We start from the raw sequence: 72,089 nt of genomic DNA on the forward strand, positions 1-72,089 counted from the left end.
GAAAGCATCCTATCGGGCTGCATCACAGCCTGGTATGGCAACTGCTTCTCGGCCAAGGACCGCAGGAAACTCCAGAGAGTCGTGAACACAAGCCCAGTCCATCACACGAACCTGCCTCCCATCCATTGACTCATTGCCTGGGGAAAGCGGGCAGCATAATCAAAGACCCCTCCCACTCGGCTTACTCACTCTTCCAACTTCTTCCATCGAGCAGGAGATACAAAAGTCTGAGAACATGCACGAACAGACCTCAAAAGCAGCATCTTCCCCGCTGTTACCAGACTCATACATGACCCTCTTATGGACTGACCTCATGAAAAATACACCCTGTATGTTTCATCCGATGCCGGTGCTTATGTAGTTACATTGTATACCTTGTGTTGCCCTATTATATATTTTCTTTTATCTCTTTTTCTTCCCATGTACTTAATGATCTGTTGAGCTGCTCGCAAAAAAATACTTTTCACTGTACCTCGGTACACGTGACAATAAACAAATCCAATCCAATCCAATGTGACCATTATGTCATGGGGTAAGCATTCCACCAGTGCTCAGTATGAAGCAACTACACATTGTGCCGTCCTTTCAACCATGCAGCCAATATTTCCCTGGCCTTTGAGAGGCAAAAACACTACTGTAAGAATCGAATGCACTATTGGTGGTAAAACAGGCACTTAGCAAGGTAGTACAAGGAAGAAAATCATCAGTCTGCTTATCACTTGACCGTTTGAAGATGGATCTAAATCCAGAAAGCAGCGTCTCTCCAAATTTCATCTCTCATGCATGATTAATGATGAAGCCGCAGTTTGACACTGAGGCCCTGGATGTGATCAATCCTCAGGCAGCTGACATCTGACATTCTACAATACGGACGTGAACCTGCAATTTAAGTTCCCTTTGTAAGCACAGAGAGTGTTTCACAGAGCCTACCTTTGATTGTTTTCAAGTATTTACTGGAAGCCTCCCCAGTTAACGTCCAGCATTGTCTTGGCATCTTGGAGAGACATGGCCCAGTCAGTATTGACACAGTATTTAATGATAACTTAGTAGCCTCAGAAGGGCACTCAGAAGATGTGCAGGGGCATCACACTCATCCCATTACAGTCCTCCACATTTTAAATCTACTCAGAACAATATTTACGAGGAACCCGAAGATACTGATTGCACAGTCAGAAATAAAATCCAATCGATTGTCTTTTTGTGACCTAATAAAGGGATTCTGGCAAGCCACACTAGCAAGTCCTTCAGGTGAAAACTAACATCCTCAACGTGTAATAGGCTAGCCTTATCAGGTGGGCATACACTGCTGACAGCACAGACTCATTGTTGTCCAGCAGACATTTCAAATGTCACCAAGTGAAACAAACTTCCATTACTCTGCATCATGCACATAAAGAGTGGGAACTAAGAAAAGAGTAATAGTCAACCATAAACACGGTAACAAGGTAACAACTACAGGTAGGCATAAAAGCCTTTGGTCCTCACAATGAATTATACTGTAAACAAAACTTAAGAGTCACTAAATGTATGCCATTGCAAAGTGCACTTGGTAGAATGACTCCAACGTGGGTCACAATAAATACCTACAGCATACACCAAGAACAGACCACTGCTGCTGCATCAGGATAATCAATCACCTCCAGAACAATACTCATGAGGCCATGCTATATGATACTCTGACACAAGGGGCGCAATCCTCCGGCCATGCTGCACCGCAAAAGCAGCTAACCGCGTCACAGTGTGGCCGGTGTAAACCGGGAGATCCCGCTCGCAACACCTCGCGAGATTCAACGCGATCTCGCGAGACATTGCAAGGAGAATCCCACCCACAAATGTGGAGGATTACGTTTTGCAAATCTGCATATTAGAGAGAGGCAGCGAGCCTTCTCCAATATGCAGATTCCTGAGTACCTGAGGCTTTGGAATTCAATCCCTTCGTGTTGGGGAGTTTGGGTGAGCGCCGTTCAGCACTGGTCCCCACAAATGAAGACCACTTAGAAGTGCCATCTGGGTGCCAGCATGGCACTGCCAAGGTGTCCAGGTGGCACTGCCAGCTGCAGGGTCTTTGCCAATGCGCTAGGTTGGCACTGCCAGAGTGCCTTGTGTGGGGGGTGCGGGGGTCGTGGACCCTCCCATGTTGCGTTCGGGCGGGGGGGGGGGGGGGGGGGGGAGGTTGGGGATTCTTTTGGGGGCCTCAGAGATTGGGACGCCATTTAAAGATGCATCCTGATCTCATGCTACAACAGGGAGTTCCAGCCAGCAAGCTCTCCATTGCAGAAAACAGGACTATGTGCAGATTTGGCTGCACGTTGCCCGTTCAGGTCCCTTATTCAAAGCGTGTGCCAGGAAACAAGTGTCTAAACACGCTCGCTCGCAGACTTTGTTCTTTTATCGGAAAATCGCGCCCGAAGTTTATACATTCATTATCCAACCATTACAGAACTACCTTTGTTCATGTCAATAATTTGGAGCTAAACGTGACTGACTGAGCTGAGATTGAGTGAGACAACATGAGACTGAGGAATATGATGGAAGGTACAGTCATGGAGGGCAGTCATATATTACCCTTGAATGAACATCCTGAGAAGCAAAGTACATTTACAAAGACATAAATACTAATGGTGATTGAACACCTGTGTCACCATTGTGAATTGAGAACTTCTTCATTTGTTTGCTCCACCACTTATCTGGATCTGCCCAGACATCCGCAGCCTGCGGGCTGCTTTGCCCTGTTATCCGAAATAGCTTTGATGGTCACCTTCTGAGGGCCTGAAGAGGGCTCCGACCTGCTTAGGGTCTCCTGGTCTGGGACAGGAACCCCTTCTATGGCCTAACCAGCTGGAGTGGAGGCGGTCACAGGCAGAGGGGATTTGTTATCGCGTGGGGTGGCCTGGATGGATGCCTCGGGAGTATTCTGCTGACACTCCTCCTCCCTGTGGGTGCCTGAGGGCTCTATCAATCATAGAATCACTACAGTGCAGAAGGAAGCTATTCAGCCCATCGTGTCTGCTGAGAGCACCCTCTGTGCTGTATTTCTCTATCTCTATCTATCTACCTCGTCCCAAGCCCCCACCCTATCCCCAGTAACCCAACCTAACCTTTTGGTCACTAAGGGTAATTTAGCATGGCCAGTTCACCTATCCTGCACATCTTTGTACTGTGGGAGAGAATGGGAGAACCCAGAGGAAACCCACGCAGACACGGGGAGAACGTGCAAACTCCACACAGTCAGTTACTCAAGGTCTAAATCGAACCCGGGACCCTGGTGCTGTGAGACAGCAGTGCTGACCACTGTGCCATCAGGGATCTTCCCTGACTCCTTTTTGAGAAGGGAAATGTAGAGGGAGGGCAAGGTTCCCTGTTGCTCTCTCACCTTGTCACTATTGGAACACACACATGGCTAGAACGGGAGTGTGTAGGTATGAGCGCAAATCCGGCAGAAACTGTGTTCAGCTTGATCCGGGTCTCCAAGGCAGCTGCCGCTCTTCCAATGAACACTTTGATGCACTCACATTGTAGAGATACAACATCAACAGAATGTGAACTAACTCCTCCATCCTTCGTTCCCATTGGTTGACAGCATCCGACACCCCCTGCCTGATGTTCCCCTACCTGTCTCTGCATTTCCAAACTTTTTCCTGGGGCAATTCCAGGGGCTCATCATCAGACTCAAACTCAGCAGAGGCCTGGTCCCCAGCAGTCCGACAAGTTCTATGAAACTCAACTGTCACTGCCTCTGCCTGATGTGGACCTGTGCTTGTGAGATGGTCACCGGGTTATGAACCCCAACATACCCTCAAACGTGGGACCACCGAGGATTCCTCAGAATCCTCATTTAAGGTATTCTGGTGACTGCAATTGACTAATTACTGATTAACGAGACAGCACCAACATTGTCCCCGTGTCACTGATGTACTGGATGGACCTCCACTGGCCTGTTGGGGTAGGCCACTCTCACCTTCCGTGTAGGAACGATCTCAGTCCTCACCATCCAGCACTGCAGCCTGTGCCTGACATGGGGAGTGTGCCCTCAAAACCGACACTCCCCTTCAGTCATCGATCTCTCCACTTTGTTGTGCCCTACATAAAGACAGATGGATTGACTGTGAGTACCAAGACTGAAAGGGAAGTTTGGAAGCATGCATGCTTGTTGCATGTGCAGAGTCTTCTTCATGAAGGGATAAAGACGCCATTTGTGCAGGATCTCACGTGAAATGGTGAAGCTAAAGTGGGTGGCAGATAATCAATGCTGGTATCCCATCTGCTGTTTGTGTCGTGGCACCCCTATGGACTGTAACCCTTAGACGGCCTGATGAGAGTGCGAGTTCGGAGTGTGGAGAAGGTTCAGAGGCAGTACAGAAGAGATTATTCATTGACTTCTTGCACTGCAGGGTGCTCCCCTTTTGTGGGTCATGGGCATTGATCACCCTGGCGATCTCCTCCCAGGCCGCAAGATCAAGTGGGTAGCCCTCTGATGCTCGATGAATAACTCCAGAAGAGAGATTGGAGACAATTGAAGGCTTTATTGTACCAGATGTTTCCCCCAGCAGCGCAGGTACAGAATGCGGCTGCTGGGGAGACCACAGGCTCTTATACTCCGCCTTACTGGGCGGAACCAGCAGGCAGGCTTCACCAATGATATAGCAGTCTCAGGTACCTCCCATACCAATGGTCTTAAAGCATTATCCAGGGTACCGTAATACCCCTAATACCGACTACCACACCTTCCTGTGCCTGTCTCTTGAACAGAGGACCTTGCCCCTTTCCTGGGTGAGCTGGAGTAAAATCTATAAAGCACAATAGACCCCAGACCTTCATTATCAGCTACATTTTAAAATGGACATTCTGGCCGAGAAAACCTTTAAGCTAACCAACAGTTTGAAAAAATCTGACATTGCCTGATAAAAGCTAACACGGATCATTTTATTTATATAGGACCATTGACGTGGTAAAACATCTCAATGTGCTTCACAGTTGTAGATATGTTTTTTGATATGTGAAAGCAAGGAGTTAGACAGAGAGTGCAATGAGACATGGCTGAAAGGCTTTCCAGAACCCAAGCTGCTGATATGCAGAAAATCTATTACCTTACTTGCATTTCACAAAAGTACAGTTAGCAACAGTGGTGATTTAGAAGTCACTGAAACATGGCGATAGTACTTAAGTCTTGAGATTTATTTCTACGAGGTATTCCAGAACATTTTATTTATTGGCACTTCCCTTTACTATCCTGACATTTTTCAACCGACTATGATTCTGTGTGTGCATTTCGCTCGTTGTTAATTAGATGAAACACATTCACTCCAATCTATTTTACTATCAATTTCTTTCGCAGTTCCACAAGTACCGTGCCAGACATTGTCATATAAAGCCAGTTAATGCATTCACAGCGGAAATTTAAATTTTACTTCAAAAAATAGCAGCATCCAGTATTTTGACAAAAACCTTCACAAGAAACAAGATCCAGACATGTCCGAGATGTTTCTTTTGTTAAAGAGAGTAAGCTTTAAGAAACTGCAGTTTCATTGCTCACATGTTGTAACCCCAAGGCCCAGTTCTTCCAATCTCCAGAGGGTCGTACCTGGGGAGACCCCTTGGAAACCACCACAAAGACCGCACGGGAATTGCCTGGGAAGATGCAACTTCCTTGTGCAATTACCGTGCGCCTGGAATCCTCTGAAACTCCGATTTAAAGTCAAAGACTTTGGCTGGTTCGGACTTATTCGGCAGAATAGTTACGGAGGAAAGGTTAGACAGATTAAAACTAGGACCAACTTTTGGGTAACTAGACAACTGACCTCACCTCGACTACACCCCACCCCCATCTGCACCTCTCTCCAACTATATATCCCCTCCCAACCATCTTACTCCGCCCCTGGCACATCCAACTCTTCCTTCCACACTTCCTTACATTTTTAAATATTGTAATAAATCTTGTGTTCCCACAAGAGGTGGGAAGGTGCTGGTGAAAGTCATCTCTGCATATCCCAAGGTACAAAACATGGCACATAGCTTCCTGGTTCCTCAGCAGCACATTTAGGAGAAGTCCCAGTAATGGAGAATCCCTCCAGGACATTCCCACGTCAGGATTTATCTGGCAATTTCCCCAAAAGTGCAAACTTCCCCTGAACAATTGTACTGGTCAGGCAACCATCTGACAGAGGTGATTTAAATCGCTACCTTCAGATGCTTCTGTCAGTTCTACCCTGATAGTTACTCTGAAAGAGTTAGAAAGAAAAAAATTGGGGCGGGATTCTCTGTTCCTGAGATTAAGGGCGGGATTCACCGCTTGGCGACGGCAAAATCGTATTTGGTGATCGGGCGGCGGATCCCTTTTGGCGCCGAAATTGGGAGCACCGTTGTTTTCAGATGTTCTGCCCCCTCCAAAACGGAATCATTGGTGAGTACGCCGCGCCCCGTTGAGACGGGCTCAGGATGTCACCTGAAGGCTCTCCCCCGATGCTGCATCCCCAATGGGCTGACTTCGCGACGGCGTGGGACACGTGTGCTCTCCGTTTTCCTCAACCTCGCGTGGCGGCTGCGGACTATATCCAGCGCCATCTCAGTCGGGGGGAGGGGGAGCCATTCTCCCGTTCGGAGGGGGGGGCTTTGATGGGGGTCAGGGGGACTGGTCAGTGGTGCGTCAGGGGTGGTGAGGGAAGTTACAGAGGGGCAGTATCTGGCAGGTCGGGATGGCCGTCGTATGGTGCGACCGCTGCAGATCGTTGCTGTGCACCTGCGCGGCCAGGGACAGGCAATTCTGCGGCCATTTCTGACGGGAACACCGGGGATATTACGTGATGCGGCTGCAAGCTGACTTTTTCATTGTAAAACTAGAACACTTCCTCCGGACATAGCTGATGCACTATCAATTACGAGAAGACGCGAGTAGAATGTAATCGAGGCTTTATTACACTGAAATGTGTGGCCTCCTACAGCAGCTGATGAAATGGCTGCTGTACGGGGAGCACACATACTTATACTCCGCCTGCTGGGCGGAGCCAGCAGGCAGGGATCTACCCCCGTACATGTAGTACAGGGGCCTTACCGTAAAACACATATATGTATACATCAGTGGTGACTACCACAATGGCCTCAAAATCAGAGAATCCAGCCCTAACTGTTGACGCTGGCTTAGGATTTGTGGACTTTCACGAAAAACTGGCCCCGAACCTGGACTAATTCAATGACTGTGGAGGTGCTAACACTGGAGTGACGTGGAATAAAATCGATTCCAATGAAAAACGGTGCGAGATTTGCCAGATCCGTGATTGACACTTGGGGGGCTGACAAGCTGCAGCCGCATTATAATCCCCACACACATTCATCCCAGCCAACAAGGTGGCACTGGTTGTACAGGAGCACACCTATACAGCTGATAGGTCGGCTGGGGCTAGAGGGCACCTAGGGGGTGTTCTGGGGTGACACCAATATCGCTCATGGCCCTAAATTCACAGTGGGCTGTCAGCAGCGTGCGCAGCTGCTTCCTTTCCGGCTGTGGCAATGGTGCTCCGTGACCTTCAACCCCGATCCCACAGCCCACCTCCTAGCCAACTCCCGCTACCCCCTCTGGCCCTGGCAGACCCCCCAGCCAGCGGCGCAATTGCCAGCAAACTATGGCCATGTTGGACACTTTCTGTACCCTCTCTCTTCCTCAGCAGCCACGATATCGGTTTTACGATTTTTAAAAGCACAAGCGAGCCTCACTGTCTGTAATCCAGCCTATCCAAGGCAGAGAATCGCGGAGGCCCTGGAGAATACTAGGTCAGGGTCACTGACAACATGCAAGCAGTGTTTAATGCACGTGTATTTTGAACCCCAGTGTCACCGCTTTAGAGGTGATCGAACCTATTCTCTGCCCAATCGTGTTTCGCGATTTCTGCGTCAGCCAACGGATAAACCTGCCCTTGGTTCCCAGCCTTGCAAGGGACATCCCCACACACGAGTCCCCCACAGATTCCCCCACACCATCCCCCCGACCTCGCCCGACCCACCCAAAACCCACCCGCAACCCACATGTGGTTCGGCACCTCCCCCCCCCCTCCTCCCCTCTTCCTGGCCCGATCTCCTCTGCCCCAGTTTGACCCATTCACCCCACCCGACATTTCCCTCAGCCCCCACCTCTCCTTCCCAGTACCTACCCCCTTGCCTGGTCTCTCTCCCCTCATTTCCGGCCTTCCCCAACTAAAGAGCTGGCCATTGACTTCAGGAAGCAAAGTACTGTACACAACCCTGTCAGCGTCAATGGGGCCGAGGTGGAGATGGTTAGAAGTTTCAAATTCCTAGGGGTACACATCTCCAAAAATCTGTCCTGGTCCACCCACGTCGACGCTACCACCAAGAAAGCACAACAGCGCCTATACTTCTTCAGGAAACTAAGGAAATTCGGCATGTCCACATTAACCCTTATCAGCTTTTACAGATGCATCTATCAGGCTGTATCATAGCCTGGTAAAGCAACTGTTCGGCCCAGGATCGCAAGAAACTTCAGAGAGTCGTGAATAACACCCAGTCCATCACACGAACCTGCCTCCCATCCATTGACTCCATCTACACCTCCCGCTGCCTGGGGAAAGTGGGCAGCATAATCAAAGATCCCTCCCACCCGGCTTACTCACTCTTCGAACTTCTTCCATCGGGCAGGAGAGACAGAAGTCTGAGAACACGTACGAAGAGACTCAAAAACTGCTTCTTCCCCACTGTCACCAGACTCCTAAATGACCCTCTTATGGACTGACCTCATTAACACTACACCCCTGTACAGCGCCGGCCCTAGGGTTGCTGGCGCCCCGGGCAAGCTGAACTTCGGCGCCCTTGGGGAGGGGGGTGGGGGGGGGGGGGGGGCGAGGGGGGACGGACCGAGCGGGGGGGGGGGGCGGACGGGGGGGGGGGCGCCCTGGGGGAGGGGGGTCACCGCGCATGCGCTGGTTGGCACCGGCCCAACTGCGCATGCGCGGGACCCGAGTCTCTGGCGCCCCCTAGCACATGGCGCCCCGGGCAACTGCCCGAGTTGCCGGTGCCTTGAGCCGGCTCTGCCCCTGTATGCGTCATCCGATGCCAGTGCATGTAGTTACATTGTACATCTTGTGTTGCCCTATTATGTATTTTCTTTTCTTCCCTTTTCTTCCCATGTACTTAATGATCTGTTGAGCTGCTTGCAGAAAAATATTTTTCACTTTTCATTCTGAGGAAGTTACAGGCCAATATCTGGTGATGAAGATGGAGAAAGTTTAAATGTACTGGGCCCAGCATCTTTCCTTCCCTTGCTGGAGAAGTTCAAGCAGACCCTTGGAATCAAGGTTTTTGCTTGTTGTTCGTGATCTACACAGCAAAGGGCTGGACAAAACAGCAACTTCAGTCATTGATATTTGAGACAAATTGATAACAAAATGGAGTTTGTTGGAGGCTGTCACTGCAGACAATGGGCTACAACCTGTTTCCAGTCAGTTCATGGAGTTCTGAGCAAGTTACAGAACTCACCACCAACTGACATCATGAAAGAATCTACAATTGAATGGTGGTATTGAATGATGCAACAAGGTGACCAAGGACAGAGAGAAAAACGTTTTAACAATCCATTCACATCCCACTTCACACTTATACACATACCTTATCAGACAAGGGCTGGATTTTCGTATGCCGCTGACCATTCTTAAGCTGTCACTGCTATTCAACAAGAAGTTCAAAGCGAAAGTACGAGAAATCACAAAGCAATGAGGTGAAGCAAAAGTGGACTTCAAACAGGTGAAAATGCGCAAGGAAACCGCCCCAATTTAAAGTTGGAGATTGGGATGGTGTCAAATGGTCAAATTGTCATGCACACATGCCACTTCTATCAGCTCCAAAGCAGTTCGGAACCAATTCTTATCTATTAGCTGGAAACAGAAAGTGGAATGTGAAATGCTTGACTAAATATTATGTGGAAAATTGCCTTTTCCCGTGAGCAACTGTGATGTTGATCATCCACCTCATTGAGGCGATCACGCGGAACCACAACCTCAGGTTCATAGATCTCAGCACAGTCATCGGTGACTAATAATCCACAGGAGGCAGGAGTCTCGTCACCACACCAATATTTATTGCCAATAACTAGATACAAGAGCAGCTCCAAACAGTGCTGCTAGCATTCCAGTCAACTTAAGACTGCCTCACAAAGCCTACACAGGTGCTTATATGGGCCCCCCAAAAATGAGCTATCATTGAGGGAGCTCATACTCCAATTGGCCAACCAATAATGCTAATTGGAGGTCATTACAGTGACCTTCATATCTCAAAGACTATTTCTGGATTTGTTGGAGAAAAGGGACGCGTTGAACTCTAAGAAATGACTCGATTTATTTGTGCTTGTTGTTTATGATGGTTAAATTTAAAGTAAGGTCCTTTAGTTTTCCCAAGAGGAAAATGATGTAGTATTAGAATTTACAGTGCAGAAGGAGGCCATTCGGCCCATTGCATCTGCACCGACCTACTTAAGCCCTCACTTCCACCCTATCCCCCTAACCCAATAATTCCTCCTAACGTTTTTGGACATTAAGGGCAATTTAGCATGGCTAATCCACCTAACCTGCACATCTTCGGACTGTGGGAGGAAACCAGAGAACCCAGAGGAAACCCACGCAGACATGGAGAGAACGTGCAGACTCCGCACACAGTGACCCAGCGGGGAATCGCACCTGGGACCTTGGTACTGTGAAGACATAGTGCGAACCAATGTGCTGCCTCACAAAATGTTTGATTGTGTGTCCATTGACTGCTCGGGTGTGGTTACTTGGGGGAAAAAAACAGGTAAGCGTGAGGCAGCAGACATTTGAAAAGCAGCGCAAAGCATCACAGTAGCACAGTGGTTAGCACAGTTGCTTCACAGCTCCAAGGTCCCAGGTTCGATTCCCAGCTTGGGTCACTGCCTGCGCGGAGTTGCACGTTCTCCCCCTGTCTGCGTGAATATTCATTGGAAAATGAACATATCTAAGACTGTTTCCAATCAGTTTCTCAAACGAAGATGGATACAGTTCCTGATCTGATTCTGGATAACAAACAGAGGGGTCAGTAACCTAAAATCAGGAGAACCAAAGGCAATATTGAACATGACCAATGCCTTGACTGATGTTAAATGATAAGTCCACATTAATTAGTCAGACAACAGGTCAAATAATGAATCATAATACATAAGGAGGCCATTCTTTCACTATTGCTCTAAAAGGGGGGAAAAGATAGAAACCAGTAAAATATAGGGCTACCAGTTTTAGCTAGGGTTTGAGCAAACTCCTTGGTAATACCGATGAAGTTTGAGAAGGCTTAGAAAGACAGGGGTAAGCATGGATAGGCAGCGTGGATTTGTAAAAGGCAGGTGATGTTTGACTAATTTAATTGAATGTTTTGTCAAAATCACAGATTATCCAAATAAAGGATTTGAAGTGGATATTGTACATATCGATTCTCAAAAGGCATTTGAGACGTGCTATTTAGTAATGAGTTACAAAAATGCAGGTACATGAGTCGAGAGATGGCTCGGGGACTAAAATCAGAGTCTAGGTAAATGGATGTTGTACAAACTGGTGGCTGGTTGGTGCAACCCAGGGAGCTGTGCTGGGACCACTTTTGTTTTCCATTCAAAAAAATGATTTGGATTGAGATTCCAAAGAGGATAGATTTTAAAAGATTGAAAGGGAACAGCATAAAAATGGGGGGGGGGGGGGGGGGGGGGCGTGATGTTTGTCAGGGCAGCTAACTGACTGGATTTCTCCAAAGAATAGTTGACACTGGCATAGGCATTATGGTCTTTTCTGTGCTGTAATTTCAATGATTCTTTGGCTCTATTGTACACTGCAGTGCAATATATCTGAAATAAACACGTTTTATCACCTGTGTGGCAGTAATATCAAAACAAGCTCACTGGGATTTAAGTCTTTTGTGTACCATTTGTTACTATTTCTAATGCGCTGGTTAATTCATGTTAACTTCCTGATCCAGTTATTGTGCTGTGTTCCTGAGAGATTGTAGAGATGGTGCTCAATAGGTTCTGTGTGTGAACAAGAATCATAGAATCATAGAATTTACAGTGCAGAAGGAGGCTATTCAGCCCATGGAGTCTGCACTGACCCTTGGAAAGAGCACCCTACTTAAGCCCACACCGCCACCCCATCCCCGTAACCCAGTAACCCCACCTAATCTTTTGGAAACTAAGGAGCAATTTAGCATTGCCAATTCACCTAACCTGCATATCTTTCGACTGTGGTAGGAAACCGGAGCACCTGGAGGAAATCCACGAAGACACGGGGAGAAAATGCAAACACCACACAGACAGTCACCTGAGGCCGGAATTGAACTCAGGTCCCTGGAGCTGTGAGGCAGCAGTGCTAACCAGTGTGCCACCGTGCCGCCCAATTATTATTGGCTGGCAGCTTTCAGGGACGGATCTTCAGCCCTATTGCGGGCTTAATTCGACGGGAGACTTGGCCCTGCCCAGGTAAATGTCCAATTGGTTCGGAATAACACACGCCTCCTGGAACAAAGCATCACAGGGCTCCCACTAGTTGGAGAACCGGTGAGTGATACCTCTATTGCCCACATTAAATCCTGGCTGATGTCACAAAAATTAGGCATGTTGATAAGAAATAGTGGGAGGCCAAGGATAAAACCTTGTGAGGCACCAGAGGTAACACTGCAGGAGTGGGAAGAGAAGCCATTGCAGGTGATTCTCTCACTATGATGAGGTACAAATGGAGCCAGCTGAATGCAGTCGCATACTTCTGGACAATGTTGGAGAGGCCTTGGAGGAGGATGCTGTGACCAACCATGTCTAAGGCTACAGACAGGTCAGGAAGGGTAAGAGGGAAAGTTTACCTTCATGTTCAGATATGATGATGTGTGTTTTGAGACAGGAGATGTTGGGCGCGATTCTCTGCTCCCCACGCCGGGTGGGAGAATCGTGGGAGGGCCCCCCGACAAATTTCATGCCCCCCTGGCGCCCCCCTCCCCTCCAACCCCCCCCCCCCCCCCCCCCGCTTGGAAGAATCGGCGCTCGCCGTTTTTCACGGCAAACAGCGATTCTGCGACTCGGATGGGCTGAGCGGCCTGCCGTTCGCGGCCGTTTCACAACGGCAGCAGACACACTGGCTGCCGTTGTGAAATGGGAGTGAGTAGCCCGTTTGGGGCTTGTAGGTGGCCTAGCAAGGAAAGAGCACCACGACTGTGCTCGGGAGGGGACTGGCCCCCGATCGGTGCCCACCGATCGTCGGGCCGGCGTCCAAATCGGACGCACTACTTCTCCTCCCCCGCCCCGCAAGATCAAGCCGCCACGTCTTGCGGGGCGGCTGAGGGGAAAGACGGCCACCGCGCATGCGCGGGTTCGTGCCGTCAGCATCATGACATCAGCCGCGCATGCGCGGGTTGGAGCCGGCCAACCTGCGCATGCACGGCTGATGTCATTAGGCACGCCGGCTGCGTTATTCTTGGCGCGATGCCCCCGCGGCCGAGAGTTATGGAGCGCCGCTCCTAGCCCCGGCGGGAGGGGAGAATAGGGGCGAGCAGCGGCCTCCAAGGCCGTTGTGAAACTCGGCCGAGTTCACGATGGCCCTCCTGATTTTTCCCGGGAGCGGAGAATTCCGCCCGTTGTTACTGTGGCAGAGGTGGAGATCTGGGGCGGGATTCTCCGTAGCCCTTCGTAACGCGGGTTGCCTGCGAAAAAAATCGGTGTTAATCACTCCGGCGCCGGGGCCTTCTTTAAGGCCGCTATTCTCCGTTCCCGGAGGGGCTAGCAGCTGACTGACGCGATACGCGTCAGTTTCACCAGCTGCGGAAGTGGTGAGACCCGGCGTTTTTTGGAGGATAAGGAGGAGAGAGACGGGGGGGGGTGTGTTTTCCAGCATTTGGGGGGGGGGGGGGTGTGTTCCGGCATTTGGGGGGGGGGTGTGTTCCGGCATTTGGGGGGGGGGGGTGTGTGTTCCGGCATTGGGGGGGGTGGGGGTGTGTGTTCCGGCATTGGGGGGGGTGGGGGTGTGTGTTCCGGCATTTGGGGGGGGGGGTGTGTTCCGGCATTGGGGGGGGTGGGGGTGTGTGTTCCGGCATTTGGGGGGGGGGTGTGTTCCGGCATTTGGGGGGGGGGGGGGGTGTGTTCCGGCATTGGGGGGGGTGGGGGTGTGTGTTCCGGCATTTGGGGGGGGGGGTGTGTGTTCCGGCATTTGGGGGGGGGGGGGTTTGGGGGCAGCGGCGGGCAGAGAGGGGGGGCGACGGATGCCCGGGGCCAACGCACCGTCGCCCCCCCCTCTGTCCGCCGCTGCCCCCTACCCCAACCCCCCCCTCACCACGCCTACCTCAACCCCCCCTCACCACCCCTACCTCAACCCCCCCTCACCACCCCTACCTCCCTCCCTCCCCACCACCCCTACCTCCCTCCCCACCACACCTACCCCCCTCCCCACCACACCTACCCCACTCCAACGTCGGGTCCCCCCCCCTCAACGCCGGGTCTCCCCCCCTCAACGCCGGGTCCCCCCCCCCCCCTCAATGCCGGTACCCACACCCCGTCCCCCTCCCTCTGAAGGCCGTTACCCACACCCCCCCTCTCTCCTCCTCCCCCCCTTCCTTCCTCCTCCCCCCCTTCCTTCCTGCTCCCCCCTTCCTTCCTCCGTTAGTGGGGGGGGGGGGTGCGGCGTTAGTGGGGGTGTGGGGGTGCGGCGTTGGAGGGGGGTAGGGGTGGTGAAGGGGGTAGGGGTGGTGAAGGGAGGGGGTTGGGGTAGGGGCAGCTGCGTGCAGAGGGGGGGCGACGATGCGTTGGCCCCGGGCATCCGTCGCCCCCCCCCTCTGCACGCCGCTGCCCCTACCCCAACCCCCTCCCCTCACCACCCCTACCCCCTTCACCACCCCTACCCCACTCCAACGCCGCACCCACCCCCCCACTAACGCCGCACCCCCCCCCCCCCACTAACGGAGGAAGGAAGGGGGGGAGGAGGAAGGAAGGGGGGGAGGAGGAAGGAAGGGGGGGAGGAGGAGAGAGGGGGGGGGGTGTGGGTACCGGCCTTCAGAGGGAGGGGGACGGGGTGTGGGTTGCGGCGTTGAGGGTGGGGGGTGCCGGCGTTGAGGGGGGGGGACCCGGCGTTGAGGGGGGGGGGACCCGGCGTTGAGGGGGGGGGGGTTGCGGCGTTGCGAGAGATGGGGGGCGGCATTGGAGGGGGGTAGGGGTGGTGGGGAGGGGGGTAGGGGCGTTGGAGGGAGGTAGGGGTGGTGAGGGGGGGGGGTGGTTAGGGTAGGGGGCAGCGGCGTACAGAGGGGGGGGGGCGACGGTGCGTTGGCCCCGGGCATCCGTCGACCCCCCCCCTCTCTGCCCGCCGCTGCCCCCAAACCCCCCCGATGGCCGCAACTCCCCCGATGGCCGCAACCCACTCCCCCGATGGCCGCAACCCCCCGATGCCGCAACCCACCCCCCCCGATGGCCGCAACCCACTCCCCCGATGGCCGCTACCCACTCCCCCGATGGCCGCAACCCACTCCCCCGATGGCCGCAACCCACTCCCCCGATGGCCGCAACCCACTCCCCCGATGGCCGCTACCCACTCCCCCGATGGCCGCTACCCACTCCCCCGATGGCCGCTACCCACTCCCCCGATGGCCGCTACCCACTCCCCCGATGGCCGCAACCCACTCCCCCGATGGCCGCTACCCACTCCCCCGATGGCCGCAACCCACTCCCCCGATGGCCGCAACCCACTCCCCCGATGGCCGCAACCCACTCCCCCGATGGCCGCTACCCACTCCCCCGATGGCTGCTACCCACTCCCCCGATGGCCGCTACCCACTCCCCCGATGGCCGCAACCCCCTCCCCCGATGGCCGCAACCCACTCCCCCGATGGCCGCTACCCCGCTCCCCCGATGGCCGCAACCCCCTCCCCCGATGGCCGCTACCCACTCCCCCGATGGCCGCAACCCACTCCCCCGATGCCGCAACCCCCCCCCGATGGCCGCAACCCACTCCCCCGATGGCCGCAACCCACTCCCCCGATGGCCGCAACCCCCCGATGGCCGCAACCCATCCCCCCCCCCCCAATGCCTCAACCCACCCCCGACACTGAACGGCGTCAACCATCATCAATGGTTGACGCCGTTTTAAATCAACTGTGATTTTCGCCGACGTGACCCGTGGCCACGTCGGAGGGACTTCGGCCCATCCGTGCCGGAGATTTCAGGTCAGTGCAAATAAAATGAAATCCCGCCGGCGCCAGCTGTTTTCACAGGCTGCCGACGGGATTTGCACAACGCCGGTTTTTTACCGGCGGGAGAATTCGAAAACCTGCGGGAGCGGAAATAACGCCGCTTCCCGCCAATTCTCGGACCCTCCGTGGGGTCGGAGAATCCCGCCCCTGATTAGAGTTATTCAAGCATTGAGTTCTAGAGAAGATCGACATTGATTTGAGAGGGAGCAACATGCTCAATGATTTTGGAGTGGAATATATTATATCCTTAGTACTCTACATTCTAATTACTGCATCTCATTTTCAGACTTTTTGTCTAACCTTTTGTACATCTACATAGAAACGCCATGGTCTTAGTCCACGCATATTCTTTAGTAAAGTTTTTCTTGCTCGTTTTCAAAATTAATTACTTCACTTTCAAATTCTCATTGCTACCTCCTAATTAACCTCAGTATTTGAAGTTGCTTTGCCTCTTTCCTGTGCTAATTTTAATCATTTTCTCCATGCTTATAGATAAGTTTGCCCATCCCACCCTTTGAGCTTAGTTGAATAAACTAACACACTCTATCTATTTTAGGTGCCTAAATCTTATTACTCATTTTGTTCATCCTCCATGTGCAGCTGTCTCCTGTTGTAAAGCCAGTTCCACTGCCTGACAAACTTGAATTGTTCTCTCTTACATCAGTCTTCCAACTGTGCATGAGCTCATTTTCCGCTCCTGGAGTAACTTAATGCAAGGCCTAATACATATAAAGAGAACCTACCGCTTGAAAATCATGTGAAAAGAAAGAGTATTATAGCCTTTAACACAATCCCAAATATTTTTATTTATGTATTGATTTTCATTTTCTCCCATTTTACTGCTTTTCTGTTTGAATTTAGTTACTCATCTTTCAACCTATTTTCTAACATTATACATGAAAGACGAGTCTTATAGCAATAGATGCAATATGCAGAAAGAAAACATTCTACCTTAAAAATGCTAACATAGCTTTTGTTCCAGACAGAGGAGGAGAGATAAACGGAAATACCTATTACCCTTCCTTTAGTATCCACAATCGGTGGGGGTTTGGTTTTGGAAAGCTAAATGCCCTTTGGTGTGTTGTCAATTTAAAGAACCAGCGGCAGACTTTAGATAAGGAGTATTATTTCTTCGCGCGTTCACCCTGAAAATCTAAACGACTTGTTTTTCATACATCAGTGTTGCGATTCTCCGATATGGAGCCCAAGTGTTTGCGCCGTCGTGAACGGCATCGCGTTTCATGACGGTGCAAACAGGGCCCTGGTACGACTGATTCTGGCCCCGTCCCAACATAGGGTCGGTGTTCAAGGTCCGGCCGCGCCAGGAAGTAGGCCTGGGGGAGGGGGGGAGTGGGAGACCCGCTGATCGTAGGGCCCCGATCGCTGGCCAGACCCCATTGGATGCCCCCCCCCCGATCAAGAAGCCCCCCTCTCCCCCCCTCCCCACAGGCTGCCCCCCCCCCCCCCGACCGTTCCTGCAGAGTTACCGCCGGCAGCGACCATGGGTGAAAGGCGCCGGCGAGACTCTGTCCTATTGGCGTGGCCGCTCGGCCCATCCAGGCTGGAGAATCGGTGGCCCCGCCGACTCCAGTAGCCCGCGGCCGGCACTGCGCCAAACGCGTCGGCGCAAATGGCGCCGATTCTCCGCACCTCGGAGAATCGCACGCCGGTGTCGGGACTCGTGACGCGGTTGTGCCGATTCTCCGGCCCAGCGGGGGGGGGCTCAGAGAATTGCCCCCCTAATGCTTAAGGCAGGTCCAATTAAAGAATACAGTGCCCTTCTGCAAGTGTTTAACCAAAAGAAGAGTTTGCACTTCGAGTGTTTGGGTTGTTGTCGGAGACTGGGTAAAGAAAGGAGTCTTTTTTCTATCCTTGTAGTTGGGTTCATATAGCTGAGGTTGGATTGTTGCAGGATTCCTTCCAAGAGATAAATGCTCGGCAGGTTGTGAAGCTCGGCACTTGTAGTTTTTGTATCAGGGGTCAAATTTCTTTATAGATGGAGTTGAAATTCTGGAATCAAGCTGGGAGATTCTTTTAAGATGTATAGCCTCGGGTTCATAAAGGCAAAAATGACACAGCCCTTTTCTGCAGCTACTGTCTCTTTCGGTGTACCTCTATAGACTGTCAGTTTGAATGAACGGGAACGGCCTAAAAGGGATTACCATCTGACAGCCTACAGCTCCTTTTCAAATATGACATTGGCCTTACTTTTACTAACCGCACCCTGGGCTACAGTTTACAGCCACTGCGCCTCGCCACCCCCTGCCCACTTCCCCCCCTGCCAGTTTGCCCCCCATCCCCAGGCCCACTTCTCCGCCACCCCCTCCGCTTCCACTCGCCCCTGCCCCCCCCTCTTTTTCAGAAGCTTGAAGAAGCTTGATCCTTGGCAGCCATCTTAGCACTGAATGACTGACCATTTTAAATAAAATACAGTTCAAGAAACTGGTATCTGAACATAGAGTCCATCTTTAAAGCTAAAAATATGACATATTATAAGGATGCACTTTCATTGACTTCATTAGTGAACACAATAGGTATTTATTAATGAGAATTGTACAGCAGCCTCATGGCTGTAGCTCACTCCCAAAATGTCTCTGCCAAGGAGCCTCACTCACCATCGGGTGATTCCACACCCTGAGTCCTGATTAGTCACCAAGACCACGTGACCCTTACTCTGCTGTGTTGCCCTGAAAGGGAAAACTACCACACATGCCTTTACCTGACATAATTTTTTAAGAAAGAAGAACATGTTGCTCGGAGTAATGTTTTTCTGCTGGTACACGAGAAATTATTTATTAGAGAATTAAATTCATGACTCCAAAGCCTAAGGGCAAATGACCCGAACTAGTTCAAAGTAACTTGAAATGACGCAGTGTCCAGACTGACTTCTGAATGCTTCACTGATCCAAATGCAAAATCTTTATCTTCTATTTTAATTTACTTCCAGACCCCAATTCTGGCATAGGCTAGGGGTGGGCTGGGGTGGGTTGGGGGCAAGGGGAGGGAGGAAGCAGTCACAAGACCCAGTTTTTTGAGGCCTGTTAATTAGTTGAAGGCTGGGTCGCATCCAATTTAAAGAGACGACAGCAGCAAGTATTGTGGCTGTCAGTTTCCTCATTAAAGACTTGGAACAGGAACGCAGATGGCTGGAACTTCAATCAGACCTGCCCCGAATTTCAAAGATGCAGACCTGGAGATACTCTCTGAGGCAGCGAGGGAGAAAGGATAATCTTCTTTCTGAGAAGAGAAGACAATAATCCTGAACTAACCAGGCTTGAATCGAGATTGCGAAGAATGTAACTCAAAGTGTGGTTCGGAGGAACTGGGTAGGATTCCTCCATTCCCCCCACTCCAGGCATGTTTTGCAGCAGCGGAGATAAGACCATAAGACAGAGGAAGAGAATTAGGCCATTCGGTCCATCGAGTCGGCTTCACCATTCAATCATGGCCGATAGGACACTCAGTCCCATTCACCTGACTTCCATTACCCCTGATCCTCTTATTAACCAAGAACTTATCTAACTCTATCTTTTAAAAAAATAAATTTAGAGTACCCAATTATTTATTTTTTTCCAATTAAGGGGCAATTTAGTGTGGCCAAACCACCTAACCTCCACATCTTTGGGTTGTGGGGGTGAAACCCACGCAGACATGGGGAGAATGTGCGAAGTTCACACGGACAGTGACCCAGGGATGGAATTTGAACCTGGGTCCTCAGCACAGCAGTCCCAGTGCTAACCACTAGGCCACATGCCGCCCTCTAACTCTGTCTTAAAGACACTCAGACTCCACAGCCTTGTGTGGCAAAGAGTTCCACAGATTCACAACCCACTGGCTGAAGAAAATCCTCCTCATCTCAGTTTTGAAAGATTATCTCTTCAGTCTGCGGCTGTGCCCTCGAGTTCTAGTTTTTCCTACAAGTTGAAACATCCTCTCCACGTTCACTCTATCTAGGCCTCGCAGTATCCTGTAAGTTTCAACAAGATCCCCGCTCACCCTTCTAAACACTAATGAGTACGGGCCCAGCGTCCTCAACCACTCTTCATATGGCAAGCTCGTAATTCCAGGGGCCATTCTAGTGAACCTCTTCTGAACCCTCGCCAAGACCGGCACATCCTTCCTTAGATAGAGGGTCCAAAACTGCTCATAATAATTACATAGACTCAAAAATATATTCTGCTCTTGCATCCTAACCCTCTTGACATGAACGCTAACATTACATTTGCCTTCCTAACGGTAGATTGAACTTACATGTTAACCTTAAGAGAACCTAGAACTCAGACTCCTAAGTCCCTCTGATTTCCTAAGCCTCTTCCCATTTAGAAAATAGATTCTGCCTCCATTCTCCGTACCAAGGTGCACAACCTCTTATTAGCTGGTTCTGGGATATTCTGGCCGCTCCATTGTCAGTGGGTTTTCCCGTTGCACGCACCCTCCACTGCCGGGAAAACCATGGCTAGGGGTTGCCGTCAGTGGAATGGAAGATACCGCCAAGGGGAATGAGACCAGTACCAGATAAGATGAATGACTTTATTCGTCCTGGCAAGGTGAGTGCAAACCATACACTCCTCATGGGTACTCAACCTGGTACAGAAGCTCCAGTGGAAGATCTTGAAGGCATATGCTGCTTCTGAACATGAAACGAATGTGTGCCCAGGAAACTTATTTACTCCTCAGCAAAGCTGTTGAGGACAGGCCAGCACAGATCCGCACAGCTCTCTATCTCAATGAGCTGATGGCACTGGACCTTGAGTTCTGCAATTCTCTTTTGTCCTTTTAGGGGCTCAGAATGTCCAGTGAAGGGCTGTGATGGAAGAAAGAGTGCTGAAATTTCACACTGACTGTAATGGAGAGGGAACTATAGAGATTTCCACGACGCAATTCATACCCTCTTCATGGCCTTATTATTAAGGGCCTTGGCATTAACCCAGCAGGGCATTGGGAGGGAGTGGGGGCGTGCCTCGCCATGTGGGGAGCATAACAAGCAAGCCCATGTGGGGTTGCTTGTGGGCTCCCAGTGTCACATGAAGGGACCTAGCAGAAGGAAGGTGGGGGGTGTGAAGCGACATGGTGGTTGTGCTGGGAGCCCCCTCACTGCTGACCCTTCGCCTCTCCATCCCCGACTTCCACACCCACCATAACTCACCTGTGACCTGGAATACAGTAATGATCCTTGGCCTCAGGTGGGTAGCAGCAGCGTCTACCATCTCCCTGGTGGTGCTGCCATTTAATGGACCAAGTGCTAGTAAATAGGATCAGTAGAAATTGTTATCTAATGGTCAGCATATATATGGTGGGCCGAAGAGCCTGTTTCCGTGCTGTATGGCTCTGTGACCTATGAGCTGCCAACCTGGGGCAGCTTTCTACAGGCAGGACTCTCCGTGCTTGGGTTCCTTGATCCTGAGGTAGGCCCACCAATGCCCAGTTAAGTGCCACTTAATTCAGCGGACCTTCCAAAAGAGGCGATTTGGGGCTTCTGCTGGCATTCGTGCCAATGGGCAAGACTCCATTAAAATCACCCATCATTCCTTATATTACAACAATAATTCCACTTCAAAGTACTTCACCAGCTAGAAAGCACATTAGAGAATACTAAGGATAAAAAGGCGCTATACAATTGCAATATTTTCTCTCTGAATGATCGCAATTTGTTTTTATTTGGGATAAAATCTGTAACCTACAAAGAACAGATCAATATAATCGGTTTTGGACAATATGGGTTTGGAATCGAAGGCCACTTCACAGATTCTTCATTGCCTCTACTTTTCCTCTGTCCTTAGTCTATTCCTCTCTGTTTAGGAGACAGAAGAAATTATATTATCAGTTTGTTTATATGTGTCACAAGAGACTGCTTGAAAGATAAACCTAATGCATGATTGAGATTCAATTTAAGATTAAAGGGCGAATATCTCTTTCTGGCCTATATATACTGGATTAAAGTCGAAATTCAAACTATCATATTACTTTCTTGTACATCGCAGCTGTCACCATGTTTAAAAGATTTTATACAAATATAAGATGACTATTATTTTAGAAGCCACAAACAATTTTGGTTGAAATGCATATTTTTTTCTCCCATGCACATTCATTTCATTTTCTGTTACTTCTGGAGCATGACCATTCCCCAACTGAGAACCAAGGTCACAGACCTCAGAATTCACTGGTGCTGTTCTATAACTGAACGCTGATGTGACCCAAGTGCAGTCGACCCCTGTTGTTCTTGGGGGGGTTCCGTTCCCGCAAAGTGCGAAACCGCGAATAGCGACCAGGTTCACGCAGACTATGTGGGAACGACATGGAAAAGGTGAGAGTTTAACATTCTAAACCATGGATGAGTGAAGCTTTGGGGGGTGGCTGGCCGTGATTTGTGCACGACTACGTTCGTGTGGGTAAACGAAAATGCAATAGAGGGGGTCGCGAATGATGGGACTTGTCTGTACTTTGATTCGTTCTCCGGTTGCCAACTCCTTCAGTGAAATACTACTTCTTCTGCTGTGCCAAGTTCCCCGAGGGTTGGAGACCACGACAAGATTAGAGGGCATGGGAGGTCATGGCAGGATTTGAACAATTCCTTGTTCAAAGGATAATAATTTTAAAATCACTGTGCATATATGTAAGTTAACAAACATGAGGGATGATGTTTTGCAAGCAGCATTTGGTGCAGGTTAGATGATGGGTAGCAGGGTTTTAGATGAGCTGTATCTTACAGAGGGTGAAAGATAAGAGGCTAGCCAGAAAGACATCCGTAACTTCCTCAGAGTGGCAATCTCTAGCAGATTTACTTTCGCTGGGATTCTGAAGCCCATGCCTCGCCCAATCTTCCTGACTCAGGCTGGGTGAGAAAGCAGCAGCGAAGCGCGCCTCAGGCTGGCTTAATTGGGACAAAGAAAGTTGAGGGATGGGTGGGTGCTAGGTCAGACTGGAGAGAGTGGGGGAGGGTGGTTGGGACAGACCAAGGTGGGTGGGGGGTCTTAGGACTGGTGAGGGGGTGTGGGCGATCAGGTCAGACCAGAGAGAGGGGGAGTTGTTGGGTTACACCAAAGGGAGATGTCAGATCAGACTGTAATGGGGGGGGGGAAATGTGTTTAGTTGGAAGGAGAGAGAGGGCTCAGGTCAGTCAGGAGAGAAGGAAGGGGGTGGTTGGGTCAGACCAGAGGGGGTTGGGGGGTCGGTACAGAGAGGGGAGGGGGTCAGATTGGGTCAGATGGGAGCAAGTGATTGGACCAGAGGGGAAATGAGGATCAGTCCAAGGAAAGAGGGGGGTCAGGACCAGAAGGGGTGTCAGTCTGGGATAGGGGGCCCAGTCCGGGAGGGGAGGGCCTGTGTCCGAAAGAGGGGGGGTCCAGTCCAGGAGGTTGGGTTGGGTGGGGGGGAAGGTTAGTGGCCAGTGTGAGGGTGGGTGGGGGAACCACATGGAATGTCAGTCTGGGGGTCGGGATAATGGGGGTTGGCCGGGGTGTGTGCGGGGGGGAGGGTCGGTCTGGGAAGTGGGGAGGAACCACGAAGGGCGGGTCGTACCTGGGGATAGGGCGGGGGAGCCGGACCGGGTCACCCTGGGGCAGGTGGTTGGTTTAGGATCAGGTTTGGAGGGGGCAGAGTCAGGCTGGGAACGGGGAGTAGTTGGGTCAGGTGCTGGGAGTTGAGTCGGGGTCGGTGGGGTGTCGGTCAGGGGTTGATGTGATAGTTCCCCTGGGGCTGAGAGGTGGTGCGTGTGTTGGCGGTGTCCTGTGCGAGGCTGGGTCTGTGTTTCTTAAATACCTATTCTTGAGTTGGAAATATTTTTTTTTCAGAGTAAGTATCAGGGTAAAACAAGGAAAATCGATTTAAATCACTTCTGATGAATGGTTCCCAGCCCAGTGCAATTGTCCACAGGAAGTTAGCGCTTCTGGACAATTGACGGGTAAACCCTTACGTGACAACTTCTTAGAGGGGTTCCGAGGTACCGGCCTCCCCGAACAGACGCCAGAATGTGGCGACTAGGGCCTTTTCACAGTAACTTCATTGAAGCCTCCATGTGACAATAAGTGATTATTATTATTATTAGGTGCATCATTGGGCTACCTCCCAAATGCGACACTGGGGAACCAGGAAGCTATGTACCATTGTAACAGTCACGTCTGGGGGTGACAAGTGCATTGCAGGGGCTTTCGGTAGCAAATAAGCTGAGGCATAGACACACAATGTCATGGAGGTTGAAATGGGTGATCATTGAAATTGAATTGAGATTAATTTTTACTTGAACATATCCTACAGCATAAAATTTTAATGTGTTTGTCCAAAATTAGTTAACAAAGAATCCTTAGAGCCAGTACATGAAGAGATTTTTGCTGTATCAGTACACACCAGATTGAAGTCCAGTACAAGCCTAATGTCTAAACTACTGCAGCAACCAACTTTCAAACTATGCCATCTCTGAGGACTTTTAATTGGAATGCTAAACTTTGCAAAAGTTACAAAGTCAGCGCTGGAGCATGAGGTTAATATTGTGGGCAGGGCACCTATTATAGAAACTACTCGGTTTTCATTGCGAACTTAGATTTTGGCAGTTTCTATGCTTCATGCTCACCAGGGAATGTCAGATTTATACCCATTCCCCCAATAATTTTAATAAACGGTAGAATGGAGTCATTTGAAACCATTCTTTTGAAGGTTAGGCAATAGAAAAGTGTTCTATCGAGTCATTTCACATAAGGGAAATTATTATTTTCAATTCCTTGTGTTTTAATTTTGGCTGAATGGCAAACACAGCATTCCAAAAATAATGAAGAATAATTAAGGCACTTTCGAGACATTTCAGCGTGATAAAATACAATAATATTCATTTTCTACCTTTCAATAGTGGAATTAACAAAACAGTATTTAATTATCAATAAAATACTTTGGGATATCCTGACGCCATGAAAGACACTAGATAAAAGCAAGCACATTTTTTATTCTGTTACGACCCCCTCAGGGACCAAAACCCATGTAATGTACGGTTCCCCTCCTACACTTTGAAGTATAAACTCCCACAGTAATTGGGGGCAGAGCCTCCCCCCTAAATAGGAGGAACTTAGAGGATATAAACCCCGACCTGGGAGCAGGTCGGGTAGGGTGACTCTGCGGAGTGAGGAGTAGTGTAATTGTAACATTGCGAGCAGAGTAAATAAACCTAGTTGTTATCCTGCCTACCTGGTGTTGCACAAAGTCCTTACCTTCGACTATCACATATTAATTAATGGACATTGGCATTGCTGGCAAGTCCAACATCTATTGCCCATCCCTAATCATCCTCGAGTACATATGTGTAACATAAATGTCAGTGTTATTTGTTTCTTTTATTTTATTTTCGCATTAACTTTCCTGCAAATAATATTTCCATATTGATCATTAACCTGATCAACATTTGGTAATTTGTAGTTGAAGTTCTTCACTGATAATACTGAGAATCACATCGAATTTACAAGACAGAAAAAGACCATTTGCTCCAACAGCTCAAAGTCGGTACTTGTGCTCCACGTGAGCTGACTCACATCTATTTCATCTAACCCGATTAGCATATCTTTCTATTCCTTTCTCCATCATGTACCTATCTAGCTCCCCCTTGAACACACACCTGATTAATCAATTGGAGAATATTGTTCTGAAAACCTACATCAATAAATGTCAGAGAGAAATTCAATTCCTTCCTGAATGTCACACACTGCACTGCTCTTAGCTGTCAACCACAAGGCTCCTCCAGGGGTGAAAAATGCAAACCCTTAAACATTGGTGTCAACAACATGAACTTGGCTTCCATCAAGCTTCATTTTTATCCCTGCTCCCACTAAGTAAAGAGCATTTCTGTTGAGCAGCATAAAATGGAAGCAACCTTGTTGTAAAAATAAATAGCTAGTGCCGAACAACGTGAAATATAGAACATAGAACATAGAACAGTACAGCACAGAACAGGCCCTTCGGCCCTCAATGTTGTGCCGAGCCATGATCACCCCACTCAAACCCACGTATCCACCCTATACCCGTAACCCAACAACCCCCCCCCCTTAACCTTACTTTTATTAGGACACTACGGGCAATTTAGCATGGCCAATCCACCTAACCCGCACATCTTTGGACTGTGGGAGGAAACCGGAGCACCCGGAGGAAACCCACGCACACAGGGGGAGGACGTGCAGACTCCACACAGACAGTGACCCAGCCGGGAATCGAATCTGGGACCCTGGAGCTGTGAAGCATTTATGCTAACCACCATGCTACCCTGCTGCCCCTACTACCCTGCTGCCCCGGGGTATGCCCACAAATATGCCCACATATTCTGTCCATCACCCAGTTGCAAGATATGGAATTACAAAATATTTGATGATACGAGGGAAGATAATGATTTTGACGAGCCTCTCCAATCTTACAGTTTCTGACATAGTTGCAATCCAACCTTTTTCAAATACCACTATTCAAATGAACTAATGAGTGTGTGTAAATTACAATTTGGAATCTATAACTTTCACTTACTGCCCTGGCTGAGATAATCTTCTCAAAACATGTTTTTCTAATTAAGGGGCAATTTAGCCTGCACATCTTTGGGTTGTGGGCGTGCGACCCACATAGACACGGGGAGAATGTGCAAACTCCACACAGACAGTGTTCCAGGGCCGGGATCGAACCTGGGCCTTCTCTACCGTGCTAACCAGTGCTCCAGTGTGCCGCCAGTGTGCCGCCCTGATCGCTGAGAGAACGAAGCTCAAGTCCAACAGTTGATTCTGATCACGAGAAATTGTGTATTGAAATTTACATTACATTTCTGGGACGTTAGCAAGTAGTGTAAGTTTATTAATTTCCCCATCTCATGGTCATAATTTCTGTGTGATGAATTTCAAGCAGGTCCAGCTGTCTTGAAAACTTTATTTTTTAGTATAAGTCAGACAATTGACAGCATAATATTACAATACAGTTCCCTTAAGTTTAAGAACATAAAAATATCGTAGGACGGGCAAGCCATATGGTCCTTTGAGGTTGATGTGCCATATATTAAGATTATGGATGATCCCCAATATCAACTCTATTTTCCTGTTGATCCTCATATCCCTTGATTTCCTTAGAGCCCAGAAATCTATAAATCTCAGCCTTGAATATACTCAGTGATTGAGCATCACGGCCCTTTGAGATATGAATTCCAAAGATTACCAACCTCTAACTTTTTTGTCATCTTAGTCCAAAATGCCCACCCCCTCATCCTGAGACTATGCTCCCATTGTTCCAGATTCTGCAGCTAAGGGGAAACAGCCTCTCAGCATCTTCCCTGCCAATCCATCTCGGAATCTTTAAGATCCTGATGGGTCTTGACAGGGTGAAAGTGGAAAGAATGTTTCCTCTTGTGGAAGAATCTAAAATTGGGGTCACCAAAATAAGGGACCGTCCATTTAAAAACCGATGAGGAGATTTATTTTTCTCTCAGAGGGGCGTGCGTCTTTGGAACTCTCTTCTTCAAAAGGAAGCAGAAGCAGAACCTTTGAATATTTTTAAGTCAGAGCGAGAGAGATTCTGATAAGCGAGATGTTGAAAGGGTATTCAGCGAGGATGTGAACTTCAGGTTATAATCAGATCAACCCACGATCTTATTGAATGGCTGAGTAGACTTGTGGGACCAAGTAGCCTACTCCTGCTCTTAGAATGCATGTCTGTATATGTTTCAGTGAAATGTGGCCTATGTAGGGGCTTCTGGTGACGGTGATGTGCTGAGCAGGTGGCTCTCCTCCAGAACATAGCCAAATAGGCACTTTGAGGCCCAAAATCCTCTGGCAGGCCCACAATCTGAATGTTCTGGCGTCTGAACTGAGTCACCTGGTCCTTAACATTCCCCTTCAAGCTCCCCTGTGTCACCACCAGCTTTTTGAATTCAGCCTCCAGGGTGGAAATCCTGTCACTATGATCCATCAACGCCCGAATTAGCCCGAAAATTCGGTAGCATCTCACAATTAAGAAAGGGAAGGAACAGAGCCAGCAAGCCAGAAAATGGGTGCTCAAGAAGATGAAGAGACGGAAGGAGTGGAGGAAAAGGATATGAACAACAGGCAGGTGAACCGGTGGACCCACGAGGCGAGGGTACCCCACCCACCACAGAGAGAGGGAGACTGATGCTCCGAGTATCAGCCTCCCCCACCTCCCTGCCTGGAGATGGATGGAAGGCATTTCTTACAAAGGAACTGGACGCAATCAGAGAGGTGTTAAACATATCAATCGTGAAGGATGACCGACAAGGGGAGCTGGAAGCACCAATAGGACTGGCCGAGATCATGGAGAGCATCAAATCCATGCAGGTGGTGAAGGCACTGGGGCACGATGGGCTCCCGGTGGACTTCTATAAAAAATTTGCACCAACCCTGGCCCTGCGCCTATGGGAAATATTCACAGATTTGCTAGCGTGGGGCACCCTGCCTCCAACGCAAACACAGGCCACGATACCGCTGATACCCAAGAAAGACAAAGACCCGGCAGAATGTAAATCATATAGACCCATTTTTAAGCTCAATGTGGATGCGAAAATACTCACGAAAGTCCTGGCTAAGAGACTGGAAAACTGCATACCAGAGGTGGTCGCAGAGGACATAACGGGCTTTGTCAAAGGTAGACAGCGAACTGCGAACACCAGAAGGCTGTTGAATGTAATAGTGTCCACATCATTGGAGAGAACCCGAGAGGTGATTGTCTCCTTGGACACAGAAAAGACCTTCAACAGGGTCGAATACAAGTACCCCATAGAGTTACTGGAGTGGTTTGGGCTAGGAACAGGGTTCACCCCGTGGGACAAACTCCTGTACAACGACCCCAAGGTGAGTATTCCGAACAACACCACCAGCTCTGAATATTTCCAGCTGAACAGAGGCATGAGGCAGGGATGCCCACTGTTCCCGCTCTTATTCGCCCTTGCACTCGAACCCCTGCTGACGTGAAAGGATGGATGGGTATCCGAAGAGGATGGAGAGCACAGTGTCGCTCCATGTGGATGACCTGCTCCTCTACATCTCAGACCCACAGAACGGCCTGAAAGCAATCATGCAGCTCTTGGAAGAGTTCGGGGACTTCCCGGCTACAAACTCAACCTGGGCAAGAGCTAGGCATTCCTGTGAACCACGAATGGGGGAGGAACAGAGGTGGAGGGACTACCATTCAAACTAGCCCAAAGCAAATTCCACTACCTGGGGAACCAGATAGCCCATGACTGGACTCAGATCAACAAATGGAACCTGACTAGTCTGGCGGAGGAAGTTAAAAAGGACCTACAGAGATAGGTCCCGCTTTCCCTGGTGGGGAGAGTGCAGATGATCAAGATGAACGTGCTGCCAATGTTCCTCTTCCTGTTCAGATCCATCCATGTTTGTGTGATGGAGGAAAATGCCCAAGGATCTCCAAGACTACACTGCAAAGGAGAAGAAACATGGGCGGCCTGGCCTTTCTGAACCTGCAATGCTACCACTGGACAGCCACAGCCGAGAGGGAGAAGGGATGGATACTAGAGCCCAATATTGAATGGGTGAGGCTGGAGGGGTCCTCCTGAAAGGGAATGACCCTCGGAGCCCTCGCCACAGCACCGCTCCCATCCCCCATGGCAAAATACAGATCCTGCCCAGTGGTGGTAGCCACATTGACAACATGGAATCAAATGAGACAACATCTCGGTTTAACTGAGATGTCCTCCATGGCCCCCATCTGCGGTAACCACAAGTTCCTGCCAGCCACCTTCACAAAATGGAGGCAGGATGGGGGATGCTCGAGCTCAGGGACTTTTACATGGGGGATAGACACGCGACTCTAGACGAACTAACGGAAGAACTGGAGCTACCGGAAGGACAGGAGCTCCGGCCCCTACAAATCAAAAACTTTCTCCACAAGGAGGCGACGAGGTACCCAAGAAACACTTTACTGGAGGAACTATTAAGGCGGACAGTAGGGAAAAGGGGAACCATGTGGACATTTACGGTTGACTTCTGGAAAGGACAAGAACACCATTAAACGGGGCAAGACAGAAATGGTAAGATAAACTCGGGGAGGAAGCAGAATGGGGATTCTGGAGTGAAGCACTTAGTAGGGCCAACTCCACCTCCTCCTGTGTAAGGCTAAGCCTCATGCTTAAAGTGGTGCACAGGGCGCACCTAACCCGAACCCGGATGAACAGGTTCTTCCCGGAGGTGGAAGACAAGTGTGAACGGCTCATGGGAGGCCCGGCCAATCACGGTCACATGCTCTGGGTCTGGCCCAGACTTGTCGGGTTCTGGACAGCCTTCTTCGAGGTGATGTTCAAGGTTGTGGGGTTGAGGGTGGAGCCGTGCCCAAGAGTGGCAGTGTTTAGGGTTTCGGACCAGCCAGGATTACATATGGGGAAGAGGGCTGAGGCCCTGGCATTTGCTTCCTTAATTACACGCGGGAGAATCCTGCTCAGCTGGCAATCAGCAGCGCCACCCACAGCTACAGACTGGTTGTCAGGCCTGTCGGAATTTCTCCACCTGGAGAAGGTCAAGTACACCATCTGAGGGCAGGATGAGGGCTTCCACAAAGCATGGGGGCTATTCGTCAGCCTGGTCCAAGGGGTCTCTTTCCAAGGGTCGGTGCAGACCCGATGGGCTGAATGGCCTCCTTCTGCGCTGTAAATTCTATGATTCTTTGTATGGCTGACTAACTTACATGCAATACTTCATTTAAATCATTCTTATAGATGTAAATATCTGAGTAAATATCTGAGTCTCCAGCAATGATCCTTGTGGCACCCCATTAATAACAACCTGCCAATTTTATGTAACCCATTCATTCCTACTCTGTTTTCTGTCTTTCAACCAATCCTCTATCCATGTTAATATATTACCTCCAAACCCATGAGCCCTTAATTTGTGCAACAACTTTTCATGGGGTCCAATGCATTTTGAAACTAGAAATATACAACATCTACCGCACCGGATTATCTTGATCTACCCTGATGCAGCATCCTCAGAAAACTCAGATTGGTCAAACAAGATTTCCTGACATATTTTGATTTTCGAAGTGCACTGCTACCAATTCCGCAATAATGGATTCCAGCATTTTCCCAACGATGGATGTAATGGATTAATTGTAGACAATTCTTGAAAGGGCTGCGCAGCACTCAGAGTGCTGAGGTGGATGATCAATCTCTCTTGTTCACAATGTTTCTTCCCACTATCAATCTTCATTGAGGTTCCCGCACCATCAGCTTGCCTTGAAGTGGCACATTCTGTCTTCTTGTATTCTTCCTTCTTGGAACGGGCCTCATGTGTGGATGATCGCCCTCGACAACCACTAGTGGTTTGTCTTTTGATTGATCACCTCTTCTTGTAGCTTACCTGCACTTGCGCAGGAAGCTTTTTTTTTGCAATAATTACCCATCCAATTATGAACATGAAACTGCTAATCGTATCACAGCGCACCTTTCCACACTCAAGATGTCAACAGTTTGAAAAGTCTTGCTTGACCACAATTCATGAACATGTCAGCAGTGCATCACCATGTTTCACTGGCTCACATCACCTGTTCCAAGTTAAATCTGCTGGCCCACGAAAGCCTTTTGGAGATATGTCAAAAAACCAGGGACGGGATATTCCATTGGCTGTCGCTGGAATCGTGATTGGGCAGAGAATCGATTCATGGTGGGCGCCGGTTTCATGCCAAATCACAATTATATGGTGCCCTGACAATGGTGTCAATGTGTTCCATTCCACACATATCATTTGCATATCATTAGTAGGCCCGTCCATGTATTCTCCAGGGCCTCCGCTATTCTCCGCCTCCACTGGGGGGAATTTCCGACGGCGAGTTTCACTTATGCTTTTAAAACTCGGGAAGCAGGCGCAGTGGCTGATGAGGGAGAGCGAGGAGATAGGACGTGAAGAGGCGCGACCGTGAGCTGCCGGTCCTGACACTGGTAAGGCCAACTGGGGGTGGGGTTGCCCTGCCAGTGCCGGGGGTGGGGGCAGGGAAGAAACTTGGGGCAGGCCGTGGAGTCGGGGTCGGCGTAACCTCCCATTGGACTGGGCCGGTGTCCAGGCATGGACCGCCATTGTCACAGCCTACAAGGCAGCCATCTTGATGCGTACCCCATTGACCACCCACCTTGACCCAGAGAAACAGGAGTCAGCCTCTAAGGATGGAGAGCCGGCCACCCAACAGGCCGAGGAGGAGAAGGTGCAAAGGAGGTGCCACATGAGGCCTCGTGTGTACCGGCAGTGCCTGTCATTCGACAGCCTGCCGGACCGGGCATGTCGTCGAAGACTCTGGCTCAGCAGGGGACAGAACAGGACTGGAAAATCCCAGCCATGGGCAGGACTGGAAAATCTTGGCCACAGACAGGACTGGAAAAACCTGACCATGAACAGGACCGGAAAATCCCACCCTAAGAGACAGTCCAACCGCCTACATTATAAAGCTCCTAAAAAGTATGCAAACGATTGAGAATTTAATTAATTCAACCTGACAACATATGAACTGTGGACTTTAATGCAAATACAGAGTGTAGTAGGCATTTCATTGTTATCCTGAATTAAGGAGTCCTACATTTTGCAATGTATGCAATGACTGTAATATTTGTACATTGAACAGTTCTTAATTGTGCAATCCTTTTATTATTTTATACTTTATTTGAATGATTGTCTGCAACTATATTATGAAGTATGATTACTTGTTTTATTTATATCGTCATCTCAATTTGGCACCTGCCACCACGATGACTTGTCAATAAATTATCGATCCACATCATATTGCGCTATAACATTATTTACTTAAAGTTCGATATTGCAGGTACTGCAGGTTTCCACTACATCTTTGTGTCCAATATTCCCTCCTGGATTTGTATGTGTGCGAATGAGTACAGCAACCCAGAAGATAGCACACAGCACACTCAAAGGTTGCCCCATTTAAGATGTCTCGCCGTGTAAAAAAAATGAAAGGTCCAACACAGCTAAATGCACAGACCAAACACACAAAAAGAATTAGGGGGACATAAATGGTTACTAGGCAGTTGAATTAAATTAAGTAGTCCTTAAGTTAGCACTCCATTTAACACTTTAAAATGATCTAGCTGATTTTACAGAGGGAACCCTGTTGAGTCTCCTTCTTTGATGGATGGAAAGGACAATGGCCTTTTTAAGCCACCTTTGGAAAATAAATATATTAAATAAAACAGAACAAATTCCAGAACATCATTATCTAGAAGTTCAGTTAGAACTGAAATCAGTCAAAAACTGAGGCCGGATTCCCCAATCCCGTGGCCAAGTTCTGACGGCGGCGTGAAAAGTGGCGTGAACCACTCCGGCGTCAACGGTCCTCAATTGTCCGATATGCTCCCCTTCCTGAGTGGTCCCCGCAGCTCGAGCCAGCATGGCATGGCCGGCGCGAGTTTGAGCATGCGTGCTACTGCCCGCATGATTCCGCACGTGCGTGCTACGGCCGGCGTGATTCCGCGCATGCGCGTGGGTTCCTGTCTCCGCACTGGCCCCCGGGCAATATGGCGGAGCCCTACAGGCGCCCGGTGCAGAGGAACATAGGCCCCCACGGAACCCGCCCGCCCGCTTGATCGGTAGGCCCCAAGCGTGGGCCAGGCCACAGTGGAGGTCCCCCCAGGGTCGGATCCCCCCGCCCCCGCACCAAGACGATCTCCACAGACACAAATTCCAGGTCCCCGCCGTGTGGAACCATACGTGATCCACACCGACGGGACTCTGCCAAAATCGGTTGGGCACTCGGCCCGTCGAGGCTCGGAGAATCGCCCGGGGCCAAACGGCCCCCGACTGGTGCGGCGGCAATCGCACGGACACCCAAGAATCGGCGCCGGAGAATCAGCGAGCCGCTGTCGGGGCGGCGTGGCATGATTCTTGTGACACCCCCCCCCCCCCCCCCGAGGATTCTCCGGCCTAGCGGTGGTCGGAGAATCCCAGCCTGAGAAACTAAAAGACAATGTATGCAGGATTGCACCGCCTCATTCTAAAACTGAAAGCTAAGACACAAGGAAGAGGGGGCGAAAGCAGTGGGGCACAGGAACAGGGGATAAAGAGGAAGAGAGCAAAGGGAAAACACAGACTGACCCTGGGAGGGGGCCACAACACTAACAGGAAAGTTAGCGGCTAGAAGTACGTGAGAGAAGGAGGGCCGTGTGTGAGAGAGTTGCTGGTGAGGGAGGGGGGTAAACATCACAAGAAGGGAGACAAGTGGGGGAAGGTAGAAGGAGGGTAAGAGAGAGAGGGGCATCACGGTAGCACACCGGGCAGCACAGTGATTCGCACTGTTGCTTCACAGGTTCGATTCCTGACTTGGGTCACTGTCTGTGAGGAATCTGCACTTTTTCCCCGTGTCTGCGTGGGTTTCCTCCGGGTGCTCCGGTTTCCTCGCACAGTCCAAAGACTAAAAACCTCAATCAGGATAGTCACCTGGAACGTCAGGGGACTTAACAGCCCAGTGAAAAGATGCAGAATGAAAGTTGACATTGTCTTCCTACAAGAGACGCACCTGAGGGAAAAGGACTAACAGTGGATAAGGAAGGGCTGTGTGGATCAGACCTACCATTCGTGTTTTTTTTTAGAATCATAGAATTTACAGTGCAGAAAGAGGCCATTCGGCAAATCGAGTCTGCACCGGCTCTTAGAAAGACCACCCTACCGAGCCACCACACCACCCTATCCCCATAACCCAGTTACCCCATTCAACAAACCCTAAATGCAATTTTTGGACACTAAGGGCAATTTCTGCATGACCAATCCACCTAACCTGCACGTCGTTGGACTGTGGGAGGAAACCGGAGCACCCGAAGGAAACCCACGCACACACGAGGAGAACGTGTAGACTCCGCACAGACAGTGACCCAAGCCGGGAATCGAACCTGGGACCCTGGCGCTGTGAAGCAATTATGCCAACCACTATGCTACCATGCTGCCCACTGTTATGGGACGAGTCCCATGTTAAGGGACGAGACCTAGGAGGGTAGCCATACTAATAAATAAGAGGATGGTGTTTCTGCGATGAAGTTGGTTACGGATCCAGGGGGTAGGTAAGTCATGGTCAGTAGCATCCTGGATGGGGCACCAGGGGTCCTGGTCAAAATGAACGACATGGAGTTTATAAAGAAGACGAAGACAGAAATCCCTGACCCAGGCATGACTTAACATGGGTGGGGGGAGCACTTTAACTGTGTACAGGACCCATGGACATACAGGTCGAACCCCAAAACAGGGAAGACCTAATATGGCAAAAAGAATTCGGCACATTCATGGAGCAGATGGAGGCAGTGGACTCATGGCGGTTCACCCACCCAGGGGAGAAGGGGTTCTCCTCGTCTCCCAGGTACATAAAGTATATACCCAGACTGACTTCTTTGTAGTGGGGAAATCGGTCTCCTGGGGATAGTAAAAGCAGAATCCTCCGCATCGTAATCGCCGACCAGGTTCCACACTACATGAAAATGAAAATCGCTTATTGTCACAAGGATGCTTCAATGAAGTCACTGTGAAAAGCCGCTAGTCGCCACATTCCGGCACCTGTTTGGGGAGGCTTTTACAGAAATTTAACCCACGCTGCTGGCCTTGTTCTGCTTTACAAGCCAGCTGTTTAGCCCACTGTGCTAAACCAGCCTCTTGGACATGAGATTGAAGACAGGCCGTGTCCAACATGCCCCATGGAGATTGGACATGGCCCTCCTCACCGACAAAGCATTCTGCGAGAAAATATCACAAACATAGACAGGTATATTACTGTACCAACAACCAGAATGGAGAGGTCTCACCTTCCACTCTCTGGGAGGTGCTGAAAGCTTTGATTGGAGTGAGGTTATTGCTATAAAGCGCACAGAGACGAGGAAGAGAAGATGGCTAGATAACAGCTAGTCGATTCCATACAGGAGGTAGACCGGCGATACTCCATCGTCGAACATCAGGTGCCTGCCAAACATGATAATGACCCCATCCAGGGAGAGAACATCAGAGGTGATCATCTTTCTGGATGCAGAAAAAGTTTTTGAGTCAAATGGAAGTACCTGATAGAGGTACTGGAGCGGGTCGGGCTTGGAGCAGGGTTCACCACCTGGGTGAAACTCCTGTACTGTACTCGCATGTGGACAAAAACCATCAGCTCTAAGTACTTCCAGCTGCACAGAGGCGCAAGTCAGGAATGCCCGCTGTCCATGCTACTGTTCGCCCTGGCGATCGAGCCATGAGCGATCACATTCAGAACAGCGAACAACTGGAAGGGGATCAGGAGGCGAGACTCGATCTATGCAGACGACCTGCTCCTCTCCGTCGCAAACCCACAAAGCAGTATGGAGAGATTCATGGCATGCGTGAAATAGTTTGGAGCCTTCTCAGTTACAAACCCAACCTGAGAAAAAGTGAAATCTTCCCTGTGAATCCGCAAAGGAGGGGCAGAGCTGGAGGGACTACCATTTAAACAAGCCTGACACAAATATCACTACCTGGGGATCCAAATCGCCCACGGGACCCGTATCCACAAATTGAATCTAGCCAGCCTGTTGGAGGAAGTTAAAAAGGACTTGCAGAGGTGAGACACACTCCCATTCTTCCTCACAGGAAGGTTACAGACGATCAAGATGAACATACTGTTCAGGATTCCTCTTCTTTTTCAGAGCCACACCAATCTACACCCCCAATACCTTGTTCAATACAGTAGAAAAAATGATCATGGTGTCTGCGTGTGTGAATGTGTGTGGGGGGAGGGGGGAGCGGAATGGGGGGGGGGGGGGGGGGGGGGGGGAGAGGGAGAATGGATGGTGGCGAACACATGGATCCCAAAAAAAGTCCTGCAGAGAATGAAAATAATAGGGGCCTGGCCCAAGCCTACAATGTTACCACTGGGCAGCAACAGCGGAAAGCGTAAAGGAATGGATAAAGGAACCACACACCGAATGGGTAAAAATAGAAGAGGGGAGTTCCTGCACAGGGACGTCCCTCCGGGCCCTGGCCACAGCAGCGCCCCCATCTACTCCGGCCAAGCATTCTACAAGTCCAGTGGTAATAGCCACGCTCCGGTCATGAAACCAGCTAAGGCAACACTTCGGTCTGACCAAAATGCCCATCATGGCCCCCATTTGCAAAAACCATAGGTTCGCGCCAGCCAAAATCCACGCCACCTTGAAAAGGACAGGGCGGGGGACACTGACAGGTAGGGACTTCTACACGGAGAGCAGACTGAGAACACTAAAGGAACTAACAGAGAAGCTCCAACTGACCAGAAGAATGAGCTACAATACATGCAAATCAAAAGCTTCCGATGTAGGGAAGTGAAGCCATAAACACAGGCGATGAGACAATCACTATTAGAAGGACTGGTGGATGCGGCCAACTTGGTGGGGAGGAAATTGCGGGGACTAGTATGGGTGACTGCTGGGGAAGACACCCACCCCACTAGATGAAACAAGAGAAAAATGGGAGGAAGAGCTATGGTTTCTAATAGGGTGGGGACTCTGGATTGAAGCTCTAAACAGGATCAACTCCATGTCCACATGTGCAAGGATAAGCCTAATGCAGCTGAAGGTGGCAAATGGAGCATACCTACCCAGAACCCAACGAGCAGGCTCTTCCGGGAGGCGGAGAATAAATGTGAATGGTGCCAAGAAAGTCCAGCCAACCACACCCACATGTTCTGGGCATGTCCCAAGCCTTCTTTGAGGTAATGTCCAAGGTTGTGAGGATGAGGGTGGAGCCATGCCCTTAAGGTGGCAGTCTTCGGGGTAGCAGACCAGCCAGAACTCTTTATGGGGAAGAGGGCCGATGCCCTAACCTTTGCCTCCCTTTTCACCCGCTGAAGAATCCTGCTCGACTGGCGATCAGCAGCAACACCTAAAGCTGCAGACGGACTGGCCGACCAGTCCAAATGGAGAAAATGAAATTCACCATCTGGGGATCGGGAGAGGGCTTCCACATGATGTGGAGCCCATTCGCCCACCTGTTCCAGGACCTGTTTGTAGCTGACAGCCAGTGGACTAAGGTGAGGGGGCCCACATAAGGACCACGGGCACTTTTGAAAGGGAGAGAGGGAGGGAGGGGGGTAGAGAATTGGGAGGCACATAGGTCGACTACGCCCCATGCACCAACCTCCCCTTCCCCCTCTCGCCCCAGACCGAAAGTTTGTAAATTCAGACAACTAAATAGGAACAACCAACCTAACATATGTATTGCTATACTACCCCACTATATACAGGAATGATGAACCAGTGAATAAAGAAAAGTCACCAGATAGCAAGAAGGGGAGGGAGTCTCAAGGATGTCGGGGGAGTTGGGGTGAGGAGGCTAACTCAAATGTGGGGCTTTTGTAAATTATAAACTGAAACCCATGTGTACAGATTTGCTTCTGTTCAGTTTTGTTGTGTGTAAAAAGAAAAAACTCGAGTAAAAACATTTTTTGAAAAGATCAATCTCCAGGTGAACCAATCCTTGGTGAATCCATATCTGAGCGTGCAAATTATAAAGTGGAAAAGTTCCTTTTGAAGCAAATTCTACCGTGTCAAAATATTATTTTGTAACTTGTACACCTGTTACTCTCATTGAAGCAGTTGCAGATACAACAGAAGAGTTGGTATAATTCTATAGGCAGCTTATATTGTAAAGTAAGAAAAATAAAAGTAAGCAGTGGAAGTATCAAGGATGTGAAATTGAACTCCATTGCATCACTGATGCCAATACTACATCACTGATGCCAATACTGCGGGGTGCTCTTTTGGCTAATTCCTGTTCATGTGGGCATGCCACGCAGGCACTGGAAGCGTCAAAAGAAGTCTGATTGTCAATCAATCTGCCATTCCTTTTGCTTTAATGCACAGTTAGGAAAACTGGTTTGTCAATCCACGGAATGCCTTTCCTAATCGCTCACCATTGAGCCTGCATTCAGCTGTCGGAGAATTCCCTCCCTCCACACCATGCCACTCTCACTAGTATTATTTAAGGGGACAGCCATCCAGCTTCCAGTCCTTTTGATTTACTTCCGCTGCTTATGTTAGCACTGTGATTTGTGTTGGGAGGTCTGTTGTTGAGCTGGTGCAGGAGACCAGAGGATTTAGTCACACCAGTCTGCAAGATGCGTGTGGACTGTGCTTGCACTGCCACTGGGTCTGTCACACAATAAATGGAGTGGAGATTCCCAAATCAGGTACGCTCTGCAAAGTAGGAGGAAGGTGAGGAGGCCCGACCTAACAAGGCTTTTTCCTCATACCTTCATCTGAGCCAGGATCAATGTCTGAGGTAACTCACATTAATCAGGTTGGTGGTTACTAAACTTTGCCACTTCCTTCAACATGACGAAACGGCGCTGCCAGTTGGCCAAAAGGCCACAGTGGCATTAAAAATCTGCACAACCGATTTTTGCAAGCAGGACCTGGTGACACATCCACTGTCTGCTAGACTGTCGTCCATTCATTCGGGAGGTGAAAGAGGATGTATTTACGAAGAGAGGCAATTGCACCAGGGTTTTCAAACTGGCGGGTCGCAACCTTCTATGGGTTGTGGGCGGATGTCTGGAGGGTCACAGAGCGATTGGCTGAGGCCTTCCCAATCCCGGGAGAAGCATCCAACTGCTGTGACGGGCTGTCAAATTGAGAATGCCAGACTGGTGCAGTGGATAGCACTGGAACTGCAGCGCTGAGGACCCGGGATCGAATCCCGGCCCTGGGTCACTGTCCGTGTGGAGTTTGTACATTCTCCTCATGTCTGCGTGGGTTTCACCCCCACAACCCAAAGATGTGCAGGTTAGGTGGATTAGCCACACTAAATTGCCCCTTAATTGTAAAAATAAATAAATAAATAAGTGGGCACTCTAAATATATTTTAAAAATTGAGAATGACAGCCGCCACCAGCTTTTAAATTGATAATGCCTGCCGCGACCAGCTACTAATAGAACAATGCAGGCAGAACTGTGACACAGTGGTTATCACTGTTGCCTCACGGCACCGAGGTCCCAGGTTCAATCCCGGCTCTGGGTCACTTTCCATGTGGACATCCTCCCCGTGTTTGCGTTGGTTTCGCCCCCACAACTCAAAGGTGTGCAGGTAGGTGGATTGGCCACGCTAAATTGCCCCTGAATTGGAACAATGAATTGGGTACTCAAATTTTAAAAAATAAAATAGAACAATGCAGTCTACCGGCCAGAAGTGGTGGCAGAGGGATGTTTCTCAATCAGGGCCGAGGCTGCAGCTAACCGAGTTGGCGGGTTATAAGGTAAGGCACATGGAGCCTCTAGAGAGCCCAAAGGTTTATTTCCAGTGGAATCGGAGGATTTGAACAGAAGGAAAGCACACGCAAAGTTGATTGAAAACCTAGTCAGTCAGAGGAGTTTCCATCATGAAGAGCTAAATTATTAAAGATAGTGGATTACTACCAGGGATTCACGGTAGCACTGTGGGTAGCACAGATGCTTCACAGATCCAGGGTCCTTGGTTCGATTCCCGGCTTGGGTCACTTTCAGTGCGGAGTCTTCACGTTCTCCCAGTGTCTGCATGAATTTCCTCCGGGTGTTCCGGTTTCCTCTCACAGTCGAAAGATGTGCAGGTTAGGTGGATTGGCCGTGCTAAATTGCCCTTGGTGTCCAAAAAGATTGGGTGGGTTACTCGGTTGCGCGGATAGGGTGGAGGCGTTGGCTTAGGTAGGGTGCTCTTTCCAAGGGCTGGTGCAGACTCGATGGGCCGAATGACCTCCTTCTGCACTGTTGATTCTATGATTAGGAGCACGCAAATATACCTCTCCAGATGAAATTTAAAAATCATATCGCAAACAGGCACTGAAATGGCACCCTGATAAGAATCCTGACAGTAAGGAAGAGGCAGAATCAAAATTGAACAATTTGCAGAAGCATATGAAGCTCTATCTGATTCTTAAAATTGCAATATCTATGACCTATAGGGAAAGGAGATTTGGCTAATCCATGAGGTTGTCAGTGTGGTGAAGGCTTCAACTATAGCTTCATATTTCACAATCCTGAAGATGTTCTTCAGGAATTCTCTCGAGGCAGGGATTCCTTTGCAGATTTCTGCATGGATGATCCCTTTGATGATTTCTTTGATAATCAGCGAGGTAGATGAGGGTTTGAAAGAAGCAGCGGTGGCGGGTCGGGGGAGGGGGGGGGGGGGGGGTGGGGTGCCTTTCTTTTCTCCTTTTGGTGAATTTTCTACATTTGATCCCGGTTTTACTTCAGTCAGTTCGTTTGGTAATCTAGGAACTGCATCATTCTCCTCGTCTTCATTTGGATGTGGTGGAACTGGTAACTTCCGATCAGTATCGACATCTACCATGTTTGTTAATGGCAGGAAAATCACCAATTAAGAAGATAGTAGAAAACGGTCAAGAAAGAGTGGAAATAGAGGAAGATGGTCAATTAAAATCTTTAACAATAAATGATAAGGAGCAGCAACTACGATTGGATAACAAGTAAATATTTACTAATGTTTAACAAGTGGAAACAGTTGAGCGCTCATAGGTGAAAAAACTTTTGAGAGTATCCAGGAAGAAACTTTTCATTACACGTAACATTGTATCATTCAAAATTGTTTTTCTGCTGGTTATAGCACCGATACTCCAATGTCCATGCCATACTTGGGGCGAGATTCTCCGCAAATGCGGAGAATCGTAAAGGCTGCCGTGGGACAGGCCGTGACCCAAGGCAGCCTTCACGCCCACCTCTGGGGCCGAGTCTCCCCACCCCCCCCAGGGCGGGGCAAGGAGCGCGGCCCCATGCATCACGGCAGCGCGGACTTGACGACGGTCGTCAAGGCCGCACGCCAAGCGTCACACCGGCTGACGCAGCCGATGACGTCAGCCGCGCATGCGCAAGTTGGACAATGCCAACCCGCGCATGCGCAGTTGGCGTCTTTTCCCTCAGCCGCCCCGCAAGACGTGGCGGCTTGATCTTGCGGGGCGGTGGAGGGAAAAGAGTGCGTCCGTTACGGACGCATGGCCCCCTTGGCACGCCCGTGGTACTGCCGTGCCAATCGGGCCCCCAGATGCCCCAAACGGGTATCTGGCGCCCGTTTCACGACGGCAGCAAGCAGGTGTGTTTGCTGCCGTGTTGAAACGGGCGCTCGGCCTGGCCGCTCGGCCCATCGGCCTCGGAGAATCGGCGCTTGCCGTAAAAAACGGCGAGCGGCGATTTGTGGCGTGGGTCGGGCGTGGGGGGGGGAGATAGTGGGAGGGCGTGAAAAATGACGAGAGGCCCTCCGCTATTCTCCCACCCGGCGTGGGGGGTGGAGAATCGCGCGCATGATGCACGATCAATTGCACGAAAGACTCAGATTGGTACAACTGTGGCTTTATTACAGTCAGATGCATGGACTGAAATGGCTGATCAGGAGGAGGTCATGCATATTTATACGGCTCCTTGTGGGCGGAGCTAGCCAGCAGGGGCTACCGGCGAACCTGTAGTGCAGGTCCTACCTTACATCCCCTAATATAGGTGCACAAAGTGGATCACCACATCCATCTTGTAGTCTGGTGCCCGTCAGAGGTTAAGTCTGTCTGGTGGTTTGATGGTTCGCTGGGAGCGACGTAGCGGTGATGGCGATGTCGGTGCTGGCGGCGTCGGCGTCGACAACGTCGGTGCTGGTGGTGTTCCAGTAGTTGGATGACTCCGGAAGTGTGCCGAAATCCTCCTTGCCCTCTAGCGTGGGCAGGGGAAGGAGGGATGGAACTGGTGGGGCTAATGCTGGGAGTGCCGGGGTAGCGGAGGGTGGCGCGTGGGTGGGGAAGTGTGTGGGAGTGGAACCTGAGGGAGCCAGGTCTCTGAGTGAGACTGTATCCTGGCGGCCGTCGGGGAACTCCACATTGGCATACTGGGTGTTGGCGTGGAGCAGGCGTACCCTGTCCACCAAGGGGTCCACCTTGTGGAGTTGGACGTGCCTACGTAGAAGAACCGGTCCTGGAGCTGCGAGCCAAGTCGGGAGTGACACCCCGGATGTGGACTTCCTAGAGAAGGTAAAAACACGTTCATGGGGCGTGTTATTCGTGGCAGTGCACAGTAGAGACCGGATGGAATGTAGTGCATCTGGGAGGACCTGCTGCCAGCGAGCGGCTGGGAGGTTTCTGGACCGTAGGGCCAGCTGGACGGCCCTCCAAACCGTCCCGTTCTCCCTCGACCTGCCCGTTTCACCGGGGATTATAGCTAGTCGTCCTGCTGGTGGCGATACCCCTGCTGAGCAGGAACTGATGCAGCTCATCGCTCACGAATGAGGATCCCCTGTCGCTGTGGATGTAGTCGGGGAATCCGAACAGAGTGAAGATGGAGTTGAGGGCCTTGATGACGGTGGCAGACGTCATATCGGGGCATGGGATGGCGAAGGGGAATCTGGAGAATTGAAAAAAATGAAACTGAAATGAAAATCGCTTATTGTCACAAGTAGGCTTCAATGAAGTTACTGTGAAAAGCCCCTAGTCGCCACATTCCGGCGCCTGTCCGGGGAGGCTGGTACGGGAATCGAACCGTGCTGCTGGCCTGCTTAGTCTGCTTTAAAAGCCAGCGATTTAGCCTTGTGAGCTAAACCAGCCCCTATATTCATTGACCACACTGAGGATATATGTGTTGCTGTCGGTGGAGGGGAGGGGCCCTTTGAAATCCACGCTGAGGCGTTCAAAGGGCGGGACGCTTTCACCAGGCGTGCACGGTCCGGCCGGTAGAAGTGAGGCTTGCACTCCGCACAGACCTGGCAGTCCCTGGTGACTGCCCGTACGACGGAGTAGGCCCGATTGCGGGCTTTGATCAGATGGTACAATCGAGTGACCCCCGGGTGACAAAGGCTGTCGTGCAGGGCACGGAATTGGTTTACTTGTGCGCTGGCACATGTACCTCGAGAGAGGGCGTCTGGGGGCTCGTTGAGCTTGCCGGGGCGATACAAAATCTCGTAATTATAGGTGGAGAGCTTGATTCTCCACCGCAAGATTTTATCATTTTTGACCTTGCCCGCTGCGTGTTGTTAAACATGAAGGCTACCGACCGTTGGTCAGTGAGGAGAGTGAATCTCCTGCCGGCCAGGTAATGCCTCCAATGCCGCACCGCTTCAACGATAGCCTGGGCCTCCTTTTCAACAGACGAGTGTCGAATTTCAGAGGCATGAAGGGTATGGGAAAAGAATGCCACGGGTCTGCCTGCCTGGTTTAGAGTGGTGGCTAGGGCAACATCTGAAGCGTCGCTCTCTACTTGAAAGGGCAGTGTCTCATCTACTGCGTGCATCCCGGCCTTGGCTATGTCTGCTCTAATACGGGCAAAGGAATGTTGTGCCTCGGCCGTGATGGGGAATTTGAGTGGACTGTGTAAGTGGGCAGGCCTTGTCCGCGTAGTTTGGGACCCACTGGGCGTAGTAGGAGAAGAACCCCAGGCAGCGTTTAAGGGCCTTGGGGCAGTGGGGAAGGGGGAGCTCCATGAGGGGGCGCATGTGGTCGGGACGGGCCCCAGGAGTCCGTTTTGGTCTACGTAGCTGAGGATGGCTAAGCGGCTGCTGCTGAACACGCACTTCTCCTTATTGTAGGTGAGGTTGAGGAGAGTGGTGGTGTGGAGAAATTTGGCAAGGTTGGCGTCGTGGTCCTGCTGATCGTGGCCGCAGATGGTGATGTTGTCCAGGTATGGAAACGTGGCCCGCAGTCTGTACCGGTCAACCATTCGGTCCATTTCTCTTTGGAATACCGAGACCCCGTTAGTGACGCCGAAGGGAACCCTAAGAAATTGATAGAGACGACCGTCCGCCTCGAAGGCGGTGTATGGACGGTCCGATTTACGGATGGGGAGCTGGTGGTAGGCAGATTTAAGGTAAATCATTGAGAAGACCCGGTACTGTGCAATCTGATTGACCATATCAGATATGCGAGGGAGGGGGAACGTGCCGAGCTGCGTGTATCGATTGATAGTCTTGCTGTACTCCACGACCATTCTGTGTTTCTCCCCAGTTTTAACCACTAACACTCAGTGCCGGCTCTAGGGTTGCTGGCGCCCCGGGCAAGCTGAACTTCGGCGCCCTTGGGGGGGGGCCGAGGGGGGGGGGGGGGGAGCCGAGGGGGGGGCGGGGCCGAGGGGGGGGCGAGGCCGGGGAGGGGCGGGGGGGGCGAGGCCGGGGAGGGGCGGGGGGGGGGGCGAGGCCGGGGAGGGGCGGGGGGGGCGAGGCCAGGGAGGGGCGGGGGGGCGAGGCCGGGGAGGGGCGGGGGGGCGGACGAGGCCGGGGAGGGGCGGGGGGGGCGGACCCGCGGGGGGGGGGGCGGACGCGGGGGGCGGACCCAAAGGGGGGGCGGACCCGAGGGGGGGGGCGGACGCGGGGGGGGCGGACCCGAGAGGGGGGCGAACACGCGGGGGGGGCGGACCCGAGGGCGGGGCGGGGGGGCGGACCCGAGGGCGGGGCGGGGGGGACTGAGCGGGGGGGGCGGACCGAGCCGGGGGGCCGCCCTGGGGGTGGGCGGCCACCGCGCATGCGCTGGTTGGCACCGGCCCAACTGCGCATGCGCGGGACCCGAGTCTCTGGCGCCCCCGAGCACATGGCGCCCCGGGCAGTCGCCCGAGTTGCCGGTGCCTTGAGCCGGTACTGCTAACACTTGGGCTCTCCAGGGGCTATTGCTGGCCTCGATGATACCCTCACGAAGCAGCCGCTGGACTTCGGACCTGATGAAGGCCTTGTCCTGGGCACTGTACCATCTGCTGCTGGTGGCGACGGGCTTGCAATCCGCAATTAGGTTGGCAAAGAGGGTGGGGGGTCAACCTTGAGGGTCGTAAGGTTGCAAACGATGAGTGGGGGTAGGGGCCCGCAGAATTTGAGGGTGAGGCTCTGGAGATTACACTGAAAATCCAGACCCAGCAATAGTGCAGCACAGAGGTTGGGGAGGACGTAGAGGCGGAAACTGCTGAATTATACGCCCTGGACAGTGAGATTGACCACACAGCAACCACGGATCGAGACAGAGTGGGATCCGGAGGCCAGGGAGATCTGTTGGTTGGCGGGGTGGACCGCAAGGGAGTAGCGTCTTACCGTGTCCGGGTGGATGAAGCTTTCGGTGCACCCGGAGTCCAGTAGGCAAGAGGTCGTGTGGCCGTTGATTTCCACTGTTGTCGAAGCGGTGGCCAGGTTGTGAGGACGGGACTGGTCCAGTGTCATAGAGTCGATCTGCGGGTGGTTGTTCGAGGATTCAGATGGGGAGCGTCGGCGACCTGGATCCAGCATTCCAGTCCCGTGGGGGAGACAAAATGGCGGCGATGGCGGCGTCTGGAGGACCAGTTGAGGAGAAGATGGCAGCACCCATGCTGTGCATGTTGTAGGTGCAGGGCAAGATGGCGGCATCCATGGAGTGCATGTTGCAGGGGTGGGTCTGCACCTGGACCTGGGGGGAGAAGATGGCGGTGCCCACTAGTCGCACGTGGCCCCGGGAGCAGAAGATGGCGGTGCCCATTGTGGGATCGGCTGGGGAAAGGGGACGATTGCGGGCGTGATAGCGGCGACTGTGCGGGCCTGGCACACCGCCGCAAAGTGGCCCTTCTTACCGCAGGATTTGCAAGTGACGGCGCGGGCTGGGCAGCATTGGTGGGGGTGCTTCTGCTGGCCACAGAAGTAGCAGCGGGGACCCCCAGGGTGTGTGGTGTGGCAGGCGGCGCAGGCATACTGAGTAGGAGAGGCCCCAGCCGGGGGGGTCGTTTGTGGGGTCCAGGAGGGGTAGGAGGGGTGGGCCGCGCGGCGAGCGGGGTGGTATTGGACGTTGAGAGATGCGACCGTCATGGAGAGCGCTAAAGCTTTCGCCTCTGTTAGGTCGAGCGTGGCCCCTTCCAGCAGTCGTTGTCGGATTGGGTCCGACGCAATCCCCGTCACGAATGCATCACGCATGAGGAGATTGGAATGTTCAGTGGCCATGATGGCCTGACAGTCACAGTCCCGTACGAGTGGGATAAGAGCCTGCCAGAAGTCTTCGATCGACTCACCAGGTAGTTGTCCGCGAGTGGCGAGTACGTGCCTTGCGAAGAGGGTGTTTGTCTTCTGAACGTAGTTCTCTTTAAGGAGTGCCATCGCTTCCGCGTAATTGGGGCGTCCTGGATCAACGTGAACACGCTGGAGCTCAACCTGGAGTATAGAACTTGGATCTTCTGAGCTTCCGACGGCGTGGGGGTCGCAGCGTTGATGTAGACCTCAAAACAAGCCAGCCAGTGATTAAAGTCCTTTCTGGCATCTGGCGAGTGTGGATCCAGCTTCAGGCGAGTTGGTTTGATGTCCATAATGTAGAAAAATCTGACTGTAATAAATTGATGCACGATCAATTGCATGAAAGACTCAGATTGGTAAAACTGTGGCTTTATTACAGTCAGATGAGTGGCCTCCTGCTGCAGCTGGTGAAATGGCTGATCAGGAGGAGGTCATGCATATTTATACGGCTCCTTGTGGGCGGAGCTAGCCGGCACGGGCTACCGGCGAACCTGTAGTGCAGGTCCTACCTTACATCCCCTAATCCAGGTGCACACAGTGGATTACCACAATACACTAGGACCAATCAACATACACAAACACCGCAGCCAATCACCAGTTAGAATACACACACTATAAAAGCAGAGGGCATCACGATTCCCGCTCATTCTGGATGCTGCCTCTCAGAAGCACAAGAGCTCATCAAGTACAGTACAGACTCACACCACGTGCTGAGAGATTCAACTGGTTCGGACAGGCACAGGTCTCTAGTTAAACTAGCATTGTGTAAACCCACAGTTATAGTATGTCTATTATTTTATAAGTAGTTAATAAAATAGTGTTGAACCTTTTCAGTGTTGGTGGCATATGTCTGCTTCACAAGTCCACAGTGTCCAACACTTTATGGTACCAGTAGTTGAGGGATGTTAGTACTTCTGAGACCTACCTTGCAGTGATCAGCCTTCCACCAGTCGTCAGCCATCCTGCAGTATGGACAGCGTTCGCCTGCCGCCGCCCCTCCGCATTGCCGGGAACCTGGGCTCCAAATGGAAGATTTTTAAACAGCGCTTCCAGCTATACCTCGAGGCCACGGACCTGGAAGCTGCCTCGGACGCACGGAAGATTGCTCTCTTCCTCTCTACAGCCGGGGACCATGCCCTCCACATCTTTAACTCGCTCACCTTCGCTGATGGGGAGGATAAATCAAAGTTCAAGACGGTCCTCCTAAAGTACGACAACCACTGTGAGGTTGAGGTAAACGAGAGCTTCAAACGATATGTATTTCAGCAGCGCCAACAGGGTAAGGACGAACCTTTCCAGTCTTTTATCACGCACCTCCGTGTCCTTGCGCAGTCCTGCAACTACGGGTCCACCTCTGACTCCATGATACGCGACTAGATAGTTTTTGGTGTGCAGTCGGAGCCCCTTCGCCAGCAGCTGTTTAAAGTCAAAAACAGCTCACTCTGTCCACTGCCATAGAGGCCTGCGTGTTCCATGAGCACGCCTCCACGCGATATTCCCGCATCCAGGCCACTGAAACGGGTCCAGGTTGTTATGTCTCTCCAGGGCCTAAGTCTGCACGAAGGTGGCCATTCCGCGCGCTTTTAGCGAGCTCCCGCGCTGGAATGCAACGGACATGGTGACGTCGAGGAACGTACTGCGCAGGCACGCACAACGCTGGATCGTACCACGCATGCGCGGTGGCGCAACGAACGTGCCGACGCAACGGTGTGCGGCAACTGTGGCTCTGCCCACTTAAAGCGGCAATGTCCCGCGAAGACCCGACGCTGTCTGCAGTGTGGCAAACTTGGCCACTATGCTGCTTTGTGCAGGTCGACCCAGCCTGCTAGTTTCAGGAGATCCAGCTAGCCCCGCAGGGATGCCCGGGCCATTCAGCCCACAATCAACGAGCCTGTTCCAGACCTGTCCACCGACGTTGACAGCTATGACCTGCAAGCCCCTTTCCAAGTTGGCATCATAACCAAGCACAGAATGTCTCCTAAGCGCAGCACCAATCCCATTCCAATACACAGCATCGATCCGGATGATGAGTGGTGTGCCACGCTTACGGTCAACCGGCCCCCAGTAAGGTTCCGCCTGGACACTGGCGCCTCCGCCAATCTCATTGCGCCGTCTGACCTTCGCAGCCTCCGTGTCCAGCCTGCCATCTGCATGCCAACTGCTTGATTGTAATGGGAATGCCATCGCTGCCAGTGGATCCTGCCAATTCGAGGTGACACACCGTGCTCACAAAGCTGTCCTATCCTTCGAGATCGTTGCCGCCTCGAAAGCCTCCTTGCTTGGTGCGCAGGCTTGTAAGCTGCTAAACCTGGTGCAGAGGGTTCACTCTCTCCCAACAACGTGTCTGCCTCTCCTGACACCGACTTCAGAGCACAACTCAACTCCATCACCCAACGCTACCACAACGTCTTCGAGGGCATGGGTATGCTCCCGCATACATACAAAATTCTAGTCAACCCCAACGCCACGCCAGTGATACACGCACCTCACAGGATCCCAGCGCCCCTTAAGGATCGCCTCAAACAACAGCTCCAGGACCTCCAGGAGCAAGGGGTCATATCCAAAGTCACGGAACCGACCGACTGGGTGAGTTCCATGGCCTGTGTGAAGAAACCATCCGGTTAGCTAAGGATCTGCACAGATCCTAATGATTCCTAAACATGAGGAACTCACCTGTGAGATGGCCCACACCAAACTATTCACAAAACTCGACGCCTCAAAAGGCTTCTGGCAAATCCAGCTGGATGAATCGAGCAGAAAGTTGTGTACATTCAATATGCCCTTTGGCAGATACTGCTACAACCGAATGCCATTTGGCATCATCTCAGCGTCCGAAGTAGTCCATAGAATAATGGAACAGATGATGGAGGGAATCGAAGGCGTCGACGACATCATAATCTGGTCCACAACCCTGCAGGAGCACATCAGATGCCTCAAGCGCGTCTTCAAGCGCATTCACGAGCATGGCCTCTGCCTCAATAGGGCCAAATGCTCTTTCGGCCAGTCGGGCATTAAATTCCTGGGTGATCATATTTCCCATTTGGATGTGCGGCCGGATGAGGACAAAATTGCTGCCATCACATCCATGAAAACGCCCGAGGACAAGAAAGTGATCCTCCGGTTCCTGGGCATGGTAAATTTCCTAGGAAAGTTTATTCCCAATCTCGCCTCGCACACCACGGCTCTCAGGAACCTGGTTCGTAAGACAACGGACCTCTAGTGGCTCCCTACCCACGAGCTCGAATGGAGGGAACTGAAGGCCAAGCTATCCACGGCCCCAGTTCTGGCCTTTTTCGATCTGAACAAGGAGACGAAAATCTCTACGGACGCCAGTCAGTCTGGCATTGGAGCCGTGCTTTTGCAGCGTGATGAGGCCTCGAAATGGGCCCCCCGTTGCGTATGCGTCACGAGCAATGACCCCCACGGAACAGTGCTACGCGCAAATAGAGAAAGAGTGCCTCGGCCTTCTGACCGGTGTCATGAAGTTCCACGACTATGTTTATGTACTTCCCCAGTTTATTGTTGAGACCAACCATTGTCCGCTCATCAACATAATACAATTGACTTGAATGATATGACGCCTCGCCTCCAACGCATCCTGCTCAAGCTCCGGAGGTATGATTTCCAACTTTTTTTATCCCTGGCAAAGACCTGTCGTTGCCGATGCCCTCTCTAGGTCGGTCACCATTCCATGCGATCACGAAGGGTTCGTCTGCCAGGTTACGCTCAAGTTCAGTTCGCAGCCTCCCACTTGCCAGCATCAGATGCACGCCTGGTACAAATTTGCCGCGAGACAGCGGCTGACCCCTTTCTACAGCATGTCATGCACCTAATGATAGACCGGTGGCTCAAGGGCCAATGCCCACAGTTCTACAATGTTCGAGATGATCTGGCGGTCATTGATGGGGTTCTCCTGAAGCTAGACAGCATCATGATCCCGCACAGCATGCGCCAGCTGGTCCTAGAGCAGCTGCACGAAGGCCATCTCGGTGATGAAAAATGTCGCCGCAGGGCCAGGGAAGCTGTCTATTGGCCAGGAATCAACGATGGCATTGCCAATGCGGTACTCAACTGCCCCACCTGCCAGCGTTTTCAACCCGCCCAACCACGGGAGACCCTGATGCCCCATGAGTTGGTCACATCGCCCTGGACCAAGGTGGGCATTGACCTGTTCCACGCATTGGGCAGGGACTATGTGTTAATCATTGATTACTTCTCTAACGACCCGGAGGTCATCAGGTTGCATGACCTCACTTCTTCTGCTGTCATTCGGGTGTTCAAAGAGACGTTTGCCCGGCATGGCATTCCGCTCACAGTGTTGTCGGACAATGGCCACTGTTTCACAAGCCAGGAATGGGCCAGCGTCGCCCGGCAGTACAACTTTGCACACATCACATCCAGTCCCCTGTACCCTCAGTCCAATGGCAAGGTGGAAAAGGGGATTCATATAGTCAAGAGGCTACTCTGCAAGGCTGCTGATGCCGGATCTGACTTCCATCTCGCTTTGTTGGCCTATCGCTCCACCCCTCTCTCCACTGGGCTGTTGCCTGCACAGTTACTGATGAACCGCACCCTCAGGACGACGGTGCCGTCGATTCACATCCTGAATCTCGATCATGTTCCCGTGCTTCACAGGATGCAGATGTCTCAGACGCAGCAAAAAGCGACACACGACTCATGTGCTGCTGATCTCCCCGACATCCAGCCAAACAACAAGGTTCGCATCCATCTTCCGGATGGTGGCTGGTCTGCACCTGCTGTTGTCCTTAGGCAGATGGCCCCCCCGTTCCTTCCTGGTTAGGTTATCGGATGGATCCGATAACCTTCCCTTGTATATAGCTTTGTTTTCCTGGTTATAGATTTGTACATATGTCTTCGCACCTCACATGTAGTTAGGAACATTCTTCACACACCCACACTATTTATTGTTACACATTCACATCAACATTTTTTTAAAAGGGGGATGTCATAATATACACCAGTATATCGTGGTGCAGACAGATACTGATGGACATACACTAGGACCAATCAACATACACAAACACCGCAGCCAATCACCAGTTTGAACACACACACTATAAAAACAGATGACATCAAGTTTCCCGCTCATTCTGGATGCTGCCTCTCAGAAGCACAAGAGCGCATCAAGTATAGTACAAACCCACACCACGTGCTGAGAGATTCAACTGGTTCGGACAGGCACAGGTCTCTAGTTAAACTAGCATCGTGTAAACCCACAGTTATAGTATGTCTATTATTTTATAAGTAGTTAATAAAATAGTGTTGAACTTTCTTTAGTGTTGGGTGGCATATGTCTGCTTCACAGGTCCACAGTGCCCAACATCAGTTGTGTTTTTGCATGTGTGCCACTTCAGTGATATATTGGAAACTGTTGATGTTTTTGGTGTTATAACCTGATCACTCAACAATGTGACGTGTTGATGCTGGCAGAATGAAAACTTCATTTGTTAACAAATGATGTGAAAAGAAATGTTTGTGGCACAACCATTAAACACGCATGGAAAAAGAAAAAGAAGCGATGGCAGAGAGCTGGTCACACGCCCAGCAGGTGCATTGAGGTCATGCACCTTGTATGTCCATGCTTTTGCCGCAAAATCACCGAAGTGAGATTCCTCCATTTTCTAGGTCAGGGCAAACAAGCAACGGGACGGTGAAGAACTGGACATGGTTTGTTTAAAACAAAGAAAAAAACTGAAATTGGAACAAAGCAGTGTAAAGATGATTTCTTGAGGTATGGCTTTGTGTCAATGCAAATCAGGATGCAAAGTCCATGTGTGGTATATGGAGGGACGTACTGCCAAATTAAAGTTCGAAACCCCCAAAACCCGAAAGGTATTTGAAGACTAAGCACGCCGAGTTCAAGGACAAACCTCTTGATTTTTTTCAAAGAATGCAGTGAGAACTTAAATCATCAGCTGAATGCCTTAGCAGAAAAGTAATACGGAACGACAAAGCAAGTGAGATCATGAGGACCAAGCAGGCTCACCTGTCGCATTAAAGGTAAGCATAAAGGAACAGCCGGTTGGTAAAAGTAGGTCCTGGAAAAAAAAGTCCTTAAAACCACTGAGTTACACCATATTCTCCCAAAGCAGAGAGGCAAGATGAGAGGCACATGAATTTGCCAGGATGGTGGGATCCAGGGTACCATTGACTACCTGTATATGGTTCTGCAATATAGGGATGACAAAGGCTACCATTCCATCAGTGCGCAGTTTGTGCGTGATCATGCGCAGTGCATCATGTTGATGAAGTTCCACTATTTTGGCAGCAGTCTCAAATTCCTTCATTCTGAGGTACTCTGGTGTCCCTATCGTCTTCCAGCCTCCAAGAAGAACCAAGGGCTGCTGTGCAGCAATAAAAGCTTGCCCCTGTATTCTTAACTGATGACACCCCCTCTGCTACCCGATCATGTGAGCACAGTGGACAGCAGGTGTATAATGAAAGCCATGGTACCACCAGAAACATTATAAAACAGGTCATCAACCTGCTGAACAAACACTTTCACTCTCTGGGTCATTTAGGGAGGTCCCTCCATTAAACGACAGAGCGTATCTCCTTGGTTGGCTGCTGTACCTCCCACAACATTGTCATTATGAGGGCATGACTACTGTCACCGGAAATCTGGAGGCCAGCCCAGGGAAAGGAGGGGAGGAAGAGGCAGTGAGGAGGAGGAATAGATGAGACATCTTTGCTCAGGACAAGCGGTCAGACAGTGCCTGCTTCTCATGTGACAACTTAACTTTACCACCATAGTTCCACTAATCCCCATCTCATAACTAGGTCCACAGGTTTTGAAATCAAATTTTCCACAGGAGAGTGCTCATGGGTGTGCACAGCAAGGTGCCAGGCACATTGGCTGGCCTGCTGGACAGTTTCCTATGACTGTCCATTGAGCATAGAAAAATCCAAACTCCAACCTGGCAGAGGGACGCATGCAACGTTCCAACATGAAAGAAGTGGAAAATTTGATTTCAGAACTTGTTGGCCTAGTTGTGAAACAGTGCCCAGTGGCTTCTCTCTCAAGCTTCAACTTTGGAAACCACCCAACATCTTGGTATTGCTTGGGCTGATAACTGGCAAGTAACATTCAAGTCAGGGGTGTAATGGAATAATCTCAACATGCCTGGATGAGTGCAGCTACATCAACACCCAAGAAGCTCAACACCATCCAGGACAAAGCAGCCTGCTTGACTGGTACCCTACCCACCACCTCCAACATCAACCCTATCCATCACTATAATGCACAGCGGCACCTGTTGTACCATCTATAAGTTGCACTTAGGAAGCTCACCAAAACTTCTTCAGCAGCAACTTTCAAACCTACAATCTTTGCCACCTGGAAGGGCAGCCGATGCATGGGAACCCCATCACCTATATGTTCCCCATCAAGCCACACACCACCCTGACTTGGAAATATATCACTGCTCCTTCACTGTCGCTGGGTCAAAATCCTGGAACTCCCTCCCTGACAGTACTGTGGGTGTACCTACACGATACGGGCTCCACTGCTTTAAGAAGGTGGTCAAGGGCCATTAGGGATGGGCAATAAAATGCCAACCTAGCCAATAATGCACACTTACCCTGAAATAATCCAATAAATAAATCACTTTTAATCTGTGTTTCTGGTTGGCGACTTTTCAAGCATTGAAGGCAATTTCTCTTCAGTTACTCTTTGCAATCTGTTCATGATTTCAAACTTATCCATCAAAACTCCTTGGTCTTTACATAAGGAAACAACCCAGCTTCTCCAGTCTATCCAAGTAAATTTATTCCCTCACTCTTGGAGCTATTTCAGCAAATCTCTTCTGTACATTCTCCAAAGCCTTCGCATTCTTCCTAACGTATAGTGTACAGAACTGGGCACAATGTCACAGCTAGTGGTGAAGTAGCATCTTATACAGCATAATTTTCTGGTCGGGATGGAATTCTCCCATCTGGGGCTAAGTCCTGTAGCAGAGCAGTAATGGGAAGTATTTCCCATCATGGAAGCCAGCGGGAAAACACGCCATCTCTTCCAGCTCCGACCTCATTAATGATGCAACCAATGATTTAACGCTGTATGGTGGGGCGGGCATAATGGCTCGAGTTCCGCCATTATACCTGGGTGCCATATTGAAAAGGCGTCAAACATCATTGACCCATCGTTGATGAAAGAAGATGGACCTCCAGATGCATTCAGAAGCTGAACTTCCTCAATGACATTGAATCTGGAAGATCCACCTGCAGATTTCCCCCTACTCACTGCTGTGATGTTTCTGGGGTCCAGGGTTGCCAGTGGCCTCCATCCTGAAGGCAGTCCCAGGCATTGTTCAGGTGAGTCCTGACTCCTGCTCGTCAGGATGTTCTGGACCAGCATGCTTTCTTGCATGTGCCGTGGAGAATTGAGTGTGCGATTGAAGATTTCAATCAGGCCTTCATCTGTATCCCATTAGCGAGATGCAAATCAGTTCCTTGCCAGCTTCCAATGGGTTTCCCGAGCTGTCATGGTGGGCACCGGCGAAAGGTCCGATGGGAAATTCACACCAGCGTGAAACAACTATTGGACTGCAGTCAATTCTCTCCCTCCCTGCTCCACCTACCATTGAACCCACCAACAGGGCCATGGGATAATTCCTCAATCTATAAAGCTCAGGAAAGAAACCAAAGCAGCTTCGGAAGAGATTTAACAGAGGGGGGAGGGGCGGCACGGTGGCACAGGGGTTAGTATTGCTCCCTCTCAGCAGCAAGGTTCCGGTCTCAATTCGGGTCTCGGGTGACTGTATGGCGTTTTCACTTCTTCCCCGTGTCTGCGTGGGTTTCCTCCAGGTGCTCTGGTTTCCTCCCACAGTCCAAAGATGTGCAGGTTAGGTTGTTTGGCCATGCTAAATTGTCCCTTGATGTCCAAACGTTGAGGTGGGTTCACTGGGTTATGGGGATAGGGTGGGGTTGTGGGCCTAGGTAGGATATTATTTCCAATAGCCGTTGCAGACTCAATGGGCTGAATGGCACTGTCAGGATTTGATGATTCTAAGTTGGTAATGGGGTGATAAAAGGTCTCCAAGTTCAAATGATGATCGAAGGAGTGAGGAGAAAGCTCAGGTGAAATTTCCCACCACTGACTGCTGTTCGACTGTGGGAAGCATTTCCATAGGGAGTGGCTGAGGGCAGGAACCATTACTTTAGCAAAGAATTAGTACAAATTGTTTATGAGTAGCCTCCTTCTGTGCTCAATATCTACAGTTAAACACATTAGCTTAATTTGCATAGGTGACGGTGTAACTGCTTCTATGTTCAATCCAATTTGTTGCCTGTTCTACGAGGAGACTTGCAGTGGCATTTAATCAACCATAAGGAGAAATCAAGCTTAAAAGCGTAATTGTGTGTAAATATCGGACATGTAATCAACAACAACTTACATGTATGGGGGACTCCCCGTGAGCAGGAAGAGACCTAAGAGCACTTTACAACCAGGCAAAATAAACAGCCATTTACTAAATGCACATTCAAAAGAACAATGCCACTGTAATTGGATGCAAAATGATTTTGTAATACATAAGCAGTGTTCCAAAATGTGTTCATCAATCCCCCATGTTATGATTTGTTAATTGCTGTCTAGATAGATTCAGATTCACTGCCAAATAATTGGTTTAATTGCTGTTTTTACTCAGGTTCTATTTTAATGTTTTTACTCAGGTTCTATTTTAATGTCCCATTCAAACAGAAATGCAGACATTTCTCCAACAGAATTTTAAAGTCAGATTAATATCATCTGCTTGGTATTAAATTACCATTAAACTGATGATTAGATCCTTTATTTTGTTCAATTCTCAGACAGGAAGTCAATCATTTTCCAATTCTGTCGCCAAACTTTTCTCAATTGCTAGTGCATAAACATAGAAACTGAGGATCAAGAGTGGGCCATTCAGCTTCAGAGCCTGTTCACGGAATCATAGATTGATACAACACAGATGGAGGTTCGACCTCGATAACCTTTTTCAACTGCTTTCCAATAAGTCCCTTGTCCTGTTTTTTTTTTCATTTCATGTATTCATCCCTTTTGAAACTTAATATTCAATCTGCTTCCTCAACCTTTTCAGAAGGTAAATTTATGCCATGGTTCAGTTGGTAGCACTCTCACTTGAATCACAGGTTCTCTGTCCTTGTCCCACCCCAGAACTTACGCACAAAAATCAAGGATAATATTTCAATGCCATTCTGAGGAACTCCTGTACTGTCGAAGATGCCATAGAACCATAGAAAGATTACGGGTGTGGAAAGAGGCCATTCATCCCATTGTGTCTGCGCTAGCCAAGCAAGAGAAAAAAAGAAACTAGCTGTTCATTTTAATCCCAGTTTCCAGCATCTGGTGCTTAACCTTGCAGTTTACAGCACTTCAGATGCAGATCCAGATACCATTTAAATGAGTTGAGTATTTCAGCTCCAGCCAACAACTTAGACAGTGAATTCCAGATGTCCACCATCCTCGAGGTAAAAACGTTTTTCCTCATGTCCCCTCAAATCCTTCGACCGATCACCTTAAATCCCCTGGTAAATTGACTCCAGCCCCCAGCTGGAGGAAACAATTCTTTCCTATCTTCCCTGCCTAGGCTCCTCATAATTTTGTCACTCTCAATTAGGTCACCCCTCAATCTCCTCTATTCTCAGGAAAACAACACAAACCTATCCAATCTCTTCTCATATCTCCAATTTTCAAGCCTTGGCAATATTCTGCACTCTCTCCAGACAAGTTATGCCCTTCTTGAAATGTGGTGACCAGAACTGTACACTAAATTCCAGCTATGCCCTAATCCACATTTAATAAAGCTCCAGCTTTATATCCTTGCTTTTGTACTCAATAACTTGCCCAATAAAGGGAAGCATTCCATATCCTTCCTTCACCACATTGTCCACCTGTCCTTTCACCTTCAGGGAACTGTGGACTAGCACTCCAATGTCTCTCACTTCCTCAACCACTCTCAATATCTTCCCATTTATTGTGTATTCCCTTGCATTATCCACCCTCACCAAATGCATTACCTCACACTTTTCCGGATAGAATTTCATTCGCCAATTCTCTGCCCACTCAACCAAATAGTTGATATCATTCTGGAGTTCTAAAAAGGTTTCCTTTACTCCACAACAGGCTGGTATTGGGTGTCACAGAAAACTGCGGGTGTCACTCTCCTGCAGCTGTTGAAACCACAACCCAGGAGTGTCTCACTGGTCCAGCTTCCCAAGAGAGAGGGAACAAGTCTCGCTGTTTATGCCTAATCAATGGGTTTGCCCTTATGCCGCGCCAGTTACCTCGACCGCCACCTACGCCTGTGTGAGTCTCTCTCCAGTTGATAGTGAAATGTCACCCAAAAGTGCCCCACCAGTGCAACTTCACAAGGGAAAGAGAAAGAGGGACGACTATCTATCCCTAACCAGTAGCCTCTCTTGAGTGAGCATATTTGAAGCACTCAGATTCATTTTGGGTCCTCGACTTCGGAATTATGTTCTGGCAATTATCGTCGCTCAACCAGAGCAGATAGTGAAAGAAAGGTGAGACTACAACAATGGTAAATTTACAAATAAATAATTTATTAAAGAAAATAGGCCCTCCACAAATCAGACTATAACACACAAACACCGTTTATAAAAAATACTATGGGAAGCAAGAAACTAAGCGGCATATCGAAAATTCTTATTTTTACACAAGTTCCCTTATGCACACATGAATATATATATAGTCATGTGAGAGTACCTTTAAGAAATGTGTGTTTATCAAATGGCTGTAGTGAGTACACCTTTAAGAAATGGGTGTTTGTCAAATATCTGCAGTAATGTCAGAGTGTGGGTGGAGCTGGACTGTCTGTCTGCTTTTACTTTCACTTTGAACAAAAGCTGGTGTGTGTCTGTGAGTTTTAGCTTCGTTTTCAGAGAGAGGAGCTGCAGTGAAAGCCAGCAGATGTGCATGAAATGTCTACAAGCTAAAGAATGTTCATTTGGGTGATTTCAAAGTGATAACTGCTCTCAGTAGAGAATTTAAACCTAATCTCTGTGTAAAAGAGTGTATTATCTTAGATATGTTGTAAGGAAAGATTAAGGGTTACTTATAGAGTACTGTATTCTTTATTTGAGTTGATAGTTGATGAGATGTTTACTGTGTGTTTATAAAAATGTTAACTGGATTCATAGAATAAACATTTTGTTTGAGAATACTTTTAGATCTCTGTTGCATCACACCTGTAAAGTGGGCCCTTGTGCTCCCCATAACCAAAATCGATTTAAAGTTATGGGTCAGGTGAACTCTATGATGCATTTTGGGGTTTCTAAACCCTGACCCGCAATAATATACATAACCACTCACCCACCCCAACCTCAACAATCTAGCCTAATTGGGAGTTTCTGTGGGCTGAGGGAATATACTCAAAGCTGTCAGCAAAAATAGTTAAACAGGCACAAATGTTTCTTTGGCTCTTCCTCAAAACTGACTGGTTCATTTTGGCTGCTGGGCCTTGATCCTGCTGGTCAGGCTCGTCCGCAGGAATCGTTCATGGTCTGTGTAGTCAGATGTTTGTGATCGTCTCCCTTGTCGTCGGGTAGAAGCCCCGTAGCAAAAGGCCCTCGCTGCTCTGCGTCCCGTATTCTTCAGGGCAAAAACCTGAATGGAGCTGACTGACCCCTCCCACAGGTGAGTTCCAGGACAAAGGCCAGCTAATTTACAGTGAAAACCACAACTTAAAAGCTTAGATTGAAGAAAGATATGTCAGAAACAACCATCTGAAACTTTGGACGAAATTCTCCGTCAGCGTGATCCTCCGCTCTGTCGGCAGTGCACTCGCACCTGCTGATTTCTCGATGTCGTGGGTTTGGCCACAGTTGGGAACCCCATTGTCCGGCTGCCGGGATGGAGTATCCCGCTGCTGGCGGGGGCACGCTGCTCCAGAAAACGGGCCTCGCGGGCACGGAGAACCCTGCCCATGATCTTTTTACTTTCATTATTATTTTACATCCCTCGTTTCCTCTCTGTGCTTATTTGTCAGTTTTGTATGTGTGTAGAGGGAGGCAGTGAGTTAAAGTGGGATATTAGGAATTAGGTAATAAGTAACCTGTTGTATTTGCAGCACATTTAATTATAGTTATTGTTATGAATAAAGTTAACTGCATTTACATTTTATAAACCTGGTGATTGCAGTTATTAAGTAGACAAGTGCCAAAGACTTTGGGTGTTTTTTGAAGAATGATGGTCTAATTTCAATTGTGTCATTGGGAATTGGCCACGCACTAGTTTAGGGGGTTGTGCCAATATAGTTACGGTTATTCAAATAAATAATTTGTTGTTGCTCAAACCCAGTAGTCGCCAATCACGCATATATCACATTTATTGCCCATCCCTGAGGGCAATTAAGAACATAGAACATAGAACAGTACAGCACAGAACAGGCCCTTCGGCCCTCGATGTTGTGCCGAGCAATGATCACCCTACTCAAACCCACGTATCCACCCTATACCCGTAACCCAACAACCCCCCCCCCCCCCTTAACCTTACTTTTAAGGACACTACGGGCAATTTATCATGGCCAATCCACCTAACCCGCACATCTTTAGACTGTGGGAGGAAACCGGAGCACCCGGAGGAAACCCACGCACACACGGGAAGGACGTGCAGACTCCACACAGACAGTGACCCAGCCGGGAATCAAACCTGGGACCCTGGAGCTGTGAAGCATTTATGCTAACCACCATGCTACCGTGCTGCCCACAAATGGATCTGGAGTCACATGGATGCCAGATCAGGTAAGGAGAGATTTCCTTCCTGAAAGGACATTAGTAAACGAGATGGGTTTTTACAACAATCAATATTGGTTTAATGGTCATCATTAAACTTTTAATTCCAGATTTTTGTTTTTATTGTAAACAAATTTCACTATCTGACATGGCGGGATTCAAACCTGGGATACGAACCCAAGTCCCCAGCGCATTACTCTCAGTCTCTGTATTTCTAGTCCAGTGACAATACTGCTATGCCATTGCCTCCCCTGGGGGTCTCTTCGGCTTGTGCCGTTTTTCAACGTACTATGAAGTGAAGAGTCTGCTGCAAGATTTTTCTAAAAAATAGGCGTTTGCTGAGACAATGTTGATAATGGGAGCCACAGAGCAGGAACATTGATCCAACCGAGGGAAATTTAAAAAAGATTCCAGAATGTTGGAGTGTTGTGCAAGGGGTGCTCGCCAATAACACAGATATCACAATATTTTTATATTTGATTGGAGACAAAATCATTCAGCTAACAGTTATCTGCTGAAGCTGTGTGGTACCAAAGCCATTCATCAACATTATATGAATAAACATGATGACAGAGTATAACATTACAATATGCCAGTTGCATGGTTTTGGTTATTTGATTGCACTTATGCAAACATGAAAGGAAATATACAAGTTAATTTTCCTAATTTTATGCCACTTTTACAAATATATTACGGAATTATTGTTCATCACTGCAGTGAAGCTGTGAATTCAGAATAAATATTAATAATTGCATCTGAGTGTTTTAAATGATGTGGATGAGGAAATTGCAGGTGCATTTGTTATAGCCTCTGAAACTCGTTCGGGTTGTGGGACATAGCACAGGAATGGAAAGAGTGTTACATATTTATTCAAAGTAGGAAGAGACATAGAAACTATTGGCAGGAGTAAGTCATTTGGCCCTTCGAGCCTGCTCCGCCATCCAGTATGCCATGTTCCCGCTTTTTCCCCATACCCCTTGATGGCATTAAAATCGAGAAAAAATCGATCTATTTCTTGAATGCATTCAGTTACTTGGCATCCACAACCTTCTGTGGTAGAGAATTACACTGATTAACAGTGAAACAGATTTGAGTATAAAAAATCTTTCCATATCTCAGTGCTAAATGATCAACCCTGCAAATCATTCTCCCTGCAACTAGTCTGTCCAACTTTGTTCAAAGGTTATGCATTTCAGTCAGATCTTCTCTTACCCTTTTAAATTCTAATGAATACAGTCCAGTTGACTCTATCACTCCTCAGTCACCAATCCTGGTATCAGCCTAGTGAACCTCCGCTGCTCTCCCTCTGTGGTAAAGATATCCTTTCTTAGATAGGGAGACCAAAACGGCACAGAATACCCCAGGTGTGGTGTCATCAAGGGCCTGTATAAACGCAGTAAGACATCCCTCCATCTGAACTCAATTGTCATTCAATGAAGGCCGACATACCATTTGCCTTCCTCATTACTTGCTAAACTTACCTCTCCACTTTCTCCAGGGGGCAGTGGCACATAATGGTATTGTCGCTGGACTAGTAATCCAGAGACCCAGGGCGGGATTCTCCCAGCCCTGGGCCGGGCCGGAGAATCCCCGTGAACGGGCCACGATGCCCCGACGCCGGCACGCAATTCTACACAGAGCCATTCGTGCTGGCGTGTTTGGCGCAGCGCCGGTCGCAGCCAGCCCGCCGATTCTCTGGCCCGGATGGGCCGAGGGGCCGTAAGAAAAGAGCCGAGCCCTGCCGGCGCCGTTCTAACCTGTTCTGGGCCGTCGGGACATTGGCATGTAAGCGTCGGGTGGTGGCCTTTGATGAGGAGGTGGGGGAGGGGTTGGTCCACCGATCGGTGGGCTGAGCTCTGTCGCTGGGAGCCTCCTTTCCTACGTCTGGCCCGTGTAGTCCTGCGCCGTATTACATCGAGGCCAGCGCTACTGCGCATGTCCTCGTTGGCGCACAGTTCACGCCTGGATCTGCAGCTGGAGTGGCGCGAACCGCTCCAGCGCCATGCTGGCCTCCTGTAGGGGCCAGAATTAGTCATGGGAGAGGCCCGTTCACTCCATTGTAAAATGCAACGGCGTTTACGACAGCGTGGTCACTCTGCCGCAGGATTGGAAAATCCCGCCCCCAGTCATTCTCTGGGGACCCGGTTCGACTCCCAACATGGCAGATGGTGAAATTTGAATTGAATTTAAAAGAAATCTGGAATTAAATGTCTAAAAATGTGTCGGTTTTTGTAAAAACCCATCTGGTTCACTAATGTATAGGCGATGGAAGCGCAATGGTTAGCACTGTTGCTGCACAGCGCCAGGGTCCCAGGTTAGATTCCCAGCCTGGGTCACTGTCTGTGTGGAGCCTAAAAGTTTTCCCTGTGTCTCCATAGGTATCCTCCAGGTGCTCCGGTTTAATCCCATAAGTCCCAAAAGACGTGCTTGTTAGGTGAATTGGACATTCTGAATTCTCCCTCTGTGTACCCGAACAGGCGCCGGAGTGCGGCAACGCGGGGCTTTTCACAGTAACTTCATTGCAGTGTTAATGTAAGCCTACTTGTGAAACTAATAAAGATTACTATTAATGCCCTTTGGGGAAGGAAATCTGCCATCCTTACCTGGTCTGGCCTACATGTGACTCCAGACCCACAGCAATGTGATTGACTCTTAAGTATCATCAGGGATGGACAATCCCTGCCCATCCTTGGCCCAGCCAGTGAAGTCCACGTCCCATGAACGAATAAAAAAAAAATCCCTTTGTGCATCCACACTTCCCAATATTCCCATTTAGGTCATTCCAAGATGGCGCCAGAGCGTGGCGACTCTCTGCCAGTTCTCCCAGACAGATCCACTTTTTACATCTCTTACAATCATGCTAATCTTTTCAAATTTAATTCTAACACTAACATTATCACTAACCTTTATTTTAATTTCATGTACAAAATAATCTGTTTGAGCTGCTCGCGGAAAAATACTTTTCATTGTACCTCGGTAGATGAGACAATAAACAAATCCAGATAATACTCTTCCTTTCTGCTTTCACACTGAAATGTATAACTTCAAATTTAGCCATGTTGTGCTGAATTACCATGGGTTTGCCCACTCACTCAACTTGATTAAATCACTTTGAAGCCCCCTTCAGGGACATGCCAAGTATGTTTAAATGGGAAAATTACCTGAATTTGTCATCATGAACAGAGTAATAAGTATTTGGAACTTTCTGCTCCTATAGGCTTTACATGCTTCGACAGCTGGAACTTTCAAAATGAGATCAATTTTTATTCAGTAATTTTCAAAAACTATGGAGCAAAGGGGCAGAATGGTCAAGTGGAACGATCATGCGGCTTTGCCAGGATGTGGGATGCCATTGACTGCACATACCTTGCTTTGTGGGTGACCCATGTAAATTCTGAGATACATCGCACCCAAAAAAGATTCCATTCCCTGAGTTCCCAGCTGAGTTTCTGGACTATACACGATGCACAGGACAATTCAAATATCACGGCAGCAGCCATGATTCCTCCATTCGGCTGAATCTGCTGTGCCATTAGCATTTGAACTGCCAACCAAACCAGCTACAGGGTTGAAAAGAGCCTTTCGCTGGCCACCTGGCTCATGATTCTATTGCTTGACTTGAGCACGTGTGGGCCGTATTCATGTAATGAAATCCGTGCAAACATGCAAAATGTGATTGAACGATTCTGGAACATTCTGAAGACACATCAGGTATGCACATGAGGAAGAGGAAGAAAAGAGGAGGCAACCAATGCATCACCTTTCTCGCTAGTCTGTCTATGATTAAATTATCAGACTGTGATATCCTGAAGTGTAATCTCAATTTCCCATTTAACAACTGTCCCACTCCTTACCTTATCTGTTCCTGACCATCACAGTGTCCTGCTGCTCACAACGGTGAAATAAAAGCCACCCCACAAAACAAACATTCCAAACCAACTTTAGCAACATTCCAGCACCCCACACAAACGTCAATTAGTCATCCATAGGTATCCCTTAACTTTAATGTCTGACTCCATGTGCCTTTGGTCTGCCTCGTACCCCCATGCAGTTTTACTCCAGTGACTGTGTCATGGCCGATGGAAGGCTCCAGACATTCAGTTGAGGGGAACAGCCTGGGAGGATGAGTTTCAGCATCTCTGGCTCTGGTAGGTTCAGCTTCGAAGTGCATCATCTCTGCATGGTGGGGGGTAGTTTGAGCTCACTGGCTGGCGGGCAACAGCGAGAGCACTGGCAGAGTGACAGCGGGGGGAGGATAAGTGCTGTCACTCCCATAAGGGGGCTCCTCAGCAATCATTGTATTGTACTGGAGAACAGATTACTGTACTGCTCTAAGACCCTGCAAGTCCCATTGTACACTGATATCCACAGCTATGATGGCAGCAGTACTTGCATGACTTCAGTCTCAGCTTGCACTGCAACAGCCACACTTTGGGTTGTTTTTTGTGCTGCAATGGAAGCTGAGACATTGAGCATCGGACATTGGATCATGATTCTGTCCACGTGTGTTTTCATTGAGTCGGTCACCACTTCCACCCAGGATAGACTTGAAGTTCTGTGCAAAGCCCAGTGATAAGTTCGTGCTGAATTTCCTATTGCTTTTTGACAGTAACCACAAGCTTTCTGGTAGGCCATCCAGTGTATTTATCATTTCAGTGTGTATATCTATCAACCACCTTTGAATAAACCCCATGTGGTAGTCACCACTGTTGTATTATATTGTATATATGGGTATTACAGTAAGGCACCTGTACTACAGGTACGGGGTAGATCCCTGCCTGCTGGCTCCGCCCAGTAGGCGGAGTATAAATGTGTGTGCTCTCCAAACGGCAGCCATTTCATCAGTTGCTGTAGGAGGCCACACATTTCTGTGTAATAAAGCCTTGATTACATTCTACTCTCGTCTCGTCATAATTGATAGTGCATCACCCCATCGAAAATCTCATCTGAGTCTTCTTCTGCCAAACTCATGTGCAGCTTACCCTTGACTACTCCAGAAACTGATAATGGCCATATCTCTGAATAGTAAGCCGTCATATATTGGCCTACCTAATGGGATGGCATTTCTGTTGTACTAGAAACAGTTCCCCTAACGATCTGTACATTTTTCAACTGGGTACTTGAAGAAAAGAATCAGATACTTAATGTGGTCATGCATTGTTAATAAACATAAAAATCCTAAATATGCCGATTCAGGCACTAGTTTGATTCCACAATCTTTACCCCCTCCTCCCCTATATCATCCACTCTGTGAAAAAAAAACAAAGTTTTAAATGAGATGTTTTCCACAGAGCTGGTAGCAGCATTTTACTGCTATGGAAAGATCATTAGTGGGTATTCATCACAATTAAGATGTAATGGAGCTAGCTTGCTGAGAAAGCAAGGTAATGTACGAGCCCCATCTATTTCAGATTCATATTGTTATTCCTTTCAGCAGTGTGCAGGGTAGCAATGAATCCAGGAAACTCTTCTTCTGTTTAATTATTTACATTTTTTTAATTAAATCTACTCAAAAAAAAATATGTTGACATTTCTAATTTCTTGTGTACAGTGTATTCAGCCGGAAGTAACACTAATTGTGACATCATCTGGTGGGAAAAGGCTGTTAACACCCAGTCGAAAATACTTAATGGTTGGGTAAGTGGGAGCATTCTATTTAAAATTCATTTGTTTTGCTGTGCAGAAGCTGTAAATGGATATTATTATGCGTAAGTCTGCTGACGCCAAGAGACAGGTACTCACAGAATTTCTATGAATTTCCTCTGCCTGCTATTTTAAGGAAAATGTTAAAACTGTCTAAAGTATAATTCTTCTGCCCATTAATTGAAGTGCGTTCATTATTGCACAGCTAAGATTGCCAACAAGCATTGCCAGGCTATTATTGTTCAGCTGTAGCAAAGACAACAAATGTCAGAAGCACACAGCAGGCCTGGCAACATGGAGAGAGATTCTCAGGTTGATGAGCTCCTCATCAGAACTCTTTCACTTTTGTGTTTCTGCCCTTGTATTGTTCAACAATGAGTTGATTGAGCACTGGAATCTTCCTTTGGGACAGGGTAAGGAAATAGTTTCCAGCTGCAAATTGCCTCACCATGGCTATTTTTCCAATTTTCTCTCTTCCGGTCACAAAGGTGGGAGATTCCTCACTCAATAGGTCATTCTTTACAATGCGAGTTTAGATTGATGGTTTCAATCCAGCCAAGTCCTCGCACAATATTGACATATTAATACCTTCCAGCACAAGTCACTGGGCAATAATCAGGAACAGGAATCATAGAATCCCCACAGTGCAGAAGGAAGTCATTCAGCCCATCAAGTCTGCACTGACTCTCCAAAGAGCAACCTACCTAGGCTCAATCCCCTGTAACCCCATAACCCCACCTAACCTTTGGATAATTAGGGGCAATTTATCATGGCCAATCCACCTGACTTGCACATCTTTGAACTGTGGGAGGAAACCAGAGCCCCCAAAGGAAACCCACGCTGACACATGGAGAATGTGCAAACTTCACAGAGACAGTCACCCGAGGTCGGAATCAAACCCGGGTCCTTGCTGCTGTGAGGCTGCAGTGCTAACCACTGTGCTGCCCCAATTATGGCTGCTCTTATTCTTATTGCTGAAGAAAGCTGTATATTCACACCTCGAGTCAACAATTGCAGGACAGGCAGAAATCAAGCATAGGTCCTTCTGAGGTGTGAATGATGTCATCGGAGTAACCTCTCTGGTGGTGTTTTATTGGCTATCGATGTTTATTGCACATTTTTTATATTTGGATGTGGAAACCTTTGGTACCGTGACTGCATTTGTTAACTTTCACACTTATAGCACCTCAAACAAACTGAGCCTTTCTTAAACTATTTCCTTTAAATCACACTTGCATGACAGCTGCTCAGGTGCTGTCTGGTCCAGCTCTGCTGCCCCATGTAACCGAGTACTCAATATTGAGAGGTTGTGCGCTGATTAACTGCAGAGCGGCCACCATTGAGCCTGACCCTGTGATTAAATACCCAAAAGCCCTTTCCAGAAGAAACCACTCGCGATAAGTCAGGTGTATAAGCCCTGACTGACATTTCTCTTCCTCGGCATAGTCACATCTGTGGTGCCCATACCCAGGGAATGAACAAGGTAACAAATGAACAAACTAGGGAATGAACAAATCTCTGCTTTCATCCTTCACAACTAAATTAAAATACACATTTCATAAGTGAGGAGGTAGCTCAGTGGTATTATCACTGGACTAGTAACCCAGAGACCCAGGGTAATAGGGTGCGATTCTCCGCTGCCCAGGCCGGGTGAGAGAATTGCGGGAGGGCCGCTCTGGAAACCCCCGCGATTCTCCCACCCCGCAAAATAGCGTGTTGCGTTTTGCGACAACACGCCGCTCAGAGAATCGCCGCTCGCCGTTTTTCACAGCGACCCCCGATTCTCCGGCCCGGATGGGCCAAGCGGCCTGCCGTTCCCGACCTGTTGATGCCGGCGGCAACCACACCTGGTCGCTGCCGGCGTGAACATATCGCAAAAGGTGAGTTTGTGACCTGTGGGGGGCGGAGAGGGGAGCGAGCACCACGGCCGTGCTCGGGAGGGGGCTGGCCCGCGATCGGTGCCCACCGATCGTCGGGCCGATGTCTCCAAGAAACGCACTCTTTCCCCTCCGCCACCCCGCAAGATCAAGCCGCCACGTCTTGCAGGACAGCGGAGGGGAAGACGGCAACCACGCATGGGCGGGTTGGAGCCGGCCAACCTGCGCATGCACGGCTGACGTCATTAGGCGCCACCGGCCGTATTCCCCGCAATGCCGCTCCTAGCGCCCCGGGGGGAGAATAGGGGGCGAGGAGCGGCTTCCGACGCCGTCGTGAAACACTCCGGAGTGGCCTGACCCGCGATTGGGGCCCACCGGTCGGCGGGCCAACCTCTTGGGCTGGGGTCTCCTTTCTTCTGCACTGGCCCCTGGAGCCCTTCGCCATGTTGCGTCGGAGCCGGCGCGGAGAAGGGAGCCACTGTGCATGCGTGCGTTGGTGCCAGTGCCGCTGCGCATGCGCGGACCCCGCGGCGCCCAGTTGACGCCGGGATCAGCAGCTGGAGCGGCGTGTGTCGCTCCAGTGCTGTGCTGCCGCCCTGTAGGGGCCAGAATTGCTGATTCTGAGGCCATGTTGACACTGTCGAGAAATGCGACGGTGTTTACGACGGCGTCAACACTTAGCCTCAGGATCAGAGAATCTCGCCCGGTGTATCTTACAAGCCACAGTGCACCAGTGCATTCTAATAATGGGATTCCATCCATACTTGGATCGAAACACATACACAATAGACCATTCCACAAACTCTAATATGTATGAGCTGGAACCAGGAGAGATTCTTGCTAATCCGATTCTCATAAAAAAAACAAAACCAAGAACACACTGCTGCCTCACCGCGCCAGGGACCCGGGTTCAATTCTGGCCTTGGGTGGCTGCCTGTGTGGAGTTTTCTCTTCTCCCCGTGTCTGGGCGGGTTTCCTCCAGGTACTCCAGTTTCCTCCCACAGTCTAAAGATGTGCAGGTTAAGCGGATTGGCCACGATAAACATTTCCCCTCAGTGTCCAGGGATGTGCAGGTTATGTGAGGTTACAGCGAAAAGGGCAGGGGGGTGAGCCTAGGTAGGGTGCTCTTTCAGAGGGTCGGTGCAGACTCAATGGGCTAAATGGCCTCCTTCTGCACTGTGGAAATTCTATGGTTCTACGAAGGAAGAACATATGCCACCCCACCTCTCAGTGGAAGTTCACTTATCTGTGACAGCAAATTTAAAAAGGGACAGAGAAACAGGCAACTCCAGCAGTAAAGACCAATAACATTCATTGAAAACTGGCACCTATAAGCCTTGTCCTGAGGCTTATCCTTGTTGTTATATATTTATATGTAGTGTGTGTTTATGAAGAGTCATTATGGCACAGAAGGAGTTCATTTAGCTCATTGAGTGCATGCCAGTTGTCTCTGGAGTAATCCAATCAGTTAATTCCTCTTCTCCAGCCTCATAGTCCTGCAAATTAATTTTCCTCAAGTGCCCATCTAATTTCCTTCCAAAATAATTTGCGACTGCCTTCATTGCCCTTATAGGTGAATACGGGTCATTACACCTTGCTGAGTAATACAGAAATTCCTCATATCAATTCTGCCTCCCTTGCCTAAAACCTTAAACCTATGCCCTCTAATTTCTGCATCATCAGCCAGTGGGAACGATTTTTCTTTGCCTCCCTTATCTAATCCTGTCATAATCTTTTACTCCTCTATCAAAGTTCCATTCGATCATTTGTTCTAAGGAGAACCACCTGTTCTTCACTCTAACCTTGTCGCTAAAATTTCTCATCCCCGGAACATATTGGTAAATCTTCTTTCCACTCCCAAGGCTCTACATCCCTGCCCAGTCTTTAGAACTGTGCAATTTGACCGACATTACCTCTCCCTGTCCTTTCTGTCAAAATGCATCACCTTCCACTTCTCTGTATTAAATTTCACTTTCCACTTGCCAGCCCATTCTGCGACTTATCCGTGCACTGTTACAGTTGATTGGTATCATCCCCACTCACTGCCACGCGTGCAAGTTTGGTATTGCGTCAAATTTCAAATTTTACTCTGTATTTTAATGTCCAAGTCCTTTACAGACAAAAAAAAGCATTAGTCCCAGCACTGAGCCTTCAGGAATGCTGCTGTCTACCATTCCCCAGCCTAAAAACCAACCATTTTCCATGATTTGATGGTTTCTATATCTTTTTTTCGCTAAATGTTTTGTATTGGGTTTTTGAACATAGTGGCTGGGATTCTCCGACCCTGCGCCGAATCCTGCCCCACCGCCCCGATGCCGGTTGCCCTATTCTCCGGTGCCGTTTCTCGGGGGCTGGCGGGATTTCTGCCACGCCTGTCAGGGGCCATTGACAGTGACCCTCCCCGCCGATTCTCCGGACACCGATGGCCGAGTGGCCGTAAGGTTTTCGCCAGTCCTGCCGGTGTGAATTACTCACCTCACACACGGCGGGACCTGGCAGGCAAGTATGCGGGGGCGGTCCTCAGGGGAGATGCGGGGGGGGGGGGGGGGGGGGATCCAACCCTGCGGGGGCCCCCACGGTGGCCTGGCCTGTGATTGGGGCCTACCGATCTGCGGCGGGCTGGTTCCATGGGGGCCTTCTTTCCTCCGCACCGGGCCCTAGAGGGCTCAGCCATATTGCCTGGGGGCAGGCGCAGAAAAGGGAGCCCCCACGCATGTGCTGAAATACACCGGCCGGTCTACGCACGCGCAAGATCACACTGGCTGTTCCGCGCATGCGCGAACTCGCACTGGCCCTTCAGCCCCAGCTGGAGCAGTGGGGTCGACTCCGGCGGCAACCTCGCCCCCTAGAAAGGTGAGAATTCCTCATTTTGGGGGGGCGTTGACGCCGGAGCCGTTGGCGACGGTTTTCCCGCCGGCGTGGGGACTTAATCCCATTTTCAGAAAATCCCTACCAGTATTTTTACAGTTATGTACACAGATTGAAATATATAATAAAAAAAACTGGTAGAATATTGTATACCAGCTGATAAACAGCAACTCGGTACAGTTAACAATATTACTTTAACAAATAAGTAGGCACATGCTTGTGTGGGGGGGGGGGAACTGGGGAGGTATATATACATTTGGGTGCAGGTGAAACAATTACAGTAGTTATGCCCAATAAAGAGAGGGCAATACGAGAATGGATCTGGTGTTGTTGCTTGCTTCTCCCGGACGGTTTTCGCTGCCGTTGTTGTTGTGTATTCACCTCCGCTTCAGCCGTTCGTCCCATCTTTCTCCCATATTTTCTTGCTCTCTGTTACTGTGTTTGCAGAGTTTGTTGTCGTTTCCCATGCTCTCCTTTTGGTTTTCATTCCCTTGCCACCCCTCCCTCTCTGGTCCCCCTCTATTGTTCCCTGTGTCTTCCTTCTTCCCTCTTCCCCCCCACTTCTGCCCCCCTTCCCCCCTCCCCTTCTCCTGTGGTTCACCTTTCTTTTCTTTTAGGTTTAGCTGTCATCATCGTCCCCCAGGTCTTTCGCTCCATCTCACGCCTTGGTTACTTTCCCATGGTTCTTGGCTACTTGGCTATTCTTCTGCTTGTTCGTTGGCCACAAACAGGTCCAGGAACAATTGGGTGAATGGCTCCCACGTTCTGTGGAAGCCGTTGTCCAACCCTCAGATGGCAAATTTAATTTTCTCCATTT

General features: G+C 49.7%; 1 pseudogene; it reads left to right on the plus strand.

The window, feature by feature from the left end:
* The first annotated feature begins 10,999 nt into the window (after positions 1-10,999).
* On the plus strand, positions 11,000-41,608 carry LOC119951474 (annotated as a pseudogene).
* The last annotated feature ends 30,481 nt before the right edge of the window (positions 41,609-72,089 follow it).

The sequence above is a fragment of the Scyliorhinus canicula genome, chromosome 17 (genome assembly GCF_902713615.1).
Source record: "Scyliorhinus canicula chromosome 17, sScyCan1.1, whole genome shotgun sequence".
Taxonomy (NCBI): Eukaryota; Metazoa; Chordata; class Chondrichthyes; order Carcharhiniformes; family Scyliorhinidae; genus Scyliorhinus; species Scyliorhinus canicula.